The sequence below is a fragment of the Callospermophilus lateralis genome (assembly GCF_048772815.1).
Source record: "Callospermophilus lateralis isolate mCalLat2 chromosome 10 unlocalized genomic scaffold, mCalLat2.hap1 SUPER_10_unloc_1, whole genome shotgun sequence".
In the NCBI taxonomy this organism is placed as follows: domain Eukaryota; kingdom Metazoa; phylum Chordata; class Mammalia; order Rodentia; family Sciuridae; genus Callospermophilus; species Callospermophilus lateralis.
Window position 1 is genome coordinate 935,700 of NW_027510151.1, and position 64,760 is coordinate 1,000,459.

The window sequence follows — 64,760 nt, forward strand, 5'->3', positions numbered from 1 at the left end:
GTGAAATCCTTAACAATGGGTGTGTTATCTTGTGTCCTACCTACCAACCAGCACAACATCCTCTCCACCTGCTGCTTGGTGGTGGGTGAGCCAGTGCTCACCATTCCATCTGTTTCTTTGGATCACTTTTCCTAGTCTAGGTCCTCCAAGTGGCAAACAAAAGACAGGATTAAATGTGCATGGGTTCTGTTAGGGAAAATTCTTATGACACAAGCCTGACCAGAGTGAAGGAAAAAGGGAAGAAAAGTTGGACAGAAGCATCCTGGAGTGCTCAGTGGTCTAAGGAAGGGTTCACAAAGTCCTTGTATAGTCCTCAAGTCAAAGTTGGCTGTCAGAGGATTATGTCCCATGCTCAGCCATGGGAAGCATGGCCTCAATAAAAACTCAAACAACAGATTTTTCAAGAATGCAGGTGGCCTTTAGAAGCTGAGAGAAGCTCCATCTGACAGCCAGCAAGGAAATGAGGACATCAGTCCTACAATAGCAGGGAAGTGAATTTTTCCAATGACCTAAGTGAGCTGGAAAATGAATTCTTCCCCAGAGACTCCTGATAAGAGTCTAGGCCTGTCAACATCCTGATTTTAGCTCTATGAGACCCAGGGTAGAGAAACCAGCTGAGTCCAGCCAGACTTCTGATTCTGTGTCGTTTTGAGCAGCAGGATTTGGGGCAACCTGTCATCACAACAACAATAGAAAATTAATATACTCTCCCTGTAGCTGGGGATCTGTCAGGCACATTTTGCAGACCTCCACACCACCCTGCCACGGTCCATTTATCTATACCTTAACCTTTACTCCTGCCTTGTTACTCTCCATGGCACATGTCACTTTCTAATAGTCTATATAATTTACTGGCTTGTTTGTTACCTGTCTTCCTTCACTAGAGCAAGAATCTCCATCCATATGTTTATTACTGGGTCTTGAACAGTATTTGGCATATAATAACTTACTTTTAAATTCGAATGAGTAAATATTAATTCTGCCACATTTCCATTTGATTTAAATTGTGGTGTTATGCAATGAAATGTGTGGGATATAGATAAGTGGAGAAGCCCAAGAATGGAAGAAAGTAAAGTTATTTAAAATGGGCATCAACGTTATCGATCTTCCTACCTAGGATCTATGTGATCCCTGATCATCTGATTAGTGCTATATGTGATGTGCATGTAACAGAGTGATTAATGTTTTGTTTCAAGGGATACCTCTCTACAAAAGATTTGGCTCATTGATGATAAAGGACATTGCTAGGTCCTTTCTTCCTCATCGTTCCTTGGTTATCCTGAAGCCACCCACTTAGTCCAAAAAAGCTAATATACCCTGACTTTGAATCTCATGGTTTACAAACCACATTGACACCTTTGAACTTGTTTTTCCAATGAGGTCATTTACCTGACATCTAGGTCATCTCCAACTTAGAAAAAGACCAAGGCTCAGAAATATTTGCTCAAAGTTATGCAACTAATAAGAAGAAGAACATGAACACAGACCTATGATTTCCAATAACAGATCCCATTTTCCTTATATTGTGACATTCTGCCTTTTGTCTTGATTGGTTTAAAAAATCATAGAAGGTAGTCATGTGGAAATAGAAACTGGTTTAAGAGGTAATTGTGGGAGAGTGAAAAAACTTTGAGTGGGGATAAGAAAACAACAGGCCAAAATAAATTTAGGAAGTGTATCCAACCACAAGGGTTCTTTTTGAACATGCCTAAAAACAGACTGCAGGCACATATGGGATTCACCAATATATTTCATTAACCTAGACAAGGTCCTGAAGAACTCTAATGGAAATCAGGACTCCAGATGATTTTTACTCAGTTTGCTAAACACAGAATAAATAAAGTATGACATGCAGTACTGAAGTCAAAGCATTTTAAATTGCCACCACCTCCAGTCCATTGTGATTTCACCCAACTAGGAAAGAGCATCCACACAGGTGGCAAGCCCTTCCTCAGAGGCTGTGCTGACTTCTACCCAGTTTTGCTTCTAAAATGGGAGTTTCCATGACTGCTTCTAATAATGAGAGCGGTCTGCACGCACACACACATGCACACACACACAAGCTGGTGTGGAGGGTTAATTTTTAAAATAATACATATCCTTTGTATAAAATTTGAAAAATCCTAAGAGTAGGAGAAATAACACCCACTCTCCAGAAAACTGCCTACTAATCTTTCAGTATACCTCACTCCAATTTATTTTTTGTAGTTCTTTGGCACATTATAAAAAATGTTATAAATAAGACTGAAATATTTTTAAATTTCCCTCGCCAAACCTATCCTCAGAGCTAATCACTTTCTAAAATAATCTTCAAGTTAATAATTTACATACATATATGTTTATATACATATATAATATATATACATATGTAATATACATACAATAATAATATATGTAATATAATATACACACATATATAATCATTTGTGTACATATATATATCCTCCAAAAACTCTTATTGAAATTTAATTGCCATCATGATATTAAGAAGTAGTACTTCAAAGAGGTGATTAAGTTCCACCCCTTAATATCATGAATAGATTAATGTTATTATCATGGGAGTGGTTTTATTATTGTAGAAGTGACTATATTATTAAAGTTCTCCCCCACCTCTCTGATTCCCTCTATCCTGTTATTAGGCAGTATGAAGGCCCTTGCTAGATGCTGGTGCCATGTTTTTGGATTTCCCAACCTCTGTACCTGTGAGAAAAGCATTTAATTTCTTTACAAATTACCCAAACTGTGATATTCCATGTAGCACCATCAAATAGACTAAAACAATATGTATATGTGTTATTTTACTTTTGTGCTTTAAATTTTATATAAATACAATACTAATTAACTCTTCGATTTTTTATTGAATTGATTATTTTGATATGTCCATGTTGTTAAAAATGAGTAAATGGTTCATGAATTTTAACTGTTAATATTTCATGATATGTCTAAACCATAATTTACTTATTCCCTCTGAATAACATATAGTTATTTTCAATGTTTCCACTTATATTCAGAAGACACTATAATGGATATTCCTAAAATATGACTTCCTGGAGCACATTTGCAAGAATTTTTCTGGACAATATTTTTAGAGGAGAAATTGATGGATCATAAGGTAGGGACAATTTTAACATTACTTGTTTTTACCAAATTACTCTCTCTATAATGGCTGTACCAATTCACATTACCACTAGTTTTTTTTTCCCTCACATGGCTCTCAACATTTGTTATGTATATATGGACATATTCATACATTTACACACATGTATACACACAGCTATATGTACCAATATATTGTGGATGTGAATTTTGTTTGATACATTTCAAATATTTCTTAACTATTAAACAAGTTCTACTTTTGATATAGACAGATTTATCAGTCTTAAGAGTTGTGCTCTTTTGTGTCTTATCTAAAATGAATCCTTTCTTAACACTCAAAATAGTCATTTTGTTGGCTATTAACTATTCTCCATCCCAGATCCACCATCCACCCTCCTACACTCTGTGCTGTGTGCTACATGAAGATCCTGGCTCTGTAGACTGTGCCAATTGTACTTCCTTAGTCACTGCCTTCCAAGTGAGTTTGGCCAATGGGAAGCATCTGCAGGAGATCAAGGGGCAGGAAGAGAAGAAAGTTGAGGAGTTTGTATTTCTGACCTATTGCCTGCTTCATGAAAGTTTGAGAATGATTGCATTTCTCTGTCTAAGGTCATGGCTCTTATTGAGTGGCCTTTTTTGTTAGACGTCTAGGACTCACACAGTTCCTGTGTCCACTCCCTTCCCTTTCCCTTCCCCTTCAAGCTTAGGTATTATAAGGGTAATGACTATTTGCTATTCCAGCCCCAGAATATCTCATCATTCCTTGTTGACTTCCCTTAATTGTCACACAACTTTGTAAATACTCCAGTAATTAAAATATCTTCAGTGTATACTTGCAAATGATCCCGTTTCCTTCCCTGGCCCTGATCAACAGTCATGGATATATCCCCCTATATTTTATTCTAATAACTTTCAGTGTTTCTTTTTCTTTATAATTTGACTACATATATGGTATGACCTTAGGAACCAATTTCATTTTTTCCCCAAATTGATAGCTATGTGTCCAACATGGTGTTTTTTTCTACTATTTTCCTATAAATGACTTATAATACTACCTCTATCCTACACCTGTGTAGCACATATACTTGTTATGTTTCTGAGTTATTCATGAAGTTTCAGAAAGGCAAGACATTTAAAGTCTTTATGCAATTAGTAATAGTATGTGTTTCCTATTGATGTTATGAAAATTGGGTTAATACTTGTCCATTACTTTGATCAGTATAGGGCACATAGCACAAGCTAAAAATCTTAGTTATTACTGTTTGCATTACTGTTTGTAGATTGTTCTATAAATCCTGAATTATTTTGATGACTATAGCTTTATAATTAATGCTCATATCTAATAAAATAAATTTATTTTCCTGTATTTGTTCACCAAAATTTTCTTAAAAATTTATTTAAAACTCTAGCATAAGCATTTTCTCATGCCACTAAAATTTTTGGTAAACATAATTTTCAATTATTGCATAATACTCCATCATGGGTATATACCCTAATTTATCTATTTTTCTAATTTTTTGAATTTATAAGTTTCCATCCTCCACTATTATCAGCAATTTTGTGACAAATATTTGTATGTAAGTCTTGATATGTGTTTTATTTTATTAATTGAGTTCAACTTCTAAAAATAGGATTGTTGTATCAAAATGGATGGAACTGAGGGGAACTAGGAGTACAGAAGACCATATTTTTTTCACACATTTGAAATAATAAACTATTCAGATACTAACCATAGCAGCAGCTTCTGGATGTAGTATGTGGTACGACAAAAGGTCCCATGATTATATGGCCACTTCTGTACCTCTTTTTTCTCCACAATCAGAGGCAATGATATGTGGGATCTCATGTCAGTAAATCAGACCTTCTATGATACCTAGGATGAACAAATCAAGGTATTAAGTAGAGAAAAGGCAAATCTATAACTAAATTGTGATTCAATCCCAATGAAGAGAAATGTCTGATTTTTCAGGGTAGAATGTACCTGAAGTAATCAACTACCATCAAAACTGTTTTACTAGTCTCCTCAGAGAGTATTGGTGGCCTAAAGTCAATCTTTGTGGCTGAAAAGTTGGACAATTGAAAGCAGCCATAGATCAGCCTTGGTGAGTGTCTGTTTGCTCAGACTGTCATAACAAAATAACACAGACTGGGTGGCTTAAACAACAGAAATTTATTTTCGCACAATTCTGGAGGCTGTGAAGTCCAAGATTTTAGCCAATTTGGATCCAGTAAGGACTCTATCCCTTAGATGCAGTTAGATGATTTCTTGCTATGGCCTTTTCTCGGTACATGTATATGGGGATGGAGAGAGAGACAGACAGACAGACAGAGACAGAGACAGATCTTCTTTTTATGAAGCTACCATCCTGAAGATCCCACTCTCAAGTCCTAATCTAACCCTAATTACTTCTCCAAATTCAAATACTATTACACTGAAAGGTAGTGTTCCAATATATAATTTTGGGGAGTGAGGAGAGACAAAAACCATTCAGTCCCAAACAATAAGAGAGAAATTATGTTGGTGGACCTACACAAAGGCTTCATTCCACCACAATTACTCCATTCGCAAAACTAGCCAAGGACAGAGAATGGATCATCATTTACTGAACTGTCCATTCAGTCCACTGTAGGTTTATATCTCTTCAACAATGGATGCTCTGTGGTGAATGTTAATATATAATATAAAAATCTTTTTGTGTCCATTCCATCCATTCACTAGCATGGTTTTCCCACAAACCTCTTTGTATTCCACTGTCCAATGTTACTGGCACTGATCAAGCAACCAAGCCATTCACCATTACCCCTAAGCAGAAGTAAATTCTTACCTCCGGTTACTTTTTTCTCAACACAAAATAGATGATCCAATGGTCATTGGGAAGACTTCTACTCACATCACCTTTCTGAAATCCCCTTTAATGGGACTGTATCTGGTAGAAGTTCACTTTCCTTTTGCATCAAAATACCAAGTCATGAATCAAGCTCAGTTTTTTCTTTTCCATTCCCTAGTCATAGGCAATCCTCCATTCATGAGGCCATGAATGTGAGATAAGGGAGAAGCCTAGAGCAAAAGTTAGTGGAGGCATCAAGACCTGAGAATGCCTTGGGCCTCAGCCTTGACATGTCACTTTTATCATACAACAGATTGCAACTGGGCCCCTGGAACCTTAAATCTTGATAGGCCTGCAGGACCCACCTCATGGACTACTCAGTCACTAACAGGGCCTATATTATTGATCCTAATATTGAAAGCATATTTTTTTTATCGAATGGTATATAGAATTTCTTACTAAAGGTGAAATGATCTGACTCCAAAACCTAGAGGTCTGTGCTGTGATGCTAAATTTTTTTTAGTTGTTGATGGACCTTTATTTTCTTTATTTATGTGTGGTGCTAAGAATCGAACCCAGTGCCTCACACATGCTAGGCAAGTGCTCTGCTACTGAGCCACAACCCCAGCCCCTCCCATTTTTAATCTTCATAGCATGATGGGATCTGTATGTTCATAAGGCCAAACCAAACCAACAGGCAAAGGCATGAGATTTCAGGTGAATCCTTCCAGTCTTGACCAGATGCTGCAGGGTGGTATATAATATGAAAACAGCACAGAGTTATTTCCAGTTGGAGCAGAGGGAACTGGTCTTCTATATTTCTGTATTTGTCTTTGGGTTGTTTGAGCTTGGAAGGAGGGTAAGTAAATTCTTGGTAAGTAAATTCTCTCAGTTGTCTAGATGAAGCCGTATGAATAGCCTAATGGTGGTTCTTGAAGAAAGTGGCAGGAGCAATCTAGTAGGAGTGAAGGACACTGAAGTCGCAGGCTAGTAAGAGGCTCCAGGGGACCTGAATGTAATGTAATGTAATGGACCTCCGTGGCCCATTACAGCAGGTACAAGTGTGGTGTTCGCTGACTGCATGAGTTGATGCGGTTCAAGCCCCACTGATGTCAACTACCACAGCAAATCCCCCCAAACAAAAATCAATCCTTGTTGCCAAGTAAAATAAACATTAAATCCCCAAATGTTATCCAGCATGTTCTGTATTTTGTTTAGGAAATACATAAATATATGTATTGTTTCTAATCCCTCCATTCTTTGACTTTTTGCTCACAAAAGAAATTTTCTGCTCTAAATTTATTGACTTTATGCCTTGCCATTAAGTTTTTTTAACTTCTAATTTAAAATAGAGCATTGGGTACTAGCATTATCATTATTTAAAAACCTTAGACCCCCATGCTGTTGCATTTTCTAGATTTATACCCAATATTTTGGAACGAAGGTAAAATTACTATGGCATTATCACTGAAATAACTTTTGATTATAGTTGATGTTGTAAAGAACTCTCAGTGTTTATAGTATATTGCTCCAGTTTTAGAATGCTGATGGGTACTTGGGTGATATAATAGGAAAACTATTTGTGGAGATGACAACCACGAAGCAAAAGAACATGTGAACACAACATCATTACAGAGGGTAAAGGTTACTTTCATAAAGAAGAAAAGAATAATTTGTTAAACACGATAAATCTAAATGGGAAAATTGAATAAAAATTTGAAGGCAGCATTTTTTAAATTTAAAAGGAAAGAAACTCCCTAATTTCCATATATCCTTGTAGGAGATTATTCAGTGTTTAGGGTCATGTACTCAGAAAGACTATGATAAATATTATGACACTCTAAAATTATGGTTAAGCCGTTGGGTTAATCTCAAGTGAAAAATGAAGTGATTTGTTCCATTAGACCCAAGAGATCATAAAACCTAATTATTCCATTGCTTCCTCTGGCATAATCTTCGTGTCTGTTGTTTTAAGATGCTAATTCTCTGAGGATGCTATTAGTACCTCACTTCTGCACTGTTTGTCCCATGCTGGAAATAGTGCAGGTGTTATGAATGTCACTGTGTTTCCAAAGCACAAGTCTCCATTAATCATTTATGTTTATGGTTTACCAAGAACTAATGTCACTGAGTGGTAAAAGGATATTATTAGGATAAAGTAATAGGATACTCAGAATTATCTAAGAACACTGTGCACTTTCATGCCTCTGTGCCTTAGTGTTTTCTGACACCCCTTGGTCCAGGACTCTCTTTCCCTCTCTCTGCTATTCAATTTCTGCTTGTTTTCAAGGCCCAGATTAAATATCAGTTCTATGAAGCCTTCCCCACTCTTTCGAGTAAAAAGTACTCTCCCTACCCATCTGCTTATACAAATACTTTAAGACTGAGAAAACTCTATGGGTCACTTTCTAGTTCTGTGCCTATTCCTTGTATGTCTGCCATGTTACACCTTAAATTCCTAATTAATTCTAATTCTTAGAATGGCTCATTCTCATCTTCATTTGTCCAAGACCCAGAGCAATGCTTTGCGACATAGTAGGTACTCAATGAATGTCCACACTATATGTTGTTCTTTTCTGAAGGATCCTTTACCTCCACCAATACCTTCATCAGTCCCTATTATAAGGGTGCCTGTTTGCAAATGTTTGTTGAATCAAATAAAGTCCATTTACATGTAAGACAAAGATTTGATGATTATTTTAATTTCCTTAACATTCTCCAAATGGGACTAAGAATAGTAGATCAATACTTAATGCCATTGGTATGGGTGGTGCATAATGGCAATTAGAAATGAATACTTAGCTTTATCTTTCTTCTATAAAGGCCAATAAACTGAATCCACTATACATGTGTAATAGAATTGAACAATTAATTAAATGGATTGCAGAAGGTGAAAGCGGGTTTTCTCACTGTTAGAATAAGTGGTTGCGGACAAGCAAGGGGAGCGGGTAAGAATGATCTGGATGATAATAGATTAGATTTGGAGACATCAGTATTGTAAACTCATACTTAGTTTTCTATAAATGCAGATAGATTTGTAGATATATTCATAGATATGTGCATATACAAGAGTTAGTATGCAAGTGTGTATTTCATTGTTTTTTCAGTGGAGAAGGCAAAGAAATAACAGCACTCCAGCAGCAATAAGCACACTCAGTGCTCACATCTTGGTTTCTAATACCATTCTCCAATTCAGGGAACCAAGGCTTCTTATAAATATTTGAGTATAGAACTAGGGCAGGAGATATAAAAGTTGAACCTACAGCATTTTGTAGTGCCATAAAAGTAAGAAAGTACTAAAAAATCATCCACAATGATGGTATATGTTAAAGGAACACAGGGACCAACTGAAAGAAAAAAAAAACCCTCACAATAACCAAAGACAAAACAATTTGAGCAATACAATAACATAGCATCAGATGATGTCCCAGAGTATAAGATAAATATCTATGAGTCTATAAGTCTATGCTGATATCAATAAATAACAAATGCATGAATAAAGAGATGAACATTCTTTGCAAAGGATTTCCAATAATTTTATAGTTGGTGCCTCAAAGTGCTAGAGAACAATACCTCATGCCTTACATGAGGACTGCACATAGAAAGTGACAAGGAGTAGCTTTGCAGTGGAGGAACTTGACAAGCACTACCTCAGTCAGGTGATGCTCATCACCAGTGACAAGTCATGCTGATTGTGTGATGTGACATGAAGTGAAGTCATTTTACCTTCAACATCTCCATCCCCATGATCCCACTCTAATCACAAGGAAAACAAACAAACAAACAAACAAGGGAATCCCAATAGAGGTCAATTCTCCAAGATAGTTGAGCAGTACTCCTCAAAAATGTTTGAGGTCATTAAAAATAAGGAAAGTCTAAGAAACCGACACAGCCTAGAGGAACCTAAGAACATATGACATTGAGAAATAATGAGGTGTTCTAGATGGAATTCTGGAACAGAAACTGGAGACTATCATGCTAAGTGAAATAAGCCAATATAAGCCAATTCCAAAAAAACCAAAGGCCGAATGTTCTCTCTGATATGCAGATGCTAACACAATGAGATGGGAGTGGGGGTGGAGAATAGAAGTTCAGTATATTAGACAAGGGGGAATGACGGAAAGGGAGGGGGAATGGGAATAGGAAAGACAGGAGAATGAATCACATAACTTTCCTATGTTCACATATGATACACTGCCTGTGCAACTCCACATCATGTACAACCACAAGAATGGGATCCTAATTACAATAAGTGATATTCCCTGTACGGATAATACATTAAAATACACTCTCCTGTCAGGTATATCTAAAATCAACAAATAAAAAAATAATATTTTTTAAAAAGCACATTAGGTAAAAACTATAAAACTCTGAAACAATAATGAAATTTAGTTAACTTTTTCCACTATCATTATTTTTATATTTGTTCTTTTTAGAGATACCTAAAAGTAGAATATATTTTGACATCTTATACATACAGGGAATATAACTTATTCTAATTAGGATCCCATTCTTGTGATTGTACATGATGTGGAGTTACACTGATGGGATATTGAAATATGAACGTTAAGAAAGTTGTCTGATTCATTCTCTGGTCTTTCCTAACCCAAGTGTGTAAGTATACAATATAAAGAGCCCAAACTGAATGTTGAGTGAGTAATGGAATATGGTGGATATTTAATTTGTCATTTATCTAATTTATATAATTATTATTATATATTAAGAGTAATGTGTCATTATGTAATGATCAATGGATGAGGAAATGGATGACTCTTCCTTATATTTATGCTCCTCCACAATCACATAAAAGTATACATTTTTTTCTATAAATGTCCATACTCATATAAGTATTAATACTTAAGAGTGGCTGAGCCATTATATGCATTTTTGGTTCATTAGTTTGGCCTTGTTTTTACAATTCAAGACCCTTATTTTATTCTTTTATGCTCCCCTCAATAGATGCAGAAAAGGCATTTGACAAAATGTAGTATCCTTCATGATAAAACCCCCCAACAAGGTAGGTATAGAAGGAATGCACATCAAACCCATAAAGACCATATGAGACAAATCACCACCAGTATCATACTGAAAGAGAAAAACCGAAAGCTTTCTGCTACATTCTGGAATCAGACAACGATGCCACTTTCATCATTTTTATTCAACATAGCACTGAAAGTCCTAAACAGGGAACTTACATAAAAGAAAGAAAAAAAGATACTTAACTTGAAAAGAACTTAAGTTGTCCCTGTTTGCCGATCATATGATCTTATATAGTGAAAACCAACTCTAAGGACTCCACTAAAAAACACTGTTAGACCTAATTTTTAAAACTCAGTAAAGTTGAAATATACAAAATCAACACATAACCACAGTAGTGTTTCTATACAATAACAGCAAATTCTGAAAAAATAAATATAAAAACCCCATTTACAAATTACAAAAGAAATAAAAATTGTGCCCCATATGTGTACTATGAAGTGAAATGCATTCTGCTGTCATGTATAACAAATTAGAATAAATAAATAAGTAAATTTTGAAAAAATAAAGTATTTAGGAATATATTAAAGCAACATGGTAGGACATCTACACTGAAAATTATGAAACATTGATGAAAAAAATGGAAAATGACACAAATAAGTGTGGTACTCTATACTCATGAGTTAGAAGAACTAATATTGTAAAGATGTCCATATTATTTAATCCAATCTCTAGATTCAATGTAATTCCTATAAAAATGTCAATGACATTCTTCACAGAAATATATAAAAAAATTAACATTCATATAAAACCATAAAGACCCCAATAGCTAAAGCAATCTCAAGCAAAGAACCAGAGCTGGAGGAATCACATCATCTGACCTCAAAATATATTGCAAAGTTATCATGACCAAGAGATGATACTGGCATACACATAAACACATAAACCAATAGAATGAAGTAAATCCATGCATTTACAGTTAACTGATTTATGATGAAGGCTCCAAAAATATGCCATGGAAAAAATACGTCTTTTCAATAAATGGTGTTAGAAAAACTGAATAACCACATTGTTTTAGTCATCTTTTTCATCCCTGTAAGCAAAGGACTGACACGAACAACATAAAGAAGGAAGCTAATTTTGGCTCATGGTTTAAGAAATCTAAGTCCATAGTCGGCTGACTCCATAGCTATAGGACCAAGATGAGGCAGAACATCTTGGCAGAAGAGCATGGAATAGGAAAGTAGCTCAGGACATGGCAAATCTTGTCATTTGAGTGGAATAATCCGCCGATTAAGTTACAGTTGTCATAATCGAATCATTTCACCTCTGAACGTTCTTCCATTGTCTTAACACACAAACCTCAGGGAGGATACCACATATCCAAACCACAACATGTGCCAAAGAATGAAGCTATACTTTGCATCTGACATAAAAACTCACAAGTACTATGAGACGTGCCTGTTCAGCTCCTTAGCCCTTTTATTGATTGAATTATCTGGGTTTTTTTGGGGGGGGTGTTAAAATATTTTTTTAGATGTTGATGGACCTTTATTTTATTCACTTATTTATATGTGCAGCACTAAGAATCAAACCCAGTGCCTCACACATGCAAGGTAAGTGCTCTACCACTGAGCCACAACCTTAGCCCAAAATTATTTGGGTTTTTTTTAGTGTTAAATTTTTTGAGTTCTTGGTATATCCTGGACATTAATGCTCTATCTGAGGTGCAGTTGGCAAGGATTTTCTCCGGTTCTATGTGCTTTCTTTTCACTTTTTTTATTGTTTTCTTTGCTGTGAAGAAGCTTTTTAGTTTGATGCTATCCAATTTATTGATTTTACTTCTTATGCTTTTAGGGGTCTAATTGAGGAAGTTAGCTCCTAAGCAGATGTGATAGAGTTGGGCCTACATTTTCTTGTAGTAGGCACAGTGTCTGGTCTAATGCCTCAAATGGTCAAAAATATATGGAAAAAAATGTTCAACATCTCTAGCAATTAGAGAAATGTAAATTAAAACTACACTGAGATTCCATCTCACTGTAGTGAGAATGGCAATTATCAACAATAACATAGTAACAATAAATGTTGCAAGGATGTGGAGAAAAAAGTACACACATTTACTGCTGGTGGGTCTGCAAATTGGTGCAACCACTCTGAAAAGCAGTATGGAGATTCCTCACAAAACTGGGATGGAACCACCATTTGACCCATTCATCCCAGTCCTTGGTTTATATTCAAGGACTTAAAATCAGCATACTACAGTAATGCAGCCACATCAATGTTTATAGCAGTTCAATTCACAATAGCTAGACTATGGAACCAACCTAGGTGTCCCTTAATAGATAAATGGACAAAGAAAATTTTATATATATCTCACTGGAATATTACTCATCTTTTAAAAAGAGTGAAATTTTGGCATTTGCCAGTAAATGGTTGGAGTTCAAGAATATCATGCTAAATGAAATAAGCCAGTTTTCCCCCAAAACAAAGGCAGGATGTTTTCACTTATATGTGAATGCTAACATACAATAAGGTAGTGGATAATAGAAGTTCATTGGATTAGACAAAGGGGATGAAGGTAATGAAGAAAGAATGGGAATAGGAATGACAATAGAATTGAATTAGACATAAATTTTCTATGTTCTTATATGATAACACGACTAGTGAATCTCCACATAATGTACAACCACAAGAATGGGATTCTAATTAGCATAAGTTATACTCCATGTATGCATAATATGTCAAAATATACTCTACTGTCACGTATACCTAAAAAGAAGAAATTTAAAAAACAACTATAAGAAAACATAGAGGGAAAATTCTTTGATATTAATTTGATTTAAGGCTCTTAAAACACATGCAACAAAGTAAAATTAGATAGATAGAATTACATCAAATCAAAAACCTTCTGCCTAACAAAGGAAACAATCAAAAGAGTGAAGAGACACCTATATTGTGCTGGATATTTCAAAATAGCCAGAAGAGAGAATTTAGTCTCACCACAAAGAAATGATAAATGTCGAAGATGATGGATGTGCTAAATATACTGATTTAATTATTATACAATTTTATGGTTTGGAATACACACACACACATAATTTTATTTCTTGGGTACTGGAGTTAAACTCAGGGGCCCTCGGCCTCTAAGCCACATCCCTGGCCCTATTTTGTATTTTTTTAAGAGACAGAATCTCACTGAGTTTCTTAGTGCCCCACTTTTGCTGAGGCTGGCTTTGAACTCATGATCTTCCTGCCTCAGCCTCTTGAGCCATTGGGATTACAGGTGTATGCCACCATGCCTGGCTAAATATGTGTGTGTGTGTATGTGTGTGTGTGTGTGTGTGTGTGTGTGTGTGTGTACACATATATTTTTAGTTGGAGCTAAACACAATACATTTATTTATTTATTTAATGTGGTGCTGATCAATCCAAGCCTCACATATGTCAGGCATGCACTCTACCAATGGGCTACAACCCCAGCCCTATGGTTTGAATCTTAAATGTCACCCCAAAACTCATGTGTTGAAAGGCTTAGGCCCCAAATGATGGTGCTACTTGGAGGTGTTGTAAATTTTAAGGTGGGACATGCCATTGAAGGGGACATTGGTTCCCAGGTCCTTCCTCCCTTTTTGTTCCTAGTGATCATGAGATGAGCAGTTTCCTTCACCTTATGCTCCCTCCCATGATGTCCTGCCTCACGAGAGATCCAAAAGTAAAGCCAGCTGACCATGGACTGAGTCCTCAGAAACTGTGAGCCAAAATAAATCTGTCCTCCTTTTAATTTGATTTTCTCAGGCATTTTGTCACAGTGACAGATAGCTGACCAACAGTATCAAAATATCATACTGTACCTCATAAATATGTATAATTACATTTCAAAACAAACACAAAAGATCAATGAACAATTAGGATTCTGACTTATCAGAAAAAAAAGGAGTAAAAGGAAAAGTAACTATCACCCTCAATCAATTTTTCCATGAACAAAAATAGCCATTGACCCAGGGCCCTTTATTTAGAAGCTTAAGAGTTAGACTAACTCACAGTATGGCCCCTTACAATATTACTGAACTAGAAACTTTTAAGTTAAATATCAGGGGTGGCCTAGAAAGAGAAGAATCTATTGAAGTTTAAAATGTATCATGAATAATTGGAACAATAGATAGTTGTTCCAACTTAGGACAACATGGGTAGAAAGATAACACCTAATTTGCACATGTGATCATTTGATCTTTTAATATACTAACCATGCTGCTGAAGCTTCAACAGCCTGAGTCCTTCCTTAGTAAACTACAGAAGCCCCTTCTCAGAGAGCTGAAGGTAAAAAATGGTCATCTCAATGTGTCACAATCTGAGATGACCTCTGTGTTTACAAACTCATATTTTTGTCCACTCATATGTAGTTGTTCCTTGGTATCCTCTGGGGAGTCATTCCAGATCCCCAAATCTGCAGATGTTCAAATCTCTTATATGAATGGGGTAGTATTTGCATACAACGTCTGACATAGCCTTCCATATACTTTAAATCATCTCTACTTATAATACCTAATACAATGTAAATGCTATGTAAACGGGCACTGTATCACTTATGGGATAATGACAAGAAAAGAAAATCTGTACTTTTTCAGTACCAACTATTTTTTTTTTAATATTTTCAATCCATGGTTGGTTGAATAGAATTCAGATACAGAGGGCTGGTTGTACTTTCCACCTCTATCAAGTCTATGAAGAATATTATAGCTTGGTAGCAAAGGCAATTTGGGAGATAAGGAGCTGGGGTGGAAAGAAGAGAAGAAAGAGACAGAGAGAGGAAGAAGTCTTCAAGAGCCAGGGACTTCAAGTCAACTCCTTCATCAAGAGCATCTCTACCATATGACTTAATATTTTACGTAAAAGCAAAAATGTAGATGCATGTTGAAATAGCCTTCTGAATTAACTTATTATAAAAATCTGTTTTAAGATATACTTTTACCATATGAATAAAAAGCCTATGCAAATATCAGTTTTTAAACATTTATTATAAATAACTTTTCAGGCCCTTTGGTCCCAATTTTACCCTACAGTACCATCCAAAGCATGTTTAATCTCTCTTCAACATGATGGTTATTTAAATATTTAGAAATAGATTTTATGTCTCCAACATACTACTTATTTCTCTCCATGGTGATAATATGGAATTTGCTTATTAAAATAAAATGCAAGTAAGATACTCATTTGCAAATATTAAAAGGACATGCTTTTCATTTCTCTTTGTGTAAAATGCTTTCCCCGGCAACCATTTGTCAGCATTGCTGCCCAGAAAGAGGGGATAGAATGTCCCCTCTGGATAGAAGAGTAGGACAACTGCAGACAGAAGAAGCTAGAGGCCCACACCTTCTTAATCTTGTGAGGAGGAAGGAGAAGGGACCTAAAGGAGGAGAAGCTGGTTTCTGAGGTAAGTATGTTCTCACTCTGCTTTTCTGATTCCCAGAATTTCCTAGAGTAGGGAGGTCTTTTAGGTAGAGGGAAGCCAATGATTAAGGAAGGGACACCCTTAATTTGGCTGGCATACTGAAGTGGCAGCGTAGAGGGAGCTTAGGGGAAGACTCAGTGACCAAATCAAATTGTATATGGGAAGAAGCAGCCTAGGATTACCTGCTGACCTTCCAAACTAGAGTGGTTGGAAATTGTCACAGTAATAGGAAAAGTGATTTTACCCTGGGGACTACAGGACACCTGGTCTTATCTGGGACCAAAGGTGAATCACAGCAAAACCTCAAGAGCCTGAAACCTCAAAGAGGGCCAACTTGGAGTCATCAAAGGGAGGACTCCTGACCTAGATGACCCGATGGAACAGAGTTTGAGCTCACCAGTCACGGACATCAGCACCACGTGGCAACTGACCAAGCAGGGAGAGATTGCTGGGAGATAAGAGGAACCTGAGAATAGTTAAAATAGTTCCCATGTATTTAATTCTTACCACATTCCAGGTCTTAGTCAAGCACTGTAGAAACAGTTCATTTGCTTCTGAGAAAATCCCTATGAGATGGCTAGTCATATTAATACTTCTGTTTTCCAGATGAAGAAACTGAATTCAGAGAGGTTAAGATTGAACCTTATGATGAAAACAACGTGCTTGTCTTTGGAGACCGTCATCTGGAGTAAAATGGTGTATTTCTGTGCGGTAGATTAGGTTATTGTTCAGAAATATTCACTTCTTCTTCAGCCTCCATAGGTGGAGGCTAGGACCCCTCTCCGTTGATTTGGGGCTTAACCAGGTCACTATGGGCAATGGTAGACTAATGGACATGACATGATCAGAGATTCAGAAAGCACTTCTTTGTCTTGGTTTACTGTACTGTAAGCCTCTGCCATTGGTTCAAAAAGACAATGGCCCAATCTTTCCAAGGAGGATGAGAAATACAAAGATCAGAGCTGTCTGACCACCAGCAAAACCGGCAAGCTGGCTTTGAAAACTTCCTCTGCCAATACCTTTGCTCAGGGAAGTGATAGGAAGCTGTGAGCAAAGAAGGAAATTTTTTTTTAAAAAAAATTGAGTCATGTGCCAGTGAATCTTCCCAAATGCAAAGTAAGGAAAATTACAACAATAAAAAATTAACATCAGAAATTAGCCCTGATCTGGGACAAGTCTTGGAGTACCAGTCAGAATCAAGGGCACCAACACTGCAGCAACTGAATGCAAATGGCACATGGTTCTCACAGAAAAACAATCCACATTAAAGATAAACTCACCTTCCCAGTTATAACATGTGCAAGGAAAGGATTCACCTGCTTATGTAAGAGCCAACAGAGATACGAAACTGCCAGGTTAAACTCTGAGAATATTAATATATACAAAGTTGCAAATGTAATTATATCCAGAATGCTAAAGTCAGTTGTTGTGGTTTTTATAAATGGAAACATTATAGAAAAAAAAAAAACAGGTCATTATAAGAAAAGAAGACAAATTTTCTTAAATAACAGAAAACATTATTGAGAAATGAAAAACTCAATTATTTTAAATTTAAAACTCAGTGAATATGTTAGACAACAAATGAAAAAGAATAGAAGAGAGAATTAGTGAACTAGAATATTTACATAAGGAAATGTACACAATGAGGCACAGTGATAAAAATAGATGAATATGAAACATTTGTTAAGACACAAGGAAGAGATAACCAAGAAGGGAATTGTGTAAAAAAAAAATGGGAGTATTTTTAGGTGAATTTTTTAAATTTTTATTTATTATGTTTAGTTATACATGACAGTAAAATCCATATTGAAATAATTATTCAAGTATGGAATACATCTTCTAATTCAGACTGTAGTACCTCTCCCTTCTCCTTGCTCCCTTCCCTCTATTGATCTTTACACACACACACACACACACACACACACACACACAGAAAAGAAAAAGAAAGAAATGGGCATATTAAGGGAGACAATGACTGACAAATTTTTAGAATTTACATGAGAAAAATCGTCAGATTAGAGGAAAAACATTTGGTTTAGTTAAGATAAAAGTATATTTACATCTGGGAAAATAATAGGAAAAGTATGGAACATCAATAATAAAGAGCAAATTGTGAAAATAACCCATAAGTGAAAGCTAGATCATCAAAAGGGAAATCCTCATTCTTATTGCTGTCTTCTCAGTGACAACAATAGAAGCCCAAAATAAGGGGACACTAATCCAACTACTGATTGCAAAGAACTGTCATTTTGAATTTTAGTAACTAAACTACCTATTAAGAATTAGACCAAAAATACACTTTTTAGGTAAATGTTTTGTAAATACTAATTGAGGTACTTTAGGATAAGTAAATTGAACATGGAAGAAAGGATGTAAGGAGCAGAGGTGAACCAAAGAATTATAAAGCACGTGTATACATCTAAACAAACATTGACTGTGAAAACAAGAGCAAAGATTAATTTGGGGTGAGAAGATTTATAAAGAAAGTAAAACTAAAATAGTTCACAGCAATGGCACAGAAGATGGAGATAGGAAGAGCAGTAATTTTCAAGTGTTCTAAGTTGCTCCTGTTATTCAAGATGAAGTCAGACTCATAGATAGTAATCAAAGTTCTTTGGAGTAAATCAATTAGTTCTTTAGAGTTAAACAAGTATGTTAAAATGTAACAAAAATTACTAAACAAATAAGAAAATAACCATAACACAAAACCAATCAAGGGTTAAAGGAGAAAGAACTAAAAATTGATCAGTCTAAAAACAATGTTCTGCTGGGTCCAATGGCACACCTATAATCCAGAGACTTGGAGGTCGAGGCAGAAGGATTGAGAGTTCAAGAGCAGCCTCAGAAATTTAGTGAGGCCCTAAGCAACTCAGTGAGACCCTGTCTTTAAGTAAATTAAAAGAGAGAGAGAGAGAGAGAGAGAGAAAGAGAGAGAGAGAGAGAGAGAGAGACTGAGGATGTGGCTCAGTGGTTAAGCGCCCCTGGTTTCAGCCCCCAGTCCAAATAAATAAATAAATAAAATGATAAATAAATAAATTGTCCTGTGATCCACAACTCTACTTTTAGCTCCATAACCTGGAGAAACTCCTGCACATGCACTCAATAAGATGCATATCATATTCACTGCATCACTCATCTCCATCAACAGCAGAATAAATAAACTGTGGTGAGGTTATACAACAGAACACTATAGGTAATTAAAATGAATGAACTACACAAATGTGGAAAATTCTAGAAAGAAATGTTGAATACAAAAAATAAGTATAGGGACTGAATTACAACAAGTTCTATTCCATGCTTCTATAATTATGTCAAAATAAATTCTATTGTCATGTATAACTAAAAAAGAACCAATAAAAATGATACCAGTTATATAAATGTAAAGAAAGAGAGCTCTGTTGTTATTGAATGTGAATGGATGTACAAATGCATAGACGACATATTATAGAATCATGTGCAGGAAGGATTCATCCTAACATCAAAGTAACGGTTACCTCTGGGGAGAGTGGGAGGAAGAGTGGGAACTGGGATGTGGGCGAAATGACTTTAGCTCTCTCTGTGACACTTTTTTCCTTTTAAAAAAGAGTTGAATAAAATATGTCACAATATTGATGTTTAATGTACCTAAGTAATTGGTAGACGGGTGTCTGCTAAATTTCCTTTATTTTTCCACATATCAAGTAGTTATTTATTTGAAAATACTTTTAAATTCAAATGATTCATAAGTATATAAAGCAAAATTCGTCTTCTTTCACATTCCTCTGACAATTTTATCTTTCTGTATTTCTTGTGCTTGTACAAGAGTATTATAAAATTGTATCATGTGATACATATTATTCTGCAACTTGCTTTTTGAGTCATTGTATTTTAGACAATTTCTTCCAAGTCAATATACATAGATCTACTTTACTCTTTGTATTTTTCCACAGTGTAGATGTGTCATAATTATATATACTGATTCCTCTACTGTAAGCATTTAAGTTTCTAGGAGTGTTTTTTTTTTGTTTGGTTGGCTTTTTTTGTTTGTTTTGTTTTGTTTTTCCAGTGCTGGTTGACTGAACTCATGGCTTCACCCATGTTCGTCAAGGGCTCTATCAATGAGCTGTATCCTAGACCTATTGGTTTTGGGAGGGTGGGGAGATGGTTGTTGTTGTGTTGCTTTTGTTTTTATTTTTTATCTGTTGCTTTGTGTGTTCAGAGGAGAAATGCTACTAAAGCAATTCTACAATAAGCCTACATATTCATCTCTTTACTGTACTTTTTTTCCCTGTCAGATAAAATTCCAGAAGTGAGATTTATGAGTCAACTATCTAATAATGATTGCCAAGCTGGATGCAGCAAGAGTTGCAATATCTTATAGTCTCACCAAATGTGCATGAAAATGTCAATTTCATATATCTGAACTAACACTAGAAGTTGTCAATCTTCTTCCTCTTTAACATTCTAAATCATTGCTACCCCACCCCCGCACTCGTAATGTTGAGCATCTTTCCTGTGTTTACTGGGCATTGGTGTTTCTTCCTCTAAGTATTGCTTGTTTGGTATTTTTGTACTTGTTAAGAATACTTAGAAAAGCAGTATGGAGATTCCTGGGAAAGCTGGGAATGGAACCACCATTTGACCCAGCTATTGCCCTTCTCGGACTATTCTCTGAGGACCTTAAAAGAGCATACTATAGGGATACTGCCACATCAATGATCATAGCAGTACAATTCACAATAGCTAGACTGTGGAACCAACCTAGATGCCCTTCAATAGATGAATGGATTAAAAAAATCTGGCATTTATACACAATTGAGTATTATGCAGCACTAAAAAATGACAAAATCATGGAATTTGCAGGGAAATGGATGGCATTAGAGCAGATTATGCTAAGTGAAGCTAGCCAATCCTTAAAAAACAAATGCCAAATGTCTTCTTTGATATAAGGAGAGCAACTAAGAACAGAGCAGGGAGGAAGAGCATGAGGAAAAGACTAACATTAAACAGAGATGAGTGAGTGGTGGGAGGGAAAGGGAGAGAGAAGGGAAATTGTATGGAAATGGAAGGAGACCATCATTGTTACACAAAATTACATATAAGAGGTTGTGAGGGAAAAGCGGGGAGGAAAACAAGGGAGAGAATTGAACAACAGCAGATGGGGTAGAGAGGGAAGATAGGAGGGAAGGGGAGGGGGGATAGTAGGGAATAGGAAAGGTAGCAGAATACAACAGTCACTAATATGGCATTATGTAAAAATGTGGATGTGTAACCGATGTGATTCTGCAATTTGTATTTGGGGTAAAAATGGGAGTTCATAACCCACTTGAATCAAATGTATGAAAGATGATATATCATGAGCTTTGTAATGTTTTGAACAACCAATAAAAAAAAGAATACTTAGATATCAGCTACATCGCTCAATCATTGATTCATGAACATTTATGAGGCAGCTAGCAGGTGCCTGGGACTAAGATATTGAATGGACAATGGCAATCAAGATTCAGATGGCCACTTTGAGAAGCCAGCAGTCCTGTAGAGGGATACATTCAAGTGTGAGTGACATTTTAGGCACTTCAAGAGTCATCTGTCTAAACAGAGCTCAGTGAGATTTGGAGATCTTTTGGAGACCCAGGAAGGTCTAGGAAATTTTAATGCAGCCTCACATGCTTCCACTCTTGCATCTAGCAGACAAGTAGACATTTGCCAGGTATATTGTGCTCCGGGGATCCGTGTCAGAAAACAAGGCAAAGCAAGTAGAGGAAGGAATGTGTATAAAGGCTTGCAGCTGTGTAAAGGGTAGATTAGTACTCAGGAATTGATGTGCAGGGGTGCAGGAGATCCAGAAAAGGTTGCCAATTCAGAAGGAGAATAAGAATGTGGAATTTGAAGAGTCTGGAATATCCAACTGGTGACATTCCCTCTGCAGTTCCAGAAATTTATTTGGTGTGCTGAAAAATGGTCTCCAGTTAGAAATCTACAGTTGAGAATCGTCAACATAGAGGAAGTTATTTGTCCTACTAATTACAGCCATGTTGAACTGCACCTTCTCTTCCCTTGAGAAGATCTGTCAGCAAACTAACTGGCCTCCAGCTGCTATTTTTTTTTCAAGTTCTATATCTTAGTTGTTTTCAGTGTCCTTTTCCTTATTTTTAGTAGTCACTTCTTGATGCTATCAACCTTCTAATATATATATACACACACACACACACATATATACATACATATGTGTGTGTATATGTGTGTGTGTGTGTGTGTGTATTAGAAGGTTGATAGCATGAAGAAGTGATATATATATATATATATATATATATATATATATATATATATATATATATATATATTTTAAAGCTCTGGTAAAAATTGGCTATCCAAAAACTATTTGTGATTGTGCATACATACTAACATCAATAACCATTAACATATCTTACAGATTGGACTCTTGGTAAAAATTGAGACATGAACTTCATGGTTTTTTTTTTTTTTCAGAAATTAGTGGCTTATCTTGTGATTTTGGTATGTTTTCCAGCATAGAACTCAAATACATGGATTCTAGACCAATAAAACTTTAGTGCTTATAAATTCAGATATAACTTCAGGATTTTTAGTTATCTTCATTTTACAAATAAGTGATTCATGAATTAAAGTTTTAAAGAAAAGCTTTTAATCCAATGATTTTACATTTTGATTTTAGAGATGCTCTAAGATGACTCTATAGTAGTTCTATTTCAAAGGAATGCAGATGGTGTCCCAACTATTTAAGAAAACCTACCACTGACTTCTTAATCAACTGAAAAATGTTTTGTAATCTCATCATTACCCCAAATTGTTCTGGTTTATGAATTCTAATATGATCTTGTAGTTTTTATTTGGCATTGCAACTTGTATTTTATTTTACACTATCCAAACAAGACATGCATGTGTTTGAAAAATCAAACAGAAGTGCATGTCATAGAGAGTTTGCTTCTCCAGCTTTCCTATCCACTGGTTTGCTCTTCAGGGGCAACCCTTTAAAAATGACTGCTTCTAATTCCTTGCCAGTACTTTAACAATCTCTTGACTTCTTCATCAATGTTCATTACTTATTGTTGTTTGCTGTTTTACAACATTTTTAGACAGTATTCATAATTGTCTGTGAATTAATTTTTAAATTGACAATTTAATGAACAAAAGTTTATAATATTAGAAGTATGTGAATTTTGTTTCCTGCAGATCTGATGTCACAGTTGTGATGCTACTCAAGCGAATTGTCCCTCCAATCAGAAATTGCTCTACCACAGGTCTTTACCATATTTTCAGGTTTATCAAAATTCTCTGTAATTGTTTGAATATGAGGCATCCTCAAGAAAACTCGTGTGAATGCAGGAGTGATGGTTGAAATGTTTGGAATGTGAGAACTGTAACACAGTGAGCCCATCTGTGTTTGAATGGACTAACTGGATGGTAACTGTAGGCAGGTAACTGCATGACTGGTGGATGTGGATTACTGGAAGCGTGCCATGGAAGGTTTCATCTCCCCCAACCCCACTTCCTAGTCACTAGGAGGTGGGCAGCACTCCTCTATCATGCCCTTCTGCCATGATGTTCTGTCTGATCTTGGGCCCAGAGCAATGGAGTCAGCTGACTATGGACTGAACCTCTGAGACCATGAGCCGAAATAAACTTTTCTTTCTCAATATTGTTCTTGTCTTTCTCAATATTTTGTTCACTGTGAGCAGAAGTTGACTATCACACTCTCATTCTTTCTAATTAATCAAATCCCTTCATACCCCTAAGACCTGCATCAGGAAACTTCTGACTTGCTTCAATCTGGACTGTTTCTCCTTTGGTTTCAGTAAAATATTATTTGAGAATTGTTTACCACTGTTCTGATTTGGTACTTCCATCTTTGAAAGCCTATCTGGTCTTCTTTCTTGGTTTCTTTGGAACACTTACTTAAGCAACTCTTAAAGTAACTATAAGTATCATAAAGACAGACATGTAGATCAATGCAACAAAATAGAAATCCCAGAAATAAACCCTCACCAATATAGTCAAATGACTTTTGACAAGGTTTTCAAGACCATTCCTTGAGGAGAAGATACTCTTTTTATCAAATGTTGCTAAAAAACTGGACATCCATATGCTAAAGAAAGAAGTTGAATCTTTAACATATACAAAAAGTAAATCAAAATGGATGAAAGACTTCAATATAAGAGCTAAAAATCATAAAAATTTTAGAAGAAAATATTGGGGAAAATCTTTCTGGCATTGAATTGGCAATGATTTATTGGCTAAGACACCAAAACAAAGGTAACAGAAGAAAAAATAGATAAATCAGACTTCATTAAAATCAGAAATTTTAGTACATTAAAGGACACTATTAAAGGATTGTAAAGGTAACGCAGAGAATGGAAGAAAGTATTTGGAATTTTCATATCTGATAAAGGGTAATATACTACAACTCAACAACAGAAAATACTCCTACAACTCAACAACAGAAAAAAACCACCATAGTTAAAAAAAAAAAAAAAAAAGCAAGGGTGGCGGGGGGTGTAAAGGACTTTACTAGACATTTCTCACAAAGAAGTTATATAAATAGTCAATAAAAAAGATTATCAATATCATTAACTATTGGAGAAATGCAGACCAAAACTATAATGTGATTCTGTTTCACATCCATTAGGATGGCTACTACAGGCAGAACCAAAACAAACAGAAAATAACATGTGTTGGAGGAGATACAGGAATTGGAACCTTTGTGCTTTGCTGGTGGAAATATAAAATAATGCAGCTGCTATGGAAAACGGTATGAAAATTTCTAAAAAAAATCAAATATTAATTATCATATGGCTTAGCATCTCCACTTCTTGTGATTCTGCAACCTGTACACTCAGAAAAATGAGAAATTATACCACATTTGATTCAAAAGAATGATATATCAAGATCATTGTACTGTCATGTGTAACTAATAAAAAAAAGAATTTAAAGCAAGGAGTAGAATAGATATTTATACACCAATATTCACTGTTATTTATGAGAACCAAAAGGTAGAAATAACCCAAAAGTTTATTGATGGATAAACGGATAAACAAAATGTAGTATATTCAAACAAGGTAATATTATGCAGTCATAAAAAGGAATGAACATTTTATATATGTTAATGCAAGTGGGCCTTGAAAACATACTCTGTGAAATAAGCCAAACAGAATTGGTTCAATATTTCTGATTATACTTATATGAAATACCTAAAATAGTCAAATTCACAGAGACAGAAAGTAGAATGGTGGGTTGTCAGGACTAAGAGGAGGGGATAATGGGTAAGCTATTATCTTAATGGATTTGGTGTTTCTGGAAATTTCTGGAAAGGACAGTGGAGACAGTTGCACAACAACAAAAGTTTACTTAATGCTACTCAGCCGTGCAATTAGAGCTTGCTAAAAGGGCTAATTTTATGTTATATATGTTTTACCACAATAAAAATTATTAGAATGTACAGAAATAAGGTAAGTTATATAGAGTATAATTTTAAGATGATAAATCAGAAGAAATACTTTGAATTCTTGAAAATCTAGAAATTTCTTTATTGCCTACTCAGACTTTATTGATAGTTTAGCCAAGTATAGAATTCTAGATTGAAAATAGATTTTACTTAGAAATCTGAAGATTTTTCTTGAGAAATCTGATGATAGCCTGATTCTCTTTTCATTTCTCGGGAAAGCTCCCAAGAGTTGGACATGTTTCCTTAAAGTAAGGCTGGGAAGGAGGCATTCCTGAAGACCTGAAAAATTAAAGATGGCCTTTTATTTTTTTTTCAAGAAAACATAAAGCTTAAAACTTAACTGACAGATATTTTTGATCTATTAAGAAATCTAAAGATTGGTTCCAGTATCTAAAAATATTTCATTCCCATAACCCTCAGATCTCTGCAACTAATTGGCCTTGCATATTGCATTAACCCAGGATCTTCCATACCTTTTCCAATAAGGAGTCTAATTCTTCTGCAGGCAGTTCTTTTTATGCCATGTTATAACTTAGAAATAGTAAAGTCCTACCTCCTCATCAAGCACTATAGATCCGAGTATAAAAAATAGCATGGAAAATCATTAAATTAATCATTAACTGTAAAGACAAAAGCACTGTTGGGACCGATTTTATCAGGGGAGACTGCTCAATATCTTTTGATATTAGAATTTTAATTAAAAGTGATATGTGTTTCGATTTTTTCATTTCCTTCACTTAAATGAGAAGACTACCAAGCCTGAAGGCTCAAACACAAACCAGAAATAATTAAAATATATAACAAGGGGCTAGAATTTGGACCAGACTTTTTTTCATGTACATCCTTATGCTAAGTTCATTTTCAGTAACTAGTAATAGTGGAACATTACAACCCAGGTATCCATAGCTTACTTCTGTATACAACACTGCTTCTGTATTATTTCCAGAGAAATATAATCTTCCCTGCCACGAGAAAATAAACTGATGAATACTCCTCAAATGGTATCAAGAAATATAAACAATATTAATGATTATTACTTGCTTCTTAATTCAGTTTGCAATTTGTGGGCTGATTTCTGAATTTGTATTGAATTATCTTTGCTCCTTAAAACCAGGCAAGATCTGGGGGGGCCTAATTACCTCCATATCCAACATCACAGCAGCCCAGACAACTCAGGTGCTACTCTCATCTGTTCTCATACCTGAACACAGAAACCCAACTTTCCACATGGAGGCTCCTTCATTGCCATTCCCTTGTTGGTCTTTAGGGCTCAGAGCAGAATGGGTGCTTTTGTTTTGCAACATTCTATTGAATTTTCTGCCTACTGGATTTAGTTTAACTTGATGTAATGTTATTACTTTTTTCCAGTATTCAATGTTGTCTTATGCATTTAGTAAACAGTTACATCACATTATTTTTGCTTTATGGAATTTCAGCCTGCTTTTGAATTCTGGCAGCACCGAGACCAGAAAAGGGAAAAAAGGACAAACAGCAGCTAAACAAGCCCGTCTTACAGGGACCACTGCCTTTGGTACTGTTATTTTCTTTGTAGCTGCAGCTCTCTGTGAAATGTGATTCAATTCCATTATTATAATTAATTAAACTCCCAGGGGCACTTAACCACTGAGCCACATCCCCATCGCTTTTTTGTTTTTTATTTAGAGACAACGTCTTACTGAGTTGCCTTAGGGCCTCACTAAGTTGCTAAGACTGGCTTTGAACTTGCAATCCTCTGCTTCTGAGCCACTGGAACTATAAGCATGCACTACAGCCATTGATGAGAGTTACAAACCATGTGGTATATCTCATCAAGTCTAACTTTAGTAAACTATAATTTATGAAAAAGACTTGTTATATTTTACATTGAGGTGATACTTCATGTCTCATTAATTATATTTTACATATTTCATCTCACTTAATACTGAAAGAAATTCTATGAGCAGGGAATTATTAGTTCTCTTTTATAGATAAAAAAAAAAGGACAGAATTCAGGAAGGCAAAGGGATTTGCCTGTGATTATATAGCCATTCACTGTCAAGGCCAGGACATTAGGGAAGACTTCTGAAACCAAGTCAGTTCCTTTGTAAATACCTAGTAACCACTCTGGTTGTTTCCATCATGGTACAATGGGAGCAAATGAAAAACAGAGCAACGGTTCACACAACCCTTTGTTCAAGTGTTTCAGCCTGTCATATTGCAGACCGAGAAAAACAGTCTAGAGCTTAATAATCAAGGTTATCCACAGACAGGCACTAATTCACATTGTCAATCCCTTTACTCTCTGTTTCTCTTTTACTGTACTGGAGAGTGAACCCCAGGGCCCATTACGACTGAACTGCATTCCTAGTCCTTTGTATTTTCTGAAGACAGAGTTTCAATAAATTGCCAAAGCTGGCCTTGAACTTGTGATCCTCTGGCCTCGGCCTCCTGAGTCCCTAGGATTACAGGCATGCCTCCACACCTAGCTCCTACACGATAACTTATGTGTGTTTTCACTGTGATGAGACTGAGCAACTTCTTTTCTAAGAAGTGTTAAAAGTTCAAATTGTTGGAACAGAGCATGTTATCATTCTGATTTGCACCAAATTCCCACTGTGAGTGAGCTACTTGGAGGACACAGAGGGAAATAACTCACATTTATTGATTGCCTCTGTGATTGATATCTTTGCATATGCTATTTTAATTAACCTTTAAAATAATCTTTCAAAATGGGTTTATCATCTTCTTTTAACAAAAGAGGAGCCTGTGAAATTGCCCATTCTCACAGCAATGTTTGAATCATATGCTGAGCTCTGTAGATGGTGTGATTGCAAACTGAGTGGTTTTAAATGTTTTCTCTACCAAAGTTCTTTCAGGATGTCAATCACACAGAGGAAACAGAGGACCTTTGAAACTTTCCATGGAAAGTAATTATGAGATAGTATTTAATGCATATGTTATGAATCTAATAGATGTTCAGAGAGACTGTCTATTCCAAATGTTGCCAATTTCTAAAATAAATGAGTAGCAGATAATGTGTTATTGCTTAGGAGGCAACAACAGCTCTTCTGCCTATAGTAGTCAAGAAAGGCTTCAGGGAATAGGCGGAATTTAAGTTGGACTTTCTCAAAGTTCTGACTGATAGAGAAGGGAAGAAAGGGTATCTCCAGATAACCATATTGTGCTATTCAAAGTGAAAAAATGACAAAGCCCAGGTCTCTTTATAGGATGTGGACTACAGGAACACATGTGAGGAATGAGGGTGAAAACATAGGTATAGATAAATCATGGAAACATTATAACCTTGGGCTAATAGGTTGGGGATTTAGTCAACAGGTAACAGGGAATCATCCTTAAACCCAGCTGTTATGTTTTTAAATCACCCAGGGCTGTTTTGGGAAGGTGATATGTAGAGGTTTGAGACATTATGAAAGAAAAGTGAAGGCTTTTGGAGAAACCTTTGTAGAAGAAGCAAGTGGTAAGTTAAAATGGCTGCCAAAGCTCTGACACTGAGCAGTGAAAAGAAGGTAATTAAGAAGAATGATTCTGGGGCTGGGGTTGTGGCTCAGCAGTAAAGCACTCACCTAGCCCGTGCAAGGCATTGGTGTCTGATCCTCAGCACCACATAAAAATAAATAAAGTTATTGTGCCCAACTACAAATAAGAAAAAAAGAGCAATTGATTTGGAAGAATTAATTTGAAGTGATAGTGGAAAGACCCAATATACAGTTGGAAATGCAACAGTAATTGAAATTATGAAGAAAATACAGCTTTGGAAGTCATTTGCATATAGATGAAGGTTCTTAGAGGCTATGGTGGTCACCAAGGGAGAAAAGCGGGGAGGGGCATGAGAGCAGAGGGTGTGGTCAGCACTGCTCTGCTTTCCTAATTTTATCACTGACACACAACTTTCCAAGGAATAACCCAATTTGTGGTAGAAACTGATTACATGTTTTTAGCTACTAAAACTGCAACTTTAGCTGTGACAGATATAAATTTGCTCATAAAATGTGATTGTGTGAAGGAAACAGGGAAGGAATGTCAAATAGGAAAAGTGAAAATGGCTAAGTCTACAAATTTCTTAGAGAAAAATTTAGTACTTTACATAGAAATTATATGCTCTAAAGTAGTCCAATAAATTTTCACTTAGACATAAGAATTATTAGAATTTTGATTCTTTACATCACAAATAGTTCCAGGATAAAGCAATAAGTACCCTGGTTTTTTAATAATGTTAATGTTTATTACCTGACATAACTATATATTTTGAACATGAGGCCCCCAAATATATCATGTAATGCACCTTATTATTTAAGGGATCAAAGAAGGTACCATATTTCTTTGCTTCTCCTTACATTGGCAAATATTATCAGGAAAAATAGTTAATTTTTTTCTTGAGAATAAGAATAATAATATTCTTTACTATTAGTAAGTTACTTCTTTAAGTATTTGTTTCATTTTGCTTTATTTTCTTTGCAAAAAGGGCTTACAATATTTGATGACTAGAGAAGAACCATAGTTTATGATAATTTTTTATTTCATGAAGGTAGATAGTTTAAAATTAGAAGGTTTAGGGGGTTAAGGTGCTGCTCAGTGATTGGACTGTATGCTTAGCATGCACAAGGCCCTGGGTTTAATCTCCAGAATCACCTACTCATCCCCGTTATTTATCTTTGATCTTTCTGTTTTATCACACTTAATATGCTGAATATAATCTTAATGTTACATCCATACATCCATCATCACTCACTGGACACTGTATTTCTGTATTTTCCTTTTCTTCTTCATGCATTCTAGTAGAACAATTCCCATTCTCCTGTTTAATTGTTTGTGTTACTCTTTTCCAATTCCTTTTCATCTGGCCACATTCTTCTGGTAATGAAGTGCACAGAGTTGACTGTAATTTTCCAGGTCAGATCTTAACAGAGTCATTTAAATGTCAACAGCCACATTTTTCAAATGGGGATGCCAGGAGTACTTTATAGCTCTGCAAGCCAAACAATAATATTGTCTATGGGCACTCAAATCTCATGCTTCAGGGAGTAAACTGGAGAGTTTGTAAAGAGATAGAAAAGTGTTTCTTCCTTCCTCAGCATTAGCCATTTAACTAACTCAATTTATCTACTCTGATTTTTTTTTTTTTGTTAATTTCTTCTGCATTAGTTTTGATTTTTTTTTTTGGTTAATTTCTTCTGCATTAGTTTTCCTGTTCTATAGCTATTGGTAATTGCCAAAGGCAATATAGCAAAATTACATAAGCCAATAATCTGGCAATGTATTAAAAGTCTTATGCCTGGAAACTCTCAAGTTTGTAGTTCTTAATAGGTGAATTTCATTTTGTATATTATATCTAAATATATTCTTCTCCAAACAAAATTTCACAATATCCTCTATGGTACCCTTTGAATTTTTAAATACATTTTGGGCATGGGTAAAATACCAAACTTTAAAGATACATCATAGGAATACAAGTGTTAGAAATATTTCAAATTAATGCAACCTATAATAAAAAAGATTATGGGATTACACTAGACTTGTTTTGTGTCAACTGTTATTTATGACTACTGCATTCACTAATTTTAAAATATAAGAGAATGACACTCTGCTCTGTGTGTACCAGAGGTATCACAGGTAGCTGAACCCACCTACACCAATGATGCACATCTCCAGTTATCATGTCAAGGTCTAGCTTTGGAGGTAAAAATGTATAGTGAAAGAAAAAATAGGAGAAATCTTCTGATTCAAGTAAGCTTTCATCCCTCTACTCCAATGAGCATTAACCACAGCAGGGATGTATTTTTTTGATTTTTAACCTGGAGAGTTTAATTTTCCATTGTACTCATACTTTCCCATATGATGGAAAAGAATATGATTGGATGAGCCTTGGCTGATGAGAGCTCATGAAGATCTGTTTCTTTAGTGAAACAAATGTCTCCATCAACACAGTACTATGGGAAATGATTGATATCTGGGGCAGTTTGGGGACTTCTTGAATTGCAGGAGTGTAAAGTCAAATTAAACTGCCTTCATGCTAATTAGACTTGTTTAACAGACTAACTTTCCATGTTTGATTCTCCTCTCCCATATCTGATTATAAGCAATATGATTAGCTAAAATGAAATTTGACAGATGCTAAAATCTGGTCAAAATCACTGGTTCTTGTATTCTAAAATACATACCAGTATTTGTTGAAATAAGTCTTCATTTTTTTATTGAAAAGAACTAGATTATTAAACAGAACCAAATACAAAAAAATGTACATTGACAATATTTTACTTCAAGTACTATATACAATGTGACAATAATATATATGAAATAAAATATTGAATGAGTGCCTTAATGATCATAGATATTAAATTCCATAACCCAACAATGTTAGTCGTAACTAAGCAACCTAAAGAGTGGCACTATTCAAATGTTTTCTCTGAGATGCGGATGTTAATTCACAATAAGGGGGTTGGCTAGGGAAGAACAGAGGTACTTTGGGTTAGACAGAGGGCAGTGAAGGGAGGGGATGGGATAAATAGAATGAATCGGGCATCATGATCCCACTTGCCTATATGATTAGATGACTGGTTTAACTCTACATCATGTACAATCAGAAGAATGAGAACTTATAGTCCATTCATGTATAATGTGTCAAAATGCCTTCTACTGTCATGTATAACTATCTAGAACAAAAAGTTTAAAAAATTATTGAAAAAAGTCATTCTTTCATCTCAACAGTACATTTTAGGTAATATGTGCTTATATTTGAGTTTGTAAGCTTTATATACATGCTTATCAATCTTTACTAGTTATTCACATCTATTCATTGTTAATTTTAAATGCTTTCCAAAAAACTACTCTATTAAGTTATTGATATAATTTTAGTGAGTATACCATGCTAGAAAAACTATTTTTTTATTTATGACAATAATGTGTTTTATTTAGATAAAACATTAAACCTATGTTTAGTAGTGGGAAATGATAGTTTTCAGACTAGAGATCCTGGAAATGATCAATATTTCTACTTGATACTGCAGAGAAGATTCTGAAGGTCTGAGTGCTGACTACAAGGAGGACAGAGAAATATGGCAGAATTACTTTTTCATCACTTAGAATTAATATCCCCTTTGGAAGTAGGTTTCTGTTGAACATACTGTCAGCTCAGTCCTCATCATCAGAAAGGAACAAAGGCACTGTTAAGAGTATCTGACACAATTTAAACCCAATTGCTTTGTTGAATCCTATGTCCACATGGAAATTTCCCAGAAAAGACTGGGCAACTGATTTAATCTTGCTTGTCATGGCTTTAATCTTGGCTTTTCACAGACAAGGTCCTTGCATGGCCAGAGACATATTATATTATTAAATCCACTTTTTGTTGATAATGATGTGAAATCTGGGGCAGAGAAAAATGCCCTTGGATTTGATAAGCAGCTCCTTCATTTGTGACCAGTTGCACAACCTCTACTGTGGGGGATTATTCCAGTCCCTTTTTTTTTCCTTTTAAGCACAGACAGTGCTTTAAATGAACTCTGTTCCTAAGAGCACCTGAGCTATTGTGCTGATGGTATATTTGTGATATGGAGCTGTTTAGGACTTCTGGGTAGCCCATGGTCCACACAGGTACCTTCCCTTTGTAAGCCTGAAAGACTTCATTTTAGTCCCTGACAATGTGTCTCATCCCCAAGGTGCTCAGCGTGGCAGGATCAAATTTGCAGAGGACAAACATGCAGATGACTGGTGAGCCATCAGATCACTATCAACCTATCTATTAGAATACAAAAGGCACATTTCCTATCTCCATCCCCTTTAGTACCATTTTAGGATTACCTCTTTTCCTAAGGTAGGCTGTATTTGGCAACTACCACATTATCATAACTGTATTTCATTTTTAAAAATGAAAAATAATATTTTATACAAAATTTTCACATGAACTTGAGACAATCTGGTGAAACAGACAGATTTTAGCGGTGTGGGGTGAAGTAGGCAGAAGATAGTTTAAAAGTTTGGGGACACACTGCTTTAGGTCAAATTCTAACTCTTTCATTTAACATATGATCTGGGACTAGTAATTTAAATTCTCTTGAGTTTGGTTACCTCCATTTTTAACTAAATAATAATAATAGTGTTTAACTTAAAGCACTATCATTAGGATTAAATTATGATATTGGTAGCCAATACTTATAACAAATTTACTCTAATGTCTGACATGTCTTAAGGATTTGGTAAACTTACTTGATACTACACAGCACAAATGCAAGAGAGAGATAAAACTCAGTTTTGATCAGGAATCCAATCCTTGCTCCACCATGCCCTAGAATAGCATATTAAAAATTTCAGAATCTAAGGAGTATATTTTTAAAATTTCTGCTTCCCTGGCCCCAGAAACTCCTCACCCTAAACTTCCCAATTTCTAAGACCAAGTCAGCCTGCTTAGAAAATAATGACATCTGGAAGTATGTCTAGGGGTAAATTCAAACATAGTACTTATATTCACACTATTACATGGCAGGAAAAAAAATGCTTTGTTCAAGCATCTGGCATTTTTCAAAAAGTTCATACTCAGAACAAGAACTGTTTTAAAAAATACAAATACAGTCAGTCTGGAGCTTATCTCTAGCTTTAAATCTTCAAAGGACGGCCAAATCTGTCTCAACTAAATCCAAAAGAATCAATGAGATAGTACTTATCTCTTCAATGAAGAAAACACAGACGGTTCATTTATTTTTCAAGCCTTCTCTGCAATGTGTGAGTGTAGGATTTCAGTGGCTGCTAAGATTCTGTGAATTGCTGAGAATGCCCAGGCTTTCCTACATTTTTATTTAGAAGAGAAAAAAGAGGGCATATTAAGTATAAGAATATGACAAATTCTAGTTATCCTTCAGTGGTTGCTTTCTTACATCACAATAAAAAAAACCAGAGTGGTATCTGCCCTTATTTGGGGTTGGGGGGAAGACAGTCACAATCTATTTACAAATTGGTTTATAATAAGGAATGCAAAGTGTATCCTCTTGTGCTGATATTTGAGAAAGGTTAATATTCACCCATCTTTTGATATAAACATGTTATAACAAATAAAACAAAAGCTACTTCCCAACTCAGAGTTAACTCTAGCTAGTTAATACAGATCCTTTCATAATGTACACGTACACACCCTCACACATATTTACATATATGTTTGTATATTTTCCGTTTAATGGGGTTCACATCATTTTTAACTACTCTTCATTTTGAATTCACTTTTGTTTTTGTTTTTCCTCAATATGTTATAAGCTTCCTTCCATTTGACTTTAAAAAACATCACATCAAATTCTTTTTTGCAAAACTTGCAAATCATTATCTTTATGCTTTTAACATTTTAAAAACGTTTGTCCTCTGCCTTTACCATTTTTTTCTAATCTATACTGACTTTTTCTGTAAATCAACTTGCTCATGCAAACTCAAACTTGATAAAGCGCAGCCAGTATAACTAGATTATACTTAATGTTTTTTCAAATATTACATTTAACAACAAAAAACCCCAAGAACCTATTATTTATACTTTATATTGTGTGTGTATGTATGTGTGTATATTCCTATATACCCCTATATTGACGTACGAGGGAAAACATTTTGCTTAAATTTATCTACTTAAATGCCTAAGGGTATTTCAGGTTAAACTTGTATTGCAGTTATTTATCTTACGAAGTTGTATAAGGGAAACATTTTGACATACTAAACAGACATTTCTTCCTTTTAATATGATTTCATCATATCGCAAAATAAATCTGGGAATTTGAAATACAAGCACAAGGAACATTTCTATAAATCTCAATAAAAGTTAAGAAAAGATGAGTTAAGAAGCAATGTGAAAACATATCACACTTTCAGCTACATCATTTAAATTTTCCTTTGGAGAATAAATGAAGAAAATCCAAATTATATATACTAAGGCTATGGATGGAGCTGCATGATGATAATGAACACAAGTCTCTACTACCACGTGGAATTCAAGCTGTGCATATGGAGAACCCTGCTATTTCAAACAATCTGTGTACAATGGATTGTTCTCTAGAACTCATTTGGGCCACGAGTAACTTAGTAAGCGAAATTAAACTTTTCCCCCAGAATTTTTTTTCTTATCATTGCATGCTCACAGACATGACTCAGGCTTGATGGATGAATTACTCCTAGCTCCTTGCCTTCCAGAAATGGAGACAGCAGCATTTTATTTTACCTGACAGATAATTTACTCTTTTAACTAATGACCACTCATATAGTAGGCACAGATTCAGTTTTCTCAAATCTAATGGAAATTTAAGGTAGAAAATTTTAGACAATACTTGTCAAATATTTCAATTACTACCAAGGTGATCAGTACTATTGATGTAGGGCTAATAAAGCAAGAGGATTTTCACTATGCCTAAACTTACAAAAGGTATCATGCCATTTATATTTAGGCATAGTCAAAATAAGTCCTAAGAGATCTTCCTAGTTTTAAACTATTTTATAAATTCTGATCATTAACAAATATTGAGTGCTTGACAAAAACTGCAAAATAAATGTTTAGTGGATGAATAGGTTATCTCTGAATCCACATGTGTGGCCTTGGGTAAGATGTAAGGAATGCAAACAACAAAAGGTGTTGAATTGGCCCTGAAGGAACTTACATTTTAAAATGGTAAGATATATACATACGAAGTACATGTATGCTATAAGAAGCAGAAGGTGACCCATACCTTTTAAGAGAGCTGAGACAATGTGCTGGAGATATCAAAGGGGAATGGTCACAAAATAGGCAAAATGTGAAGTGGGCCTTGGAAGGGCTGCAATGATTTGGAGCTGGCACCTGGAAAGAAACATTCCAGAAAGAGAAAAATACATGCACGCAATGGCATAGAAGCAGGCCAATAGGGAATGCAAAAGCTGGGAACATTGGTGAATAGGGAAATGATTATCTTCAGGGTTGTATTTGGGGTGGTCATCTGCAGGAGAGGATGTAAACTGTTTGAGAGGATGGAAAGACTGGAGGTGAAGGAATGGGCTTTCTGCAGTTCCCTGGAAGTGCAGAGCTGAAGCTTGGAAACTGGCTAGGACTGTATTAAGGTGTGGAAATCTGGGTGATCTCATCCTAGTGTTCCTTCTCCACAAGCCCAGAGAAGTGCAGAAGGCAAGGCAGGTTCTTGTTGAAGGGTGACAGTATCAGAAAGGTCAATTTCCATGCTACAACCCAACATCTGATACTTCAAAAAGATCACTGAACACAAGGTAGGTTCATGGGGAGGCAGGAAGCCCACTTTTTGTAGGAAATCCAAGAGGACAGTACATCCCATACAGATGACAACTAAAGCAAAAGCAAAGATTAAAAGGGATATATTTAAAACTAAATGTATTTGAAACTTCTTCAACTGCCATCTTTCTTGATCTACAGAAATTCTTAAGTATCAGATTGAAATATATTATCATGGCCAGCATTCTTTTTGAAAGGGTGTTTTAAGCTACTGTTTTCCTGAAAGCCCTGCAACTATGCAGGCTGTCTTTATTTCCACCTGTCAGGAACCTTGGTTAGGAACCTGTCTGGCCCCGTCATTATTGTTCAGGTTCATTGTCCTGAAGGTGGGGAAGGGTCTGTGTGTTCACTGTGCAGCTTCACTGGGAGGAACTTGGCATAGTTTTCCCCCTGTTAAGTAGATGGCTAAAGAAAGCAAGCAAGGTATGAATAGCGCCCCCGTGGGAAGCAAGAGTTAAGGCTGCCACCGACCCGGATTTACCCTCAAACCCAGAAAAGCGGGGTTACCCGGGGCTAGTGATGGCCCCCAAGTGGAGCTGGATGTGCCCGGAGGAAAGTCAGATCTTATCTGCACTCCTCATTATTCCCGCAGCTCCTTTTCCGGGAAAATACTCCTGGTCCCATCATTCAGGAGTCATGTGTCCTGGCCCCAGTTCCCCGGGATCGGGGTCGAGCAGTATGCCCAGGGTCATGGCCGTTTAGGGGTCGGGCGGCGGGAGAGCCCCGTAGTTGGAAGCAGAAGGGCCAAGGGAATCCCGCGAAGCTGCCGGAGCGCGTCTCGGCGGGGCATCCCAGGGCTTTCCTTGCCGCCGAGCTTTCCGGCGGCCTCGGGGCTGCGGGACCCTCTCTCCAGGAGCGGCGGGTTGAAAGCCGCACAGCGAAGCAAGGTGGGTGTAAAGACTGGCCCCTGGTCGGAGAGCGCAGCGGGTGAGCGGGAGCAAAGGAAGGTGCCCGCCGAGGTGTGGGCGGCGCCCACTCTCCCGCGCCCGGCCGCGCCCTGGGCATGGGGGCGCTGTCCCTGGCTGAGCGCACAGCTCCAACGCTGCGAGGCCGAGTGAACCCCGGCGTCTCCAAAGGTGTCCAGCGGACAGTACAGCCTAGCCGCCCCGCCCCACCCCGCCGCCCACCTTGAGAGCCGCGAACGCCGAGGAAGAGGAGGAGGGGGTGGCAGAGAAAGCGGAGGTGGAAGCCACGGCCGCTCCAGCCCGCGGGTGCGCAGAGCGCGGGAGGCGGAGCGGGAGGCTGAGCGGGAGGCTGGGGCGGCCGCGGGCGAGTGTGCGCGCCGGGGTGGCGAGCTGCGGGGCGGGGGACCGGCGCCCCCGAGCGCCCCGCCTAGCCTCCCGCGCGCAGCCTCTCGCTGCTCCTGCACAGACACACACCCACCAAGCACCCACCACCCGCCGCCCCCGCTGGCCGCCGCCGCCGTGCCTCGGGCAGCCGGAGCGAGCGGCAACTCCCGGGCTGGCGCGACTCGCCTTTCCGGCTCCTTCCGCCTGGCGAGCTGAGCCCCGCTCGATTTTTCCTTCTCTTTTCCAGCCCTCTCTTGTCTGGGCGGAGGCAGGGGGATGGGGACCCCACGCGGGGAAGGGGGTGAAGATAGATGAAGATTATTGTTCTTTTTAAGGATGCCTTAGCTTCCTCCCGCCGCCTCTCCTTTGAGCCTTGCTATTAGAGACTGTGAGCCAGAGTCAGGGATGTAAAGAGAGGGGAAAAACCGCCAGGAGCTCCAGCCAGCCGGGGAGACCCTCCTCTCTGTGGAGGGGAGGGGGATTTCCAGCGACAGATCATTGGCGAAGGGGACCGTCGCAGGGAGAGGAGCCCCGGAGGGAGCGGGGAATCCCACAGCCCTTTGTGGCGCCTGAGCCCGTGCCGCCTGCTGAGAGGGGTCTGTGGGAGCTAGGTAAGTGGCGGGGGCATTGCTGCTTCCCGAAGGGGTCTTCCTTTAAAAATGAATCATCGCTGCAACCTAGCCAGACTTGAGTTGCTAAAGGAATTGGAAACTGCCATATGGCGCCGAGTGGACTTACACACAAAGCTGACTTAGCCCTGACAGGGTTATTAATGTAAGGCTCCTTCCCGGTGGGGAAGGCATGCAAGTGTTAGCCCCTGGAAAGCTTCCTAGCAGCCTGACTGGGAAGGGATGAGAAATGTTATTTCTAGGAGATGAGCTCTTGTTGCCTTCTGTTCATTTGTTGGTAAATGCCATACTCACATGCACACACTTGTGGGACCGGATTTAGGGAGTGTGATGTCTCTGGTGTATGAACAGTTCTCAGAACCGAGATCTGCATGCATTTTATTTCTCAAGCGGTCGCGGTCTCTGTTCTGTAGCACGAATCCTGAGAGGGAGAACAGGTCTCTAAGGAGAAAGCTCCATGGCTGTTTCCAACACACTCTGCTAGGGGACTTGAGAATACAGTTGCCCTGAATGGCACCAAAAGACACCCTCCATTTGCCTCATCATTTGCTGCCAATATTTAATGACTTTTCTCAAATAGTATGCTGCCATCCATTTTCTCAAATTATGAGCATTTATGTGTATCCATTCATAAAAATTGTCAGTGTGCAGTATGCACAAACATGCCATTTATGCAACATTTATGACTGCACAAGTGTTTTTACAATAAATAATAATAAATATAAGATTACACTGGAACAGTTTAGTATGCACAGGTGTGACCTGGGTTCACTTCATGCAGGTTCAACATCCCTTCTAATCAAGTTATGCAATAATGTCAATATTTGAAATAGAATTTCACATTTCTATTTTTTCATTGATTTGGGTCTTGAATTTTGTAGGGAATCTGATATTGTTAAGCCCAGGTCAAAGGAAAAGTAAGCATTTTAGGGTTATTGTTTTAAAATGTTTAGTATTGTGTGGGACAGAGGTCTCTTGTTTATTTACCAATAACATCAATCAGGATATTACATTTCATAGGACAAGCAAAAAGTAGATTTCTGTCCAAGATCTAAAGTCTTACTTCTCTGTGTTGAATAACTTTCAGGAAAGATTTTGAAAAGAGGGTAACATCATAATAAAGTTTTTTTTTTAAGTAATTCTTTAGGGGTTGTGTATGTGGATGGATGTGTGGGTGTGTGTGTATTAATAAATGCAAAGCTTAACTTGTAATACCTGAATTAAAACTACAGACATCTAGACTAGAATTGTTTGTTCTAAAGTTAACCAGAACTTAAACAGTTCAGTAATTTGGCACATCATGAATGTGTATGTGCATTTAATTGCTGCTTGAAGTGTTTTTAACATAGGACATGAGTAAAGTGCTTCCTTGTATGGCAACATAGGCTTTCTGAGAAGTATCCTCAGCACCTGAAAGAGTTAATATGCTCCCACAAAGCAAATCCTGTAATCTCCTCCCTCACTGGGTTGCACTGGGTTCAAACCTCTTGTTTACCAACTAGGATTCTATCTAATATGCTCTTCTACCTTCTCTGGCACTAGTCAGACTTTTGGAGAAAGGAATGAATCACTTGGCAGTTCTTTTTGGTTTCTTCCTCCTTTCACCTTCACCTTTCCTACAATTCCCAAATATCCCTCATACACAAATTCATAGGCACTGACTCCAGGAAATCACTCTACTGTCTGACGAGTTGAGTGTTCTGCTACTCATATCCCCTTTTCTCTTGTTTTTTTTTTTTTTGAGGATCAATCCATGTATCAGTGGGAACTGTTTCCAAATTCACTTTTCTTCAAATCTCATAGTTTGTGTTTTTCAAGCCTAGTGTTTTCTGAATATTCAGATGGGAACAGTAGAAATTATTATTTTATCCAGTGCTTTCTCCTTGGCTTTTAAAATTTCCTTGTTGATACCCTGGGATGACTATGAATACCTGCCTGCCCACCAGCCTGCCCTTTTAATTTTAAGGAAGGTGATAAAAATGAGACTGCTAGGAAAAAAATGAAAGGATATGGTTAGAGCACTAAAAAAAATATTTTTTTTCTTGAATTTTTCTAGAAAAATATGAAATGACTTTTCTAGAGAGACCTGTGTGTGTGTGTGTGTGTGTGTGTGTGTGTGTGTATATATATATATATATATATATATATATATATATATATATATATATAAACATATATTCAAAGTAGTTAAAACTGCTGATAAAATCTAGGAAACCTGTAAGATAGTCCCTTAATGCATTTTTAAATTAGTTCCTTTGAAATTTGTTATCTCTCAGAGAGTAATTCTTAAGGAAAAATCCTTACACTTAATGTAAAATACTTCAGGTGCCTTCTAAGGTAAATAAATAAGGTTAAGATATTCTATTTATTTCAGAAGGTAATATTATTATAGATTTGCTTATATTCACCAAGTGGAGTTTGTATACTAGCATGATACCCATTATTTTCTTGAGGACTTCAGAGGATCAGAAAGTACAAATGTATTACATGTGAGATTTTTTTTTAAGTTCAGAGTGTTTTTTTTTTCTTTTTTTTTTTTAAGGTAAGACTTTATGGTCTTGTTACTCCCAAAGTGATAAAATAAACTTTATAGAGCAGAGCAGTCTTAAATTTTGTAGTCACATACTACAAGTATCTTCATAGTTTAGATCTATAGCCCATTCTTTTTTATTGCTTATTTCCTCCCTGTTCTTTATATATATATATATTTCCCCCAGCTCTTTACAGTGAATACAGTTTGTGAGGCAGAATATCAAGTGTGGAAGATCAGAGGCCTCTTGGCCAGTGAAAGCCAAACCCTCCCTCCTATGTAATCTTAAAGAGTGCCTGTTGCCATAGGTTGAATCATATCTGTCTTTACCATCTCATTTAATGTCACTAACACATTAATTTATTCATTTCCTACTTATTAAATATGTATAAGGAGAAGAGTATGTAACTAGAAAGTAATACATACAAAAAGTACAGAACAAGTCCTGTACTCAAGGATTTTTTTATAATGTAGAGTCCAATTAAAAAAAAGCACCTTTAATTACTAACTGAAGAATCACAGTTATCATTCAAAATGAGAGATCTCTTGCATACAGAAGTACATTAAACAATTTCATACTTAAAATGTTAATTAATACAAATTCATGAAGAGGATCATAAAAATTTGTTACAGGCTATGGAATTTAGGAATTGTTAAGAAACATCATTAAACAACAACAATACTAAAAATTTTGCTAAAATATCTAATTTTAGATTTAAAGTAAATTGGAATATTATCATATAAATCATAATATTTATATTATTATACTTTCATAAATAAAATAATGATTGTAGCCAACATTTACTTGAGCCAAGTGCTGTTTTAAGCATTTTACAAGGGTTAATATTTTTATACCGACAACTTATGAGGAAGTTATCACAATACTCTTCGTTATACAGACATGAAAATGAATGCTCAAAGACTTTGCTTAACTGTCTAAAGTCACATAGGAAGTAAATGGTAAAGCCCAGCCTGAACTCAGTTGTTCTGGCTCCACTTGAACCAGTATGATCTTCGGAAGTATTAAGAACCATGATCCCAAGCAGAACAAGAAAATATGCTTGCAGTGCCTCAATTTATTTGGAGCTGTATCTTCCCACTAACCAATGGCATGGTTGTTATTACAGGGGAAAGGCAAAAATAAGGACTTTCCTGAAATAAGAGAAAATTGCTAAGTTCTAAACATGAATTTGAAATAAGGTAATTAGTTAGAGGCCAATTTTTAAATGTGAGTGAGATTTGCATCAGAATGATAACACATTAAAGAGTATTATCCTTACAGTGACCACATGGAAAGTGAGACTGGCTGCTATAGATGATCTATATGGTAAATTTCTAATGATAGCTTATTTTCATGTCTAGGATTTTTTTAAGATTTTGTGAATTTTTTGAACATATTAAAATATTTTTAGAAATAGATACTCATGTTTTCAAAGAAAAAAATATTATCCCCATTTTTTTACTCTGGTAAAATGTAATCCTAGTATCATAATGGAAATTTAATATATAGTGACCTAACAGATTTACCTTCTAGTATATTTTTCAATGTATTCATTTTATTCAGGGGCAGATAACTATAATACAATCATGAAAGTCATTTTGTGATTTTTATTAAAACAATTTACATAATATTTAAGTTCTTTCTAAATAACTATTGCCTTTTTGTATTTGAAAAGTGCCATCTGCATCAAATTTAAAAGATAATCTGATTAAATAGTGCCTGCAGGATGTGATTGAGCCAAATGTTTAGATACATCATCAGGATTAACTGACATTTTTATTTTTTACACAGGTATTAGATCTCATAGGCTAAGTAGCATTGTATAGCCACTCTCAACTTACAGTTGGCTCATATAACAGTTCACTTTTAAATTTGCAAATACTTCTCCATAAAAACAATGTTCTAAATCATGATCAGGTCCTCAGACCAATTTACCAAAGTCCTTTCAATCAATGATATACCGTTAGTACTAAAAAACTTCACTATTATGCTACATTCCTGGGGAATCATTTGATTTAAATACTGTTTATTGACTTCCTGAGTGTGTGAGACTCTTTAGGGATATGGAGGTGGATACAGTACTGTCTAGGCCCACAGGAGAAAAGAAAATGGGGAGAGAGTTATAGACAACTCAGACATTAGGCAGATTGAAGAAAGCATTATAAGACTGGTATAAGCAAAATGTTAAATAATTGATTCAGAGTTCTATCCTGAGAGCCAGGAACTACATATCCCCTAAAGGATTCTCATTTGGTATTTCATCCTAAAGGTGTCTACTGAGCTCCTCCTCTGTGCCAAGCCTTAAGCTAGTTGTTAGAGGCATAAATATGAATAAGACATCATGTACTCACAGCCTATAAGCATAGACAAATAAATTCTGACAAAATATCATAAATGTTATAGGTGGGTTGGTACGACAGTTCAACCGAGTAGTTTTATAACAGAAAGATCCCAAGAGAAAGAAAATACAGTTGCTTTGAGTTCCTGGAATTATTTAGAGCCATGATTCTGTACTCAGTCAGATGCATGGCCCCCTTTTTATAAGCAGTATTTTGGAATGGCCCTTCTGTTTTTCTGAAATGATAATTTTAGATGATATCTATCTACACATATAATATTTTGAAAATCAATATAATTACCCTATCTGTAATAGAAGAAAATAAAGGAAAAGTAGCTGTAGAGAAGATAATAGGCATGTCAACACACATAAACTTAGGTATAACTACACTAGAGGACGTAGTAAAATAAATGCTTGGTCCTGAATATATATAAGTTCTGATAAGAAGATAATTTGGGATACAATAAGATAAAAAATAAGTTTGGATAAGAAAATAATGTTCTATTCAGTATGTGTGATACTTTGTATATTTGGTATTTTTAAGTAAGAGTGAAATAAATATATTCCATTGAGTGTAACAGTTACAATTGCAAACAGATGTGGGTGTGCTGTAGTAATGAATCAATTAACACGAGCATCATTATGCTTTCCAAAATGGTGAACAAATATTGGTGAAGTTCCTAAAAAATTCCTGAATTAAATATGTTTTGTACAGTAGGGTTAGGATTTATTCACGTAGGTGGATGTCTGATGTTATAGAGCACACAGGATTTCCACAAACATGGCAGGATTTCCTGCATTCCTGGACCTTACCCTCCAAATACTTCACAACCTTTGAAAACTCATTCAGAGCAGACTGTATTAATCCCATTCAGCAGCACTGATTATGGGATTATGGCTATATTTCTCTCATTGAAAGAAGCCAATCCAATCCTAATGTATGACTGGCTGATTTGAAAAAAAAGCAGTACTCCCTGAAGTTTTTAGTAAAACGGCAACTTTAGTGGCTGACTACATAACAAACAATATAAACAGCAATAAAATCAAACTATGTAGATCGATAAACATTGGTGACATCCTAATAGTAGGCACAATGTATGAGGCTGACTGATAGAGATGATCTGATCATAACTGTCAGAGTTTCATTTTCTACGTGGGAGTGTCAGACAAGACTTCACAGATGAAGTGACATCTAAGCTCGTTTTTAAGAGATGAGTAAGCATTCTCCATGCAGAAAAGGAGGCAGATGGAGCCCATTCGAGGCAGAGGGAACAGCATTTGCAAACCAATGTCATAAAAAGGTCTGGGCTGGTGATTGGGGCTCAGCATTGCGGTTGTAGGAAAATGATGGGAGATGAGGCTGAAGAAGAAGATTGAGGATTAGATGGAAAAGTTGTTGTGTTCCTTCCTGAGTCATTTGGACTTTATTCTGTTGGACAGCCAGTCCAGAGTCAACTTGCAATTTTTAAAAAAGTGACATAATCTATTTTTAGAGCCAATCTGAACCAGCATGAGAGGGTGGACTATAAAAGGAGAAATGATGGATACATTGGAGAATATTTAGGGGTCTGTTGTGAAATACAGGTAGGATAAGGTCCACAGCTTACTCTAAACAGGGATAATGAAGAAGGGGAAGAGGATTTGAATTCTGCATGGCCAACACTTGTAGTCTAAGTGTCTTTCAGTGTTCCAGCTCTTAACAAGAGCCACAGGCCATAATAGGAAATATTTGCCTCACTTTTTTTTTTCTTCAAGGTAACTTGGTCTTCTATGATAGAGTTCCCTGATTCAGTAGTTAAAAAAGTGGATGTTGGGCTGGGGTTATAGCTCAGTGGCAGAGCTCTTGCCTAGTATGAGTGAGGCACTGGGTTTGAGCCTTAGCATTACATACAAATTAAAAAATAAAGGCATGCTATTCATCTACAACTACAAAAAAAAATTTAAAGTAGATGTTTATTTTTTTTTCATTTACATCAAAGTTTATGTGTAAAGTGCAGTGATTTGGGAACTCAGACTCTTTCTAGAACTCACACTAGAACTTGGAGTTCTCTGCATCTAGCAGGCAGTTGTAGAAGAGAATGAATTAGAGAAGGTAACCCAACAGTTGACACTCCTCACTTCCATTCCCATTCCATTGGTCAGACAAACACATGCTCGTCTATAGACAAAGAAGTCTGGAACATGCAGCCCCTGGCTGGGCAGCCACTCTCAGTATATTTTCTATATTATGAAAGGAAAAGCACAATTTTTGTTGAACATCTATTTCTACCCTATCAACTTTTCTGGCTACATTTAGAAAATCCTCCATCCCGTATGACAACATGAATCCCATCTCGTCACTGCATCCATCTCAAAGTGCAGAAATATTTAATCTCCTACCCCAACATTGTCTGGATAGGGTTCCTCATTGTCCAGGAACCACTGCACTAAAAGGCAGTTTATATAAGTTGATGGATAAGATATGAATAATTGCATTCAAAATTATCAGTTGGAAAAAGGAAAAATGAACAATTATTGACCTAGAACATGGAAGAAATCCTAGTAGATATTGTAAAAAAAACTCCAAGCCCTGACAGAGGTGGGAACTCCTTTTTCCATCCCTGGTTTTACTGTCTTGGAAGAAACTTGTTCATTTTTCTCAAGCCCTGGCCACTCTCTAGGAGGCTCTTCATTGTCCATTACTCCAGTGGCCATATCCACAGATAGGTTTTGGGACGTGTGCTCTTCCTGGAATATACATTACCTTCTCTGCCTGCTTTTTCTTGGTCCAAGTATGGATTACTAGAGTTTTTTTTATAGTCACTATGTTTTCTTTGTTCTTAGATTTAGCTCTTAATTTCCTTGACAATACAATTCCCTCAAAATCTTCATAGGTTACTTATCTACTTGCTTTTCATTAGTTACACGACTAACTACAAGGAAAGTTCTGTCCTATTCATACTTCTTGACCCTGTTCATTCCTTTGCTTATGTCTCAACTACTCATATCTCAAGTGATTACTCTGGGGTCATCTGAAAAATAGGCTTGGGTAGTTAGATAATTTCATTAATCAATAATTGTGGAAAGGCTGTCTGTCTAACTGGTTGCACAAAACCTATTTTTCCACATTATTCCACATCTTTATATTCCTTGAAGCAATAAGCTATTCCAGCTTTGTAAGGTTTTAGTTTTATATTTCTAGACTTTGGATATTTCCCCTTGTATCTATTCTCAAACAATCAATTCATTCCTAAGGTCATCAATTATTTTATAATGTTTTGCTATAGGTAATGAGGAGCAACCCTCACACTTTAATATTCAGAGTCTTCTATTTCTTCTAGAACTACAGATCTGCCTCTCAGTTAATGCAGTTTTTTTTTTCTAGGACATAACTAAGGTGCCATATCTCTAAACTTCTATATCTGTTTCCTTGCTGCTGACCAATGCCACATATTTAGATTTTTGTAAATGGATACCTCATTCAAGGTATCAATTTCAGAATAAGTTAGGATAATGCTAGCAGATACAACTCACACCAGAATGTTAGCAATAGGACATTTAAAAAGTTCATTTCTCACACACAATCAAGTGAAGAAAGCACAGAAGAGGCATCTTCACTTTTGAGACATTTGTCTCAGATATGACATCACTTCTGCTTATATGCCACTGATGAGGACTAGCAGTCCCACCTAGTTGGAAGTGGGCTGGGGAATGAAATCCCTGGCTCAGCAGGAACTTTGGACAACAGTTCTCTTTAATGAAGGTGGAACATAAATTCACATAGACAATGAGCCATCCTTGCTATAGTCATCTTCCTTTAGATATATTAGGGGGAAAGGGGTCATAAATTAAGTCCCCGCACTGGTTGACCAATGCTGTGGATGGCGTCTCCCCTTCCTCACTCCTGTCTTCTTGTTGGCCTTCTGCCCAGACCTCTGGGGCATCTTCCTCTGGGACACATCTTCCTTCATTCTCTGAAGTAACACTATTATGAGGCTCTTGTATATAACAGACTCTGGCTGAGTGCTTCGGGATAAAGGATGGTAATTATAGTTCAGACAAGAAACAAACTTAAATTAAATGTTCGATGTCATTGCTCCTGGAATGTATTTACCATTTCTCACCACAAGGGTTTTCCCACATGCTCTTTTCTCACTGGGATCCAGAAAACACTTCCTCCCATCTCCATGAAATTTTCAAGGTGTCCTTTCTCAAGGAGCCAGTGGATGTCTCCAAAAGTCAAAGATAGTTCATTATGCAGAACAGTTTAACTCTTGTTTGTCTCTGACTTCCACAAGGGCATTTGCCTGCATTAGCCAAATAGTTCATTATGGTTTTTTCCAAAACAGAGAAGCGATTCTTATCACTTCTCATAGTTGAACTGGTTTGAAATTATAGCCAGCTTTTTAAAGACAGTTGCTTGGCAAAGATTTATTAGGCACTTTTCGGATTTAAAGCATTCTCTGGGCCACAGGTTAAGCAAGTTTAGTCTTTATCCTCACAGGGCTTACATTCTATCTGAAAGAAAACATGGTTCTCCAGGTCCCTTCTATGCTAATTGCATAGTCTCCCCTAGATCTGATGAGTCTTTGAATTATGAGCTGTTTTGAAAGGCAAGGAACTGCAGATAGTCTGTGGTGTGCTAAATTGGGGTATTTGAGACATTATGGGGCCTTTATTTCCCAGAAGATAAGTTTTTGCTCTGTTTCTGGTCACATGCTTTATTTATTTTTTAACTTTTTTTTTTTTTTGCAGATTCTAGGACTTGAACTATTTGGTTCTTTTTATATTCTCTCCTCCTATTTCTAATAGGATAAGCCAGTCCTAAAAGGAGATTAGCCGGATAGGGAAACATGACATCTGGAAAGAACGAAGCAGATGACCAACGACAGTCCACACAGTCAGCAAATTAGATCTTAGGAATACCAGGGGATGTCTGGCTGAATATGGGACAGGATGTATGGAGCAGGCACCGTTTGCACATTCAGACAGGCAGGATTAAAGTGGTCTGGCCCCATAAGCTCAGAATGCTATGGTTTGAGAGGATTCAGAGGTTAGAGGTCTCTCTTAGGTAGCTAGCAGAGGTCTACCCAGTGTATAGTTCCATTCTCAGGAAAACAAGGTGATGTTCATATTAATAATGAAGGGCTTTGGGTATGTTGGACAGAACCATTTCTTATGCCATCACCAAACTACCTGCCCCTGTTGACTGGACTACTGAAGCTCCATAATGAGATTCTTAGCTTCTTTTCTTGGCCTTTTAATTACTCTGGCACTTTACTTTTAAATCGGATCATGTCATTCATGTGCCTAATGTCCTTAAATGATTTCCCTCGCTCCCTCCTATTCCCCCTTCCTCCATCCCTCTTTCTCTCCCTCCCTCCCTCCCTCCCTCCCTCTTTAGCTTTTTGGTCTGATGAACCACCAAGCCATGATCCTGCACTATTTATATTCATGTCCTCTTTACATTCCTCTCACAAGGATCAGATGTTCTGAGAATTTGGGAGGTGCTGGCATCTGTAATTGAGGGCCCAGGGTCTATCACTGGTGTAATGGAGGCGGCTGGTGGATAGGAATACAGATAAGACAAAACACAGTTCTTCCAATAAGATTTTTTTTCTCATCCTTATTAAGAACAGAACTTATTTCTTATTTAAGAACAGAACCCAGCCTCCTAACTCCACAGGAAGACTTCAATTGGAACTTGCTGAGATGATGGAAGCGTTCTATATCTGTGCTCTCCAGTACAGTAGCCACTAGCCACATGAGCTCTTGAATACTTGAAATGTGACTTGTGACATTGAGAAATAAAATTTTATATTTATTTAAAATCAATTTAAATTTAAATGACCACATGTGGCTAGTGACTATACTAGATAGTGCAGGTCTACACTATTATTAGCATGAACTAATTTAGGAAACCCTAGGTTTCAAAGCAGTATGCTTTAAATGCTAGAAATAGTCATTTACAATGCATATTGGCCTCTGATTTACTGTCTGTAAACATGTCAGCAATCTGGTGCCCTGTGCCTGCTTGGCCTCTGGTGGTATCTCCCAGGTCCATCCTACTGAAGGGGTTTAGATGCATTGTCTTTTGTTTCTATTCATAGAAGTGGTTCTCTTTTTAAAACTATTTTAGTTGTAGATGGGCACAATACCTTTTTCTTATTTATTTATTTTGATGTGGTGCTGAGGATCGAACCCAGTGCCTCACACCTACGAGGTAAGCACCCCACTTCTGAGCCCCAGCCTCAGCCAGAAGTTTTTTTTTTTTTTTTTTTTTTTATTGATGGCATTTCTTTATGTGACCTGTACAAAATGTAAACTATTTCACAAGCGCAGAGCGTTATCTTTGGGTGTATGTATTATGACCTTAAGTGTTTTCTTGTGTCTACTTTGTACCCAAAAGGACTTTTCTTGTGCTCCCTCTCATCTTCTCTCTCTGTCTCCTCCTTCCTCCTTTCCTTTCTAACTTTTAAAATGACACAAACACACCTCTGTGTTCTTTATCCAGTTCCTTTTCTTTTTCTTTGTGCTTATTTACAAAAGCTGTTTTATCAGTTCCGTTCAGTAACAAAAAAATAGAACCAAAATAAGTAAATGGATAAAACAAATTTTTAAAAAATTAGACCATTACTTACACACACACACACAGACAGACACACACACACACACAATCTCCAAAATGATGATAGTTCTTGACTGCCAATTAATATGTTTTGGGGATTTATTAGAGATGATGGTTTGAATATTAATTATGTAAAGAATGTCACATACAGTATTGACTAGAATTTTTTTCCCTATTGTATAACCTAGAAAATATTATAGTAGCTTTTGATTCTTTGAAAGTACCTATTTTTCTGACTCTTTTATTATTATTATTATTATTATTATTATTATTATTTATTTGTTCTACTTAGTTGTACATGACAGCAGAATGTATTTCAATTCATCATACACAAATGGAGCACAACATTTCAATTCTCTGGTTGTACACAATGTAGATACGTACCATTCATGCAATCATACATGTACCTAGGGTAATGATGTCTATCTCATTCCACCATCTTTCCTACCCCCATAACCCTTCCCCACCCTCCCCTCTGCCCAATCCAAAGTTCCTCCATTCTTCCCATGCTACCTCATCATAGATCAGTATCTGCTAATCAGAGAAAACATTTGGCCTTTAGTTTTGAGGAATTGGCTCACTTCGCTTAGCATGATATTCTCCAACACCATCCATTTACCTGAAAATGCCATAATTTTATTCTCTTTTAATTCTGAATAATATTCCATTGTGTATATATACCAAAGTTTCTTTATCCATTCATCTATTGAAGGGCATCTGGGTTGGCTCCACAGTTTGGCTATTGTGAATTCAGCTGCTATAACATTGGTGTGGCTATGTCACTATTGTATACTGAGTTTAAGTCCTTTGGTTATAGACTGAGGAGTGGGATAGATGGGTCAAATAGTGGTTCCATTCCAAGTTTTCTGAGGAATCTCATTCTTGAAGTCTTTGCCCTACCTCTCATACATAAAAGACTTTCCAAGGAAGCAATCTTGGAATAAGAATATGAGGTTTAGAAAATTCTGAAATGTGATAGTAAAGTAACATTTAAAAAGAGAGAGTCTGTCTTGATTCCTTTTTTTCTTTAGTCTGCGTAGCTCAGAACAAATGGGTCCAGGGGCTTTTTGCTAAATGTCTCGAGTTCATAAAATCATGATTATTAATCAGACTATCATTAAATATTAATTTCCTTTTGAGATAAATGTCACTTTAAATTTGGAATCCTGGCTTTTTCTAAATCTAAGGACAGCATTTTCATTAGGCTTTATAGAAAGAGTGCAAATAGAAAGCTTAGACACTATTAAAAATCTGCTTCCTAAATTTGGCTTCTGGTTTGATTCATGCCCAGCAAAATACTTGGTTTCCAGCATAATAAACATACATTGCAATCATATATATGCAGCTGAAGGAGAACATTATACTAAGGGGTTTTGTCATTTGAAAAAAATCTAGGGAGCCATTTTCTTGTTTGTGACATTTGGAATACAGTGCTTAATAGGTAGTAGCTGTTTAATAAATATTTGTTGAGTGAATTAAATTAATATGACCTTAAAATTCTCAACAATGGCTAAGGGAGCCCATAAGTGAAGATTCTATTCATAAATTAAAATACTTACATCATTTGCTAGAGTTTTTCTATTTCTCTTTCTTTGCAGCAACATGCTTAATTCAAGTAGAAAGCTTCAAGTATGTGCATCTCTTGCTTCATGTTGTTTCTCAGTCATTTCAATTTCATATTTATTTTTTTGGTGCTCTGAGGTAGCAAGGTTTAGTGGAGAGACCTTGGGTACAGGAGCTTTGGCTACCAGTTCTAATGCTGAATAGACCCTGAGAAAAATCTTTAAATCTCTGATGTTTGTCCAGTTACAGTGGACTCCTTCCAAATGCTATGAATATTTTAACATTTAAAAAATATATTGAGAGTCTATCATGATCATAAATCTTAAATACTAGGATAGGACTAAGAGCATTACTTCTGAAAATCACATACCAAAAATCATGTATGGTTTTTAAAATGTAGAGCTCAAAAACAGTTGACAATCTTATCATCTCTTAACCATAAGAAAATATGACATGTAACAGATTTCATTCATGCCAGCTAGGCCAAGGGTGGATGTGATAGTAAGGAATTATTTGGGGTTCTCTTCTTCTTTGTTGAGTGAATTAACAAAGAATAATTAACAATTCTCTCATTCTAGGAGGATTGCTCAATATTGATCCTTTATTTCCATTTTTTGTTTTCATTCTGAGGCATCTAGACTCCTGCCATCCAAGCTAGGAATGTGGGCTTTGGGTTAAGATATTGCTGGGTTGGAATCTCGGCATCAACACTCACTGTTTATATCATTTTGGGCAAGAAACTTTTCTTTCTGAGACTCAGTTAATCAGTAAATAGAAGATCCTAAATTATTTCTCAATTCCAGCATGGGTTGAGAAATAATGATAATTTCCTTATCAGAATTAAATAGAATAATCTCAGTGGCTACATAAAATAATCACTGATGATTATTGATGGATGATGACATTGATAATTATTAACAAAGTTCAGAAAGAAAATGAAATCACAATTTTGGCTCTCTTTCAGATAGAACTCCAAGAATATCCCTACCTTCTAGGAAATGTAAATCCTCCTTATGGACATTTTGATCTTAAGCTGAAATAAAATCAAAATTGTAAATCTGAATCCCACTATAGCATTTTATTTTATTCTGACATGCTCTTGCATTGTAATCCTAACTAAATGAGGCTTACAAAGGTGAAAAAGAGTGCTTTAAATATCATCATATCTAAATCTAGAACAATCAGATCTTTCCTTGAAGAAAAAAAACAGTGAAAATAATATAATGACATTAAAGAATTGAAAAAAGTTAAAGAAAATCCACAGTTTCACCACCTGTCACCATGATACTACCTGTCACACACCTGAGCTATCCTGTGTTTCTGAAGATTTCCTCCCTTGTTCCAAAGTAACATTCCCTATTATAATGTTGCAATCTTATTTTTGATGAGTTTTTCCACACTGTTTTTCAAATTATTTATTTCAAGACTGTATCATCTGGTACAAATCACATGAACTCAGGGCTTCAGTCAGTCTATCTGTGGTCCCTAATTTTCACATTTTTATTTTAGAAACAGTTGATGGAAATCTATGAGTGCATTTTCCTCATGAAATGCTCTGATATTATCTTATCAAATTGTGCTAAATTATATTATTGGCAGTAAATTTAACATCCCAAGATTCATAGATGCTAGTAGGTCATCTCATCCATCTGCCTTACAGCCGTACCATTTATTATTTATGATTGTTGTAGATCCCTAGCTTTTTGCACAACAGGGACACATGGTAGGTTAAGAGACGGGGCAGGGGCAATGGGAAGGAATATTTACACAGTGCCATACACAGATGGATGCTTAAAAAATTCTGCTTAATGATCCTCACTGATGATAAGAGTGGTTGGAAAACATTATTGACAAGGGATGTGGAGATGGTGTTGTCTACAGTTGAGGGAACCTCTTCCCCTTCTACCTAATGATGATCAGGAAAATGATTGAGCAGACACTTGTGACCATTTCTGCTTTTTACATTAATACTATGGATTTGTTACAAACAGGTTTTTTTTTAAACGAGAATCTAGAACACATCCTTCTGAATATGTTATTCAGATATATTCTTTCAATCAGAGAGAAAGACCGAAAAGGTACCTAAGGATGTGGCGATACTCTTTGCTGAGTGGATTTTGGCAGTGGTATGCTTTGATTCTGAAGATAGGATGTCTAAATACTTGGGAGGTGCCATAACAGAATCCTGCAGATGGGGATATTTATAAGCAACAGAAATTTATTATTCACAGATGTGGAGGCTGGGAAGTCCAAAATCAAGTAGCCTGCAGATCTGGTATCTGATGAGGGCCAATTCCTCTTTGATAGCCTCTTCTTTCTCACTGCATCTTCATGTAATGGAAGCAGCAAAGCAGGTTTCTGGAGCCTCTTTTGTTATGACATTAATTCCATTAATGCATGAAGGCTTGGTTCTCATGACCTAATCACCTCCTATCAGGTCTCCTCTCTTAATATGTCGTAAGATTTCAACATATTTATTTTGAGGGGACATAAACATGCAGCCATAGCATATGACCACCTCTGTATTATAATAAGAACATATTCAAAGTTTTCTAACTTATACATTAAATTATTTTCCTAACTCAAATACTTCTCTGCTTATATTTCCATTACTATAAGGTTATTCCTTTGAATCTTCACAGGGCAATATATTATATTATCTGGAAAAAGAAGAGATCATTATTGAAGAGTAAAAAGTTACCTTTTAAAAGAATCAGACTCAGTACTCACTTTTTTTTTAACTTTTCCTTACTCCTTTATTGATGCAAAATTCATTATATTGGCTTTTTTCTGGACAGAATAGCTTTCCTAGGAGTGGGTGAATGGAGTTTGAGAAGTAGAAATTTCACTTTTATAAAATTAAAAACTTAAGAAATTGACCAAAGTGAACTTTCCCCCATAGCTCCTCTGTCTGGTGGCCGATGTAGATGACTAGTATTTAAAAGGAAACCTCAGAACCATAGATTCTTGGGACAGGAGGAACCTTGGGGACCATTTTGAAAACCTCCCACAAGGCTGGAGTTTCTTCTATGTATAGGTGAACAGTGGTCATTGGGCCCAGCTGGAATTATCAGGCAGTGCTGTTATTTATTCTCTACCTACTTCCAGAAAAATCTAGCTCTTATTTAGAACATAGGCCTTATTCAAGTTGGCAAGTAAAGTTCAGCTGAATTTTAAACAAATTGGAAGCAACCATAATAAACTATTATTAATGTTAACCAAAATATCTGATTAAAACAACAAAACAAGCAACACACACACACACACACACACACACACACACACACACACACAATACCCATTCTTCCAAGTTCATTATCACTCAGTCATTCAGTCTCTTGCATTTGTTAAGTGCTCACATCATGTGTCACACTAGCAAGGTACCAAAGATGCAAATGTGGTAAGAGATGTTTGTCCTTTTATGTAACAGTCAGGATGATGTTTCTAGTTAGAAGCTCATGTGGCACCTTCCTCTCCATTGTAGCTTTTATCTCATGGTAGGCCATTGCTTACATATTTTATAAGAGTAGAGAATGTCTGTTTACCTCCACAAGAATGTAAGTTCCATGATATCAGAGACTATGCCTTAAGCCGAGTAGGGCCTCATAAATATTTGTTGAATGGATGAATAAGAAAGGATTGTAACTGATAGTGATGACGTAAGAAAAACAGATAACCTATAAAACAAAGTGCTAACTCATGAGGTCAAGGGAGATTAATTCTCCCTGGAGAAGGTATTTCATCTTGACCTTGAGTAATAAGAAACAGTTTATCATATGGAGAATGTGGAAAAGAGAGTTTCATACGTGGAAGTCATTGGATTTGGGGAATGGTAGGTAATATGAGGTAGATGGAATGAAAGAAAAAAATGGTTTTTAAATAAATGAATATAATATATAAATCTGATCATCAAGTTTTCCATTCAGCTAATATTTATTGTATTTTATTTGGGATACAGTGATGAATAAGATTAGACATGATCTCTGTCCTCAAGGAATTTGGAGAAGTTTGCATATTTACCCATAATATCTTATTGTCCTATATAGAATTGAAAACTTGAGACTTAGTGGGTTAATCAAATAAAGTACTCATGCCAGAAAATATAAAATTTGATGCTGTGACAAGTAAAAAGCAAAAGGTACCAGGTTCTAGAAATTCTTAAAATAAGAGGATTATTGTATAGCCAGGGAGGCCAAGAGCAAGCTAAGATATGATCTTTGGGTTGATATATGAAGATGAAGATGGGAAAGAAAAGATGTGCAAACTCTACACAGCAGAGGAAGAATGACATGATTAAAGAAATAAAAGAAGATTCTAGAAGCTAGAGAGACTGAGAGGCAGCAAGGTACCTGATAGAAGCACAGAGATAAGTAGAGCTCAGATGCTGCAGACTTTGTATTGTATTGTGTCTTTTACCTGAGAATCAACAAGCCATGGATGCATCTTTTGCAAGAGAGAGAGCCCTACATAATGAACCCCACAATTGTATATAATTAGAATGCACCAGTAAAAAATAAAAAAGAAGTAACCCTACCCCATAACCTGCTGGTGTCTGGCCCTGCAGGGTACAGAATCGACTAGAGAGTTGAGAGAGGAAGGAGGTGGTTATCAGAAAAACTAGTTCTGGGGGAACAGAAGTAAGGACAGATTCTGTGAAGTTCATGTCTCTTTATAAGAGAACAGTCAAGTTTTCTGACTGTAACCATTACGCTTTACTGAAATGAACAATATTTAGGAGAAGACTCAGCTTGGCATGGTTTGAGAATCAATCTCTCTCTCTCTCTATCTATCTATCTATCTATATATATATATTTACATATATATAAAATTTTATTTTTATTTATTTATATATTTATTTATTTATATAATATATATATATATATATATATATATATATATATATATATATATATATTTTTTTTTTTTTTTTTTTTTTTGTACTGGGGATTGAATCCAGGGGCATGCAATTACTGAGTCACATCCCCAGCTCCACCCCTCCCCAATTTCTATTTTTTTTTTTTGTATTTTATTTAGATACAGGGTCTCACTGAGTTCTCAGCTTATGGCTTCATCAAGTTGCTGAGGCTGGCTTTGAACACAATACTCCTACCTCAGTCTCCAGAGCTGCTGAATTCATATTTTGATATGGGGATAGAACAAGAAAGAAAAGCTCTTTTAAACTTCAACTACAAGCTGAATAGAGAAGAATAACGAGTTAAGATTTGAATGGAAAGAAACTTGTCTAGACATCTAAAGATCTGGACTCTAGTTCAAGCTCAGTAACTGCTGAATGAGGTTAGCTAAGTCATGTGACCTCACTGGACATCAGTGCTAAAAGGTATAAATGAGGAGATTGAACCAGATCTAATCCAAACTGCTTTCTGCCATGTTTTGTAGTTCTAATATCAAAACATGGAGGTACATAAAGCATGGTGTAATGGTTAAGTCAAAGAGACTAATAGTATTTGAGCTTTTACAAGAGCCATGTTACGTAACATGTGTTGAATTGTGAAGCAATCAGGACAAGATTTTAAGTGTATTTTACTTTTATTGGGGAAATCCTGGAGATCAAACCCAGGGCCTTGTACACATGATGCAAGCTTTCTACCACTGAGCGACACTCTCAAGCCCTGGAAGTGTATTTTTATTATTAACAGAAACCAATTTACAAACATCTCTGTACAAGAATCATTCCTGTGCATTCCAGACTGATCATTACATGAACCAAAAATTATTAGGAGGAACCTAATAAAACATTCAAAACCTATCCACATTTCATGAACATTTCTTAATTTGGTTCTTAGAGGTTAAATATGTGCTATGCCAAACATCCAAATGAATTATGAAATTTAAGCCAGTCACCCAAATAGCAAATTGTGTCATCCACATAGAATATCAGGTAGCAACTGAAGCTTCTGGTTTTTATCCAAGATATTACAGGGTGGCCCATTGTTCACCATTCCTTTCAGTAGGACCAAGAGCTCCTCTCTTGGTTGCCTTCTGTATTTTTCTCATCACCTTTCATCTTTATTTATCGCCTTCACTCCATTGTGACTCTGGAAAGACTTTTGCCAAAAAGACATTTGAAAGAACGCATCTTGGGCCCCAGTGAAAAGGGCACTTTTACTGTCACAATAGAAAATCCACTAGCTGAATGGCTGCGTGCTTGTATAAAAATTGAGGGCATTTTTTTTTTTTTTTTTTTTTGTATTTTGAAGCAGACTGAAAATTTCCAACCACAACTATAGCTTGGTAGTTTATAAAAAGTCCAAGATGCCTTATAACTCAGAATTATATTTTCCAGAGTGGAAAAGGATTCTTGCGAGTTATTCTTATGAAAGGTCATTTTTCTAAAGGCAAATCTGTGTTTTCCCTAATTTTAGCATACATATATATATATATATATATATATATATATATATATGGTTTAATTCTTTAATTCTGTATTCTGATGAAAGGTTATCTAAATAAAAGAGTCTATTTCTAAATTTGGAGAAATCTATGATATTGAAAGATGCTCAGATTACATATCCTACTTATTACCTGTCTTTTCCCCTTCTTACTGCAACACTGCTTCTTTTGACCACTGAAAGCAAAGCTTTTAGGATTTCATTTGAGGGGATCTAAAAAAAAGCACCAGTTATATCAAGGATACAAGTCCTGAATTTTTTTTTAATTGAGGAGTGTGCTAAAATTGATGAGCATATTGACATTAGCAGTCTACCTTTTACTTTTCCGAGGACAAGGGCAGCATTTCAGTTGTTACTAGAACTTGACAAATAGCATGCAACATTAGATGGTATGGAATTTATTAATTTTTCTAAATTCTAAAGAAATCCTGGTTGTTCAGTTTCTTAGAGAGCTGAAAGTTTTCAGGACCTTCCTTTAAAATAGTGTGTCTACACGATAGGTTTGAATCATTTATCCACGTGTTATAATTTTATTATAACTAAACTTTGAAGGTGCTTTTTAAAATCTCAGCAAGTCATGACATTTAAAAATAGATTGATTACATTTCTATCCAACAGTTATGATGCCTATCTCCTGCAAATAATCTTTGTGGCTCTCTGAAACAGAAATAGTTGCTTCAGAAATTTACTACTTAATATCATACATGAAAATTTAAGAAAATGCAGTCCGAGCCATACATGGAGTGATATCCACTTAAAGGTCTCAGAGCTGTTTGTTTGCAAATGCCTGTACAGTGTGGAACAGCAACACCAAACTGAAAATGTTAAACACTCAGACCTTTAGAAAAATTGTGCTTTTTATTTTCACAGGATTGCACATGTGACTTACCCTGCCTGGCTACACTAAGCAAGTGTCAAGAGTATGACATAATGCTAGTATTTTTGAGACTACAGTATAAACCCCACCCCACCCCCAAACCTGGAGTCTCAAGCTGTAATTATGATGCCATGATCAGAAAGTCGTGTTTTGTCAGGTTTGGTCCTGAACGGGTGGCAACATAATTCCACACTGCTGGTAGGAGCAGGGTGCAGCTGTGCAAAACTCAAATGTTTGTTGTTGTTTACTGTTTAAAAAGTCGCTTTTTTCCTCTAACAGACTAATGAAGGGATGTTTAGTACCCGTGCACTGGCCAACTGATTTGTAACAAGCTTGACTTTCAATTGATCCAGTGAGGTGAACTAAATCCACCAATTGCCAAAAGAAAATATTCACTGAGATTTCTCCCTCGATATAAATACATGGCTTTGGGTTGTAACTGACCATTTACGTGTATAAATTCAACATGGTTGCATAATATCTATACAGTTTAAGCACTGAATTATTACATTTTATAGTATATTTATATACTAAATTGAATTACATGATTAATTCTTATGGGGTAAAATTATTATGATAGACATAATTTTGCTTATAAAATTATATGTGAGGAAAAACGTAGCATTGTATCCATTTTCATTACTAAAATTAAATACATAAATTTTGCAAACATTCTGGAGTGGTAGGCCACAATACCTAACTCAGAGGGATCCGACAGATTGATTGTTGGAAGTAAAATCAATATAACAAAAAAGAACATAGATTAAAAGTGAAAAGTTAAAGTAGATACAAATATTTAAAATAATAAAAATGAAACTTGTATGGTGTTCTGAAGATAATCTGTTCATAAAGAAATATTCAAGGGCCCATGGTAAATATTAAAGGGCTCTTGAAATGAAATATGAAAACTACCTTTTCTTAAGAAACTAGACATGAAAAAATGTTATCATGGAGTGTAAGGTAGTATAAGTTTATTTCCATCTAAAGTTAAGGAAGTTGGGTGTGGTGACACATGCCTGTAATCCCAGAGGCTTGGGAGGCTGAGGCAGGAGGATTGAGAGTTCAAAGCCAGCCTCAGCAATGTAGTGAGATCCTGCCTCTAAATAAAATATTTTAAAAGGGCTGGGGATGTGTCCCAGTGGTTAAGTGCCCCTGGGTTCAATCCTTGGTATATAAGTAAAATAAATCCATAAGTAAGTAAATAAATAAAGTTAAGGATGGTTATTGGAGGGGCTAATGTGGTAAAGTCACAGAACCACAGGTAGAAAAAATTAACCAAGTGTCATTGGAAGTCAGTGAAATACAGGCATGGAAATACCATGGAAGCTAAAGTCCAGCTAGAAAGATGAGGAGGATGCAAAGGTCCATTCAACTGTTGTCCTGAGCTTCATACAAACCTTCTATAAAAAGTAACGTGAGTTGGGCATAGTGTTTAGCACCTGCTATCCCATACTCAAGAGAGGAGGCCTGGGCAGCAGAGTGGAACCCAGAAAGTAAAGTCGGGGCTGGCGTATAGCTCAGTGGTAGAGCATGTGCTTACCATTTGCCCAGCCCTGGATCCACCCAGCATGGGAGGGAGCTGGGAGTAAGAGCTTGGTTTAGAAAAAGACATGATTTTTTGAGCTCAGGAGGCTTCTATATTAAGACAGGATGTAGAGAGAACTTCATAACGTATCTACGAGTTTGAAAACACATAATATGGTTTTGTGGTTGGTTAAGACTGTCTGAGAGCTGGGCGTGGTGGTGCACATCTGTAACACCAGTGGATCTAGAGGCTGAGACAGGATTGTGAGTTCAAAGCCAGCCTCAGCAAAGGTGAGGCAGGGAGGTTCTGAGCAATTCAGTGAGACCTTGTCTCCAAATAAAATACAAAATAGGGCTAGGGATGTGGCTCAGTGGCTGAGTGCCCCTGGTACCCTTCCCCCCCCAAAAAAAAGACTGTGACTGTATGAGGATGGAAAGATCTAGGGAACAGGATAAGAAGAGAGGGAATGGAATGGAAGAAAGTGTCCTGTAATAGGGACAGAGGAAGGTAGCGGGGAAACTACACAGGAAGAGCAAGAAGGGAGAAGGACCAGCTGGCAGACAGGCTCACTAAGTTTCAAAGGTGCTGCTGACCAGAGCTTACACTCTGCAGTTCACTTGAAATATGGCTGATTCTTTAAGCTCCATTAATTCTCTGAAGAGTATTCCCAGATCTTCAGCTGCTCAAGAACTTATACCTTTAGCCTACACTCTTTATCAGGTAACATGCAGAACATTCTGCCAAGGCAGAATAAAAAAAGCTTTAACCACACTAACAAATAATCAGATCAGGTCATCTTTAAGCCTTAAGAAATCAAATCAACAGGACATTCTCTTTCCCTGAGTTTCTCTACCCCTGCTTTGAAGAAAGGGCATTGAATTTCAGTCTGTCTTTCATTGTGGGATTTGTAATCAACACTGGATTTCTCATAATAGAAAGTTCTCAATCAGTAAAGAAGATATTTAGAAATTTAAGTCTTATGACCTCTCTTTACTTGAGACATATGCCCTACAAAAAGGAAAATTCATTCTACATCATAGGCATGAAATTATTTAAGACAAATGGGGACCTACCAGTGACTCTGACATACTATTTGCTTTTAGTGATGACTTTTTAAGATAGCAAGTCACACTGTACCCTTGACCATGAACATGAGATACATGTCTCATGCTGGAGTTAGCTCTCATTTTGTAAAATCTCACATGTAATGTTATCATCAGTTCAAAAACTTTATCTTCTTATTACTAGCATAAAACACAACATTCCCAGAATAGTAAATTTAATTTTATGTTCATTCATATCCAAATTCAAAATGGACTAGACCAACTGCTTATTATTCATTTGGACCAGTCACATAATCTATATGGATTGTTGAGATGTCTATTCACCTAGAGCAAAGATGTTTAATAAAGACTGGACTTAATAAAGATTCTCTACTTGAATTGTTGCATCGCTAGTATTTTCAGTTATTTTTGCCTGATCTTGCTATCGCTGCTCAATTTTAAAAATATTTTTGGTTCGTGGTCAGTCACTTGAATGCAAAATTTGGACATGATATCCAAAGAGTATCCAAAGACACCAAGGTGCATGCTAGGAGGTACCCATTATTTGTGGACCCATAATTCCAGGCCTTGTAGATATATAATCTATTGGGAAAGACAGAATATATGCAAAAGAAAAAGTAATTAGAAGCTAAAATTTATTTAATTGATCTAAATATATTTTTTATTCTTCATTTTCTTTCAGTGGTCAGAAACTAAGCTTCAGAGAGAAATATGAATAATACTCTGTTTAGATATCCCTCCCTGTAGTGAGCACTTTATAGAAACTCTCCTTTAATTGTCATAATACTACTTATGAAGCAGATTGTAGGTTAGGAAATGGAAGCTCAGATAGTGTAAGTTACCCGGTCATTATAGTGCCTCTTTATTTTTGTAAAAATAGGCATTTTATTTTTCATCTGAGAGGAAAGTGTGTGTACATATGTTTAAAATATTCCTGTAACTATGTAGTTGAAAAAACTCTCAATTCAAATATATTTACTGGCCCTATGTAAAATACTTCTCATATTTGCATCTTCATATTTTCATCTACCTAACATATTCATTTTAGAGGATACTTGCCCTCCAGATGGAGAAATAAATTTAACTTACATGATGCAGAAACCAGAGACATGCAGAAATTGGTGTGCATTATAAAAGAGTGCTAATTATAAGAATTTGTTAAATCTAAAAATTCTTCCCATTGGTATAAGCCATTGCCTTGTGAAACATGGTGTTTTGCATTAAAGGTGATGTTTTGGATGAATTGCTTGAAGCGTCATAATTTTCTGCAAAACCATTTCAGGAGAAGATAACTGTGAAGATTCTTGTTGCTGCGGATCAGAATAAGATATCAACAAGAGGGAATACAAGGCAGTAATGTTTTAAAAAAATAAGCACATGGGAGAAAGAAGTTGTGAAGCAAAAGAAGACAAAACACACACATACCTATTCTGACCTTCACTGCACACATATCACATGTAAACATAGATGCATTTTAGGCATGTGATACTGATAACTCCATTTATGCATTTTCTGACCATATTCAATACTTTGGTCAGCTGTCTTACAGAAATAATGAATTGCTTCATTGCTTAACGGTATGAAACCCTACAATGTATAAGCACTGTGCTCGTTGATAGAGAAGATGGCCTTTGTTCTCTAGAGCTCCCAGGGTACTCTGGGAAAGATGTTACTGTAGTGTTGCAGTGAAACAGAAGAGACGTTCACAGAGAGTTTCATGATTCCAGAGGGTGGGTAGGTGGGAGTACATCTTTGAAGACTTTCGGGGGAAAGTCCTGCTGTCTGAAGAGCAAGCAGCAGTTAGTCAATGGGAAAGGTGGAGGCCCTTCCAGGACAGGAGCTTGAAACAATGGTGTGTGCAGTATAGAGCTGTTAGAGTACACAAATCCCCTTTATCCACAGTCTTTCATTCTGCAGTATTAGTTACTTGTGGTTAAATGAGGTCCAAAAATATCAAATGGAAAGTTCCAGAAATAAACGATTCATAAATTTTAAATAGTTTTTATTGTACCATATTATTATGATTTTTATATTTTATTATTTTTGTTAATTTCTTATTGAATCATTTACAAACTAAAATTAATTGTAGTTATATATGTATTGGAAAGAACATGGTATATACAAGGTTTGATATCTCCGATGTCAGGCATCAGTGGATCCCCCACTGATGGCCAGTGCATTCCCTGTGGATAAGGGGACTACTGTGTAGTGAAGAGGGAGAGATGAGAGGTAGACCAGACCTAGTGGGACTAACTAGACTTTAAAGTGCTCTTGGGACTTTATACTTCAAGTGATGGTGAGCCTTTGCAGGGTTTCAAAAGCATGAGTGGCAAGGTCAGATATATACCTTAGTAGATCGTTCTAGTAGCTGTGTGAAGAATGGTTTTTAGGTGGACAGAATAAGAGTTTGGGATCCAAGTTAAGAGGCTGTTATAGAGATGTGAGCAAGAGATACAGAGGAAAATGGTGGAGGATTTAAGAATTGTTTAGGATCCTGGCTCAGTGGTGCACTCCTGTAATCCCAGTGGCTCAGGAGGCTGAGGTAGGAGGATCACAAATTCTAGGTTAGCCTCAGCAACATAGCAAGATCCCATGCAACTCAGCAAGACCCTGTCTCAAATAAAATTTAAAAAAAAACTGAAGATGATGTAGCTCAGTGGTAAAGTACCCCCAGGTTCAATCCCCAGTATAAAAATAAAAAGTAATTATTAATTGTTTAGAAGACAAAATAGATAAGACCTGGTGCTAATTGGATGGATCAAGATTTGTCTGAGTTTGAGCTTGAGCTTGAACTTGAGTGACTGGATATAGGGATGGGCCATAAAAAGATGCAAAACAAACAGGAACTGATTGGGCAGGTGGAAGGCAAGGTAGGTTTCAC

The 64,760-nt window shown here is 36.4% G+C and overlaps 1 long non-coding RNA gene across 1 annotated transcript; it reads right to left on the bottom strand.

Annotated features, from left to right (window-relative positions):
- Positions 1 to 34,509: 34,509 nt before the first annotated feature.
- LOC143639859 (uncharacterized) lies at positions 34,510 to 38,211 on the bottom strand. The gene is made up of 3 exons (XR_013154808.1): positions 38,174 to 38,211; positions 36,496 to 36,605; positions 34,510 to 34,587 (listed from the first exon to the last, which is right to left on the bottom strand). It is a non-coding gene; the product is annotated as an uncharacterized LOC143639859 (long non-coding RNA).
- Positions 38,212 to 64,760: the final 26,549 nt, after the last annotated feature.